Genomic DNA, 51150 nt, shown 5'->3' with positions numbered 1-51150 from the left:
TGGTGTGGAGGACCTTCTGTTTCACACTGTCCTGGTGTGAAGGACCTTCTGTTTCACACTGTCCTGGTGTGAAGGACCTTCTGTTTCACACTGTCCTGGTGTGAAGGACCTTCTGTTTCACACTGTCCTGGTGTGGAGGACCTTCTGTTTTACACTGTCCTGGTGTGAAGGACCTTCTGTTTTACACTGTCCTGGTGTGAAGGACCTTCTGTTTTACACTGTCCTGGTGTGGAGGACCTTCTGTTTTACGCTGCCCTGGTGTGGAGGACCTTCTGTTTTATACTGCCCTGGTGTGGAAGACCTTCTGTTTCACACTGTCCTGGTGTGGAGGACCTTCTGTTTCACACTGTCCTGGTGTGGAGGACCTTCTGTTTCACACTGTCCTGGTGTGGAGGATCTTCTGTTTCACACTGTCCTGGTGTGGAGGATCTTCTGTTTCACACTGTCCTGGTGTGGAGGACCTTCTGCTTTATACTGCCCTGGTGTGGAGGACCTTCTGTTTCACACTGCCCTTGTGTAGTGCACTGTATCAGAGAGATAGTGGTCCTGACAGAGGCTGGTCCAGCCGTCTGATGTGATGGCCAGCTTTCGCACGTCCTTCAGCTCAGTGATCACATTGGCCTTTTCTACACCACACCAGGTCGGAATTAATGTTTCACTGAGGTATCTCCTGGAGGGAGGGGTATATTTGGTGTTGAGTGCCTTGCTCATCTCCCTACAGTAAAAAAAAAAAAAATGTTTTCATGTGTTGAATTATCATTATTGAATTATTGTGTTGTTGTGTATTGTATTGTGTGTGATGGGACTAACATACAACCCTTTTATACTACTATATCCCAAAAATGAATACAACTCAATATATATGGACAGACTGTTCCCTAAAGCCCTTGGACTCCACTGTTGTAAAGGGCTGTAGGCCTTTCACTATGACCTTGGTCACGGCTAGGTGTCACTCATTCACCCCCTCCTCAGTCATCCTCCCACTAGATGCCAGTGTGAAGGGGCTTTGGGCTTGTCTTTGGCTTGGACCCACTCCTCCCTCTAATACCGCTGGTCCAAGCCAAAGACAAGCCCAAAGCCCCTTCACACTGGCAGCTAGTGGGAGGATGACTGGTTGGTTCATTGTAGCTGCAACTTTAACAAGTGTGGCGGATGAATCAGAATTAGTTGGGTAACATAGATAATATGCTTATGTGAGATACTTGTCATTAGAATGTATCCTTTTGGACTATAGTGTTGGCAGTTGCACTTTTCCCTAAGCCGGGGCTCAGTCACTTGTGGCCCAGAGAGGGGAGAGGTCAGGCTTGTCTTTCACATGTCCCTGGTGCTAACATTGTCTTCATATGTGAATGTGTCTTTACCTATTCTTAAACCATGTGAAGGGATGGCGTGATTAATGTGGAACCAATTACTTGTCGCCACAATGTCTGTGCGCCAGTCACTCCCTCCTTTTCCCATTGGGGGAGGTGTATGGCAGTGTCTGGAAACATTGTAGGTCCTCTCTGATCTTACACTTATCCTGGGATAGTGTATGACCTAGAGGCTCACTCCCCTCAATGAGCTTGTCCAGGAGTGGGGTCAAGAGGGGGTTTACTTGAGAAGGGAGTATCTAGAGTTGATCATTGATATATGCCATTGGATGAGTTGGTGTTTTTGTACTATGAAGTACCAGGAACGAGATTAGAACCTCGTCTGAGGGACCAAACTGAACAATAATTTATAGCGAATGTTATCTGGTTATCTACTCCTTTCTCAAGAAAAATTATTTATTTGTGAACAGTTCCTAAGATCTGTGGTTCGTCATGTAAGTTGAGAGGGGTGTATCTTGGCTATGAAATATCTTTGTATTTTTCTGTAGTCACTTCTCAACGGTTCATTAGAAATAGTGAATTGTTGAAAGTCACATGCTATTGCAAAGCTTATTATTATAAAAATATGGAGTTTAAGTATAACTGACTGGTGTGTAGTTTGTAACTCTCCTCATTTGGTAAAGCAGAAATATGCCACCACACAAGAAAGTTGCAAAATCTTTAAATGGGTTATTGAATTTATGAACGCACCCATAGCTTAACAATCAGCTGGCTAATGGTTCCTTTTTATCATGAACCCATGTTCGCATAATTTAGTTAACTCCGTGTGTGGGCTCCAGGCTGCTAGCATACATACCTAACATAGATCGGACAACGAGAGATGAACTACAAGCTAGGCAGTCAAACTGCATTTCTCTGCCTGTACATGATCCACTTTCGATAGATGTTGACAGATTGCTCGTGTTTCCGCCCTTACAAGCAAAAGTCTTGTTGCACTTGTGGCAACGAGCACTGTCAGCATTGACTCTGAAGTGTAACCACACTTTTGAACGTTTAGTTCTCTCAGCCATGGTCACTAATTAAGAGCAGGGTGCTGTGTGTGCTGTAGCCCCAGAGATCTCTCTTCTGGATTGGGAATAGCCAAAATGCATCATAGACAAATGTCTTCATTTTATTGCAAATTAGAAACGGTTGGTGAGATCAAATGGGCAAGATAACGTTTATGTAGCAATAATAAATAGGAAATGTATTTTCTTAATTTCTCCAGTACCGAAAGCAGAACCGATAACATCGGAGTCCGTTTAATATCGAGATTTTGGTACCCATCCCTAATCTCACCCATGTTCATTGTTCATCTATCTCATCTTTATCTTGTTTATTTTTAACGTGTAGTGTAGGAGTGCACTTGTCAGCATATTCATGCTGGGAACTCTCCACAGTAATCACATGATGATGATACATTTCTTTCAGACCAGAGCTATCTCACTCAGCTCCATGTCAGTTCATGAGTTAATAAGTAATTTAGCTAATTTATTGTAGGAACTAATCTGCAATCTTGGCATAATGTTCGTGGTGCTACTTAAGTTTAATATGGACAGTACTTATCCCAAACTAGGTCACATAACCCTATGGGGTGGTTTCCCGGAAACAGGTTAAGCCTAGTCCTGGATTTAAACACACTTTCATTGGAGATTCTCCATTGAGTTTACTTAGTTGGCAGATATTTTCTCAGTTCTGCTTTTAGCTCAACACTATTCAGGGCTTGACATTAACTTTTTTAGCCACTGCCCCTTTAAGGTTCATCTGGAGGAAGGTTGGTCACTCTTAGTAGCCTATAAAACATTGCAATATTAGAATCACAACAAAACTTTTTATGTCTTTAATAAAATAATTCCCTCCAGGGATCGACATAAAGGGCGTTCCGTCGTCCAAAGGGATGATAGAAAAATAGGTATACGGTTCATAACAGACTCTGGGACAGTTCTGGGTTGACATAATTCATACAATCACTGCAAATACAAAAATCATTATAATTTTTTTTAAATGGAACAAATTAGACCGATTGGCATAAATTGTTGATAAAGTTGTATTTATTTATACTATAAGCTCAACAAAGTATGCATGGCTGTAGGCTACGCATGAATGTTCCAAAATACAATTAGCGGAAAACACCATTTTCAAAAGCGCACGGCTTGCAGAGCGGTTTCACGAGACAGATGAAAATATCCTTAAGAAACCTCTTAAGGATCTGACCCTTTTTTCAATGTTCGCCTAAAATGACATACCCAATCTAACTGCCTGTAGCTCAGGACCTGAAGCAAGGATATGCATATTATTGATACCATTTGAAAGGAAACACTGAAGTTTGTGGAAATGTGAAATGAATGTAGGAGAATGACACATTAATCTGTAAAAGTTAATAAAAAATAAAAAAAATCATATTTTTTCCCCTTCATCTTTGTAATGCAAGATTGTAATGCCGAATGTATTATTCCAGTTTAGGCGCAATTTAGATTTTGGCCACTAGATGGCAGCAGTGTATGTGCGAAGGTTTAGACTGATCCAATGAACCGTTGCATTTCTGTTCAAGTCTGCCCAAATGTACCTAATTGGTTTATTGTTACATTTTCAAGTTCATAACTGAACTCTCCTCAAACAATAGCATGGTATTCTTTCACTGTAATAGCTACTGTAAATTGGACAGTGCAGTTAGATTATCAAGAATTTAAGTATTCTGCCAATATCAGATGTGTCTATGTCCTAGGAAATGTTCTTGTTACATTAGCTCAACCGTCCCGCGGGGAACACACACCGATCCTGTAGAGCTTTTAAGAAAGACGGGAGATCTAAATATGCATGAACTAGCATGGGTACTAACATGACTCGGACTATGCCTTTGGCTGCTGGACAATAAAATAACTCGGAAAACCAATAGAACATGAGAGAAATTCTGATTTCAATAGCATATTAAGTGTTTAAAATAATTCCCTCAGCATTTCTGTGGTCGTATTTTGGCTAGGTTAGGCTACTTTGAAACAAGGTAAGACAGTCTTCATAAAATGACAATGTCCAGGTTTTAAACAATTAAATTCATGGTTAAATAGTTTCAAAATGCTGACCGCGTCCGCTCAGATTCAAGGTGGGTGATGTGCGGTGCGCATCAGGCACTGTCCTTCACTCTCTCAGATCTTGTGACCATTTGATCTGAACAAATTGTGCCTTGAGAAGGTATGTTGACAGAATCAAGCCTTTAGACATTAATGGTAATTATCCGTCATTATATCTGTCAAACATGACTGGTGTTTAGCCTACATTTATGTAATGAAAAGTGTCATTCAAGTTTTGCTACATTTTCTGGTGCCTCCCTCATGTCAGCATCGGTTTGGACATGAGGCCGAAGACAATATGCATATCACCTACACTTTGTAGACTTTTTTATTTATGTTCATTAAAAGTTTGTTTTAATATTATTCCAATGTTGGACTCAGATCCAATTCTGATTGGAGTAATTGTTTGATATTGTGATTTGTGTTTTTTATTTTTATGTACTTGTACATTTCGGACAATTTAAATCTATATTATTCTTGTCCAACAATTTTTTTACTTGTCCTGGGCAAGAGGACCAGCATTGATGTCAAGCTCTGCTATACCTGCTCGAAAAATTCTCTTAACTTTCTCCCTAGGTATGCACTCCAATTCACACATTTAAAAGCATTGGATTGGCATCTGAATAGACTGGACTAGGGAATTCACCATATTTCTTACACCAGTCTTTTCTTTTAAATCGATGGTGTACAGAAAGGTAGAGAATTGGGACACAGGCACCTTTAGAAAAACGTATTGTCCATTTACACATAATGGAAAATTGTCTTTGGCGCTCTTGCTTGCATTTAAATTGATAAAATCAGACATAGAACATGCACATTACACACATTGAGCATTTACATGTCAGTTCATCAGTCTTATTTAGGACTAAGTGTGAAGGGAATAAAGGATTTCTTTAGTCCATTCTTCCATGCGGTTACTGTAGTTTGACTAAAACTGGATGCCTCAATGATGCTACCTGTTGGACACTGCATGGACTGCACAGACCTTGTAACACTATTGCAAGTTCCTTCTGGGGCTGTAGGTTGACAACTGGGCGACTCCCCCAACTGTTTCAGATTGATTGTTGACTTTGAAGGACTGGAGTTGGTTATTGAAGGGTGTCGATGATGATGATGATGATATATTTGGCTTCTGAGGAAGTGGTTGGGCCAGTAACCGAAATGTTGCTGGATCGAATCCCCAAGCTGACATTGTAAAAGTCTCTCGTTCTGCACCTGAATAAGGCAGTTAATCCACTGTTCCCCGGTAAGCCGTCATTGTAAATAAGAATTTGTTCTTAACTGACTTGCCTAGTTAAATAAAAAAATATATAAAAAAGTGAGAGAGGGGTATCTTCAGCAATGGCTGCTGGGAAATTGAGTTTATGTGTGAAGTTTGGCATTGAGGCATTGAGTTCTGATGCATATGTGAATCCATTGATAAGAGCGTGGCACCCCAGGGTCGTGGATTCCATCCCGGGAAGGATCACATAGACCAGGGTTTCTCAACCTTGGTCCTGGGGCCCCACCTGGGTGCAGGTTTTTCCCCTAGCACTACACAGCTGATTCAAATATCCAACTAATTATCAAGCTTTGATTATTTGATTCAGCTGTGTAGTGCCAAGACAAAAAAAATGAATGTGTTCCTGGGGGGAGGGGGGGGGGGAACCCTGACATAGACAAAATATGTATGCATTCACTGTACTGTAAGACACTTTGGAGAAAAAAGTGTCTACTCAATAGAATATTATGCATGTTTTGTGTGATTTCAATAGGAGCATACAGAATTGATTGCCATTAATTGTTTTGTTGTTTAGAGCTTTGCCCTTTCTGATGGCAGTCACTTGTCGTGGAAATTCTACACAGTGACACTCAAAGTCAATCTTAAATAAATCATTGTTTATTATCAGCACGCTGGAGAGGTTCCAACCAACTCAATGCACCAAGTACACATGTCGATCAGGAGCTCCACCCAGGGCAGTCCCGTTGGTTCTCTTATATACATTGCATGATTTAGCTTATTCATCATTGACGTTTTGCTTCATTCATGTGACCGACCAATAGTGGGTCATGCATGTGACAGACAAATACCTCACAAGGCTTCTTCTCTCTAAGCTGAGACCTTTAAACTGAGATATCTTTCTGTAAATGAGGTTCTGGGCATACTGCCAAATTGCAGATACTAATAGTGAGGATTCGTTCAATCAGTCACCTGCATGAACACAAATTGGTTTTTAAAAAAGCACAAACTTAATCATTTCCATCCCACGCTGTTCTTGTGTGTGTTTGTGCGCGCACAATTATCTGAATAAATTGACATAATCTAGCAAAATGCCATTATTCATTTGTACTTATTTTTCTCCTCTCTCTTTACAGCTTACCTCTATAATACAATGGTTTGGTGTATCCTCTCACATCATGTGGACTTTGACTGGAGCCTGGACACACAGTGGAACACACACCTACTTGCCTTGTTCTCAAATGGCACCCTATGGTTCTGGTCAAAAGTAGTGCACTATATAGGGAATAGGGTGCCATTTGAGACACACCCAAAGACTGCAAAACGCCAAGCATTTACAAATATTTTAAGGGAAGAGGGTAAAGGTTAATGTCGCATTTACAGTGCCTTCGAAAAGTACTCAGACCCTTGACTTTTTCCACATTTTGTTACGTTACAGCCTTAGTCTAAAATGGATTAAATAAATAAAAGATCCTCAGCAATCTACACACAATACCCCAGAATGGGTACATTTTTGCAAATGTATTAAAGATAAAAAACAGAAACCTTAATTACATAAATATTTAGACCCTTTGCTACGAGATTTGAAATTGAGCTCAGGTGCATCCTGTTTCCATTAATCACCCTTGATGTTTCTACAACTTTATTGGAATACACCTGTGGTAAATTCAATTGATTGGACATGATTTGGAAAGGCACACACCTGTCTATATAAGGTCCCATAGTTGACAGTGCATGTCCGAGTAAAATCAAAGCCATGAGGTCGAAGGAATTGTCCGTAGAGCTCTGAGACAGGATTGCGTCGAGGCACAGATCTGGGGAAGGGTACGAAAACATTTCTGCAGCATTGAATGTCACCAAGAACACAGTGGCATCCATTCTTAAATGGAAGAAGTGGAACCACCAAGACTCTTCCTAGACCTAGCTGCTCAACCAAACTGAGAAATTGGGGGAGAAGGGCCTTGGTCAGGTAGGTGACCAAGAGCCCGATGGTCACTCGGACAGAGCTCAAGAGTTCCTTTTTGGAGATGGGAGAACCTTCCAGAAGGACAACCATATCTGCAGCACTCCACCAATTAGGCCTTTATGGTAGAGTGGCCAGATTGAAGCCACTTCTCAGTAAAAAGCTCATGACAGCCTGCTTGGAGTTTGCCAAAAAGCACATAAAGGACTCTCAGACCATGAGAAACAATATTTTCTTGTCTGATGAAACCAAGATTGAACTTTTTGTCCTGAATGCCAAGCGTCATGTCTGGAGGAAACCGGGCACCATCCCTACGGTGAAGCATGGTGGTGGCAGCATCATGCTGTGTGGATGTTTTTCAGCGACAGGGAATTAGAGACTAGTCAGGATCGTGGAAAAGATTAACAGATCAAAGTACAGAGATTCTTGATGAAAACCTGCTCCAGATTGCTTAGGACCTCAGACTGGGGCGAAGGTTCACCTTCCAACAAGACAACGACCCTCAGCACACAGCCAAGTCTCTGAATATCCTTGAGTGGCCCAGCCAGAGCCCGGACTTGAACACGATAGAACATCTCTGGAGAGACTTGAAAATACCTGACAGAATTTGAGAGGATCTGCAGAGAAGAATGGGAGAAACTCTCCAAATACAGGTGTGCCAAGCTTGTAGCGTCATACACAAGATGACTCTATGCTGTAATCCCTGCCAAAGGTGCTTCAACAAAGTACTGACTAAAGGGTCTGAATCCTTATGTAAATGTGATTTATTTTAATTGTTTTTACAAATTCGCAAAAAATTCTAAACCTGTTTTTGCTTTGTCATTATGGGGTATTGTGTGTTGATGAGGGGGAAAAAACGATTTAATCCATTTTAGAATAAGGCTGTATCGTAACAAAAATGTGGAAAAAGTCAAGGGGTCTGAATACTTTCTGAAAGCACTGTAGTCTGACTCACATCTGTCTCAGTAAACCAAATGGTTTCACATTTTGCCTTATACAGTGTAGTCTGGCCCCAGATCTCTTTGTGCTGTCCATTGCTGTGTCATTGTTACACCAATGGCACAAACAGATCTGTGACCAGGCTTTATACAGTATTCATGTCATAGCAAATGTCTATTTCATGACTTCATGGATTGAGAAAAGCAAATACGTTGCAGGTCGCTCTAGAACTGCCTTATTTTATAAATGATTCCTGCCATGATGAAATACATAGACATACACTGAGTGTACAAAACATTAAGGACACCTTCCTAATATTGAGTCGCGCCCCCTTTTGGCATCAGAACAGCTTCAATTCGATGAGGCATGCGCTCTACAAAGTGTCAAGCTTTCCACAGGGATGCTGTCCATGTTGACTCTGATGCTTCCCGCAGGTGTGTCAAATTGGCTGGTAGTGGATCTTTACTCCGAATAGCTTGTTTCATCTCATCCCACAGATGCTCAATTGGATTGAGATTTGGTGACTGGGCAGGCCACTGCTGTAAACTGAATTCGTGTCAGCCTATTTTGTCCTCTTTCAGTTCTTGACACACTCAAACCGGTGCGCCTAGCACCTACTACCATACCCTGTTCAAAGGCACTGAAATCTTTTCACCTTCTGAATAGCACACATACACAATCCATGTCTCAATGCTCAGAAATCCTTCTTTAACCGGTCTCTTCCCCTTCATCTACACTGATTGAAGTGGATTTAACAGGTGACATCAATAAGGGATCATAGGATTCACCTGGTCAGTCTGTCATGGAAAGAGGTGTTCCTTATGTTTTGTACACTCAGTGTATATCTACCCGTCTTTAACATAGAAATAGAATGAATGGCCGCCAAACATTATGGCTTAATAGACCTGAATGGGGGCATCCGTTCTATTCATTCTAATTCTATGGTCTTTACATGCCTGGGTGATTCTCAGAAACTATATTATTGTAGATGGTGTTGTATTAAGTATGTTTGTGAGAGTGTATTGCCACATAAAGATATGTGACAATTGTATTTCCCTGCAATGTAACAAGATGGGCTATGTACAGTGGGGAGAACAAGTATTTGATACACTGCCGATTTTGCAGGTTTTCCTACTTACAAAGCATGTAGAGGTCTGTAATTATTATCATAGGTACACTTCAACTGTGAGAGACGAAATCCAAAACAAAAATCCAGAAAATCACATTGTATGATTTTTAAGTAATTAATTTGCATTTTATTGCATGACATAAGTATTTGATCACCTACCAACCAGTAAGAATTCCGGCTCTCACAGACCTGTTAGTTTTTCTTTAAGAAGCCCTCCTGTTCTCCACTCATTACCTGTATTAACTGCACCTGTTTGAACTCGTTACATGTATAAAAGACACCTGTCCACACACTCAATCAAACAGACTCCAACCTCTCCACAATGGCCAAGACCAGAGAGCTGTGTAAGGACATCAGGGATAACATTGTAGACCTGCACCAGGCTGGGATGGGCTACAGGACAATAGGCAAGCAGCTTGGTGAGAAGGCACCAACTGTTGGCGCAATTATTCGAAAATGGAAGAAGTTCAAGATGACGGTCAATCACCCTCGGTCTGGGGCTCCATGCAAGATCTCACCTCGTGGGGCATCAATGATCATGAGGAAGGTGAGGGATCAGCCCAGAACTACACGGCTGGACCTGGTCAATGACCTGAAGAGAGCTGGGACCACAGTCTCAAAGAAAACCATTAGTAACACACTACGCCGTCATGGATTAAAATACTGCAGCGCACGCAAGGTCCCCCTGCTCAAGCCAGCGCATGTCCAGGCCCGTCTGAAGTTTGCCAATGACCATCTGGATGATCCAGAGGAGGAATGGGAGAAGGTCATGTGGTCTGATGAGACAAAAATAGAGCTTTTTGGTCTAAACTCCACTCACCGTGTTTGGAGGAAGAAGGATGAGTACAACCCCAAAAACACCATCCCAACCGTGAAGCATGGAGGTGGAAACATCATTCTTTGGGGATGCTTTTCTGCAAAGGGGACAGGGTGACTGCACCGTATTGAGGGGAGGCTGGATGGGGCCATGTATCGCGAGATCTTGGCCAACAACCTCCTTCCCTCAGAAGGAGCATTGAAGATGGGTCGTGGCTGGGTCTTCCAGCATGACAACGACCCGAAACACACAGCCAGGGCAACTAAGGAGTGGCTCCGTAAGAAGCATTTCAAGGTCCTGGAGTGGCCTAGCCAGTCTCCAGACCTGAACCCAATAGATTATCTTTGGAGGGAGCTGAAAGTCCGTATTGCACAGCGACAGCCCCGAAACCTGAAGGATCTGGAGAAGGTCTGTATGGAGGAGTGGGCCAAAATCCCTGCTGCAGTGTGTGCAAACCTGGTCAAGAACTACAGGAAACGTATGATCTCTGTAATTGCAAACAAAGGTTTCTGTACCAAATATTAAGTTCTGCTTTTCTGATGTATCAAATACTTATGTCATGCAATAAAATGCAAATTAATTACTTAAAAATCATACAATGTGATTTTCTGGATTTTTGTTTTAGATTCCGTCTCTCACAGTTGAAGTGTACCTATGATAAAAATTACAGACCTCTACATGCTTTGTAAGTAGGAAAACCTACAAAATCGGCAGTGTATCAAATACTTGTTCTCCTCACTGTATGAAGAAAAAAATGGGCAAGATTGAAATCTGGGGTCAGTCCACAATTGATATTCAGATGAGTGCATTGCTTCATTCAAATCAGTAAGTGTGTTGTAGCCTGGTCCCAGGTCTGTTTGTGCTGTCTTGCCAACAACGACAATAGGAGCAAGACCGCACAAACATATCTGGGTCCAGGCTAAAGTGTTAGTCTTTATGACAAAATAAGGTGAACCATGATGTACAATATGGGAATATTATTTCGCAGTCGCCCCAATCATATAGAGTAACGTGGTCCCTAGATGCATTTCCCCCAATAATGTTAAAGGTAAAGGATTGTGGGAGGGAAAGCTGATCCTAGATCTGTACCTAGCAGAAACTTCACCCCGGAGCTTCTCGCTCCTCAGTTCACAGGCTTCTGTAAACTATGGTGACCCTCAGACAGAACTGTATCAATATAATTCTGTACTGTACCATATACTGCCTGTCCACTACATAGCTTGTTTAAAATAATTCTACTGTACTCTATAAGACATCAAGAGAGAATATTTATTTATTGTGCATTTACTTGTATTGCTTATCATTTTGCTTTGGAAAAGATAAGACACTTTTTTTTCGATCCGTTTTCCAAACACTATGTTCTGGGACCAAAATGTGTTATTAAGACAAAAGACCAGTGGATAAGACGTTGTTAGTGGTTTCACAAGTCAGGGACATACTCATCAGGGCACGCAACAAAAAACATTTTAAAGACATTTTCCAAATTTAAGATTGAGCGTTTCTTATTGGACAAGTACAGTTCTCCATGTTTCAGTCCGTTTTCTGTCATTTGGTGCCTAAAGAACATGACCCAGGTGACTGACTCTCCTCTCCAAAGCTCATTCCACCTTTTTGACACCTCTTCTGTAGTGGAATATCATGGCCAGCACAAATCCATTGAGCGATGACAAGACAGCAAACCGGGTAAGAACTGAGCGAATTAAAGAACCAAGTGTTACAAACTGATCACAGTATGAGCTCATTTCCTAATGTTTATAACCACAGAAACGTATCTTCTATGTCTATTGCATAGACATCGAGTTGGTTAGAGGATGCACTTGGTCCAAAGCATGCTTGAACAAAGGTATGAGATGAGCTCTCTAATTACTAGTCGAGCACATCTTTATGAACTAAGATCACATTGATTGTTATGTTTCTACAAAGCAGGCAGTAGATACTGACCTTATGTCTGTCGTCACGATTGTATTGAACATCTTCTCTAAAACATGATTTGAGTGTGAAAACGAACCTTCCAAACAGTCAGTAATCACGTTTCCATAACTGCCAATCTCATCATGTAGACTAGCCTAACCGCACAGCCTACCCACACTGTATCTGAGCTGTTGGCTAGAGAGCATGTACCAAGACCAGAGTAGGCACATTTACTATTTAACACAACAGTCTTTGTGATAAAATTATCAGTAGAGTTGAAAATGCGATGGAAACACATTGAACTTTAGATTTACATTCGGTACATGTAAACAAAAAAGTCAATTTTATGTGCACTATGTCATCATGCACTGATTTGCATCTGCAATTTGTTGGTGGGGAAATGTGCATATTTTCTTTATGCAGATTCTAGAATATTTGCATGAAAATCTGTCACCAATTGGATGGAAACCTAGCTAGTGATACCTCCATTACTGTAATAAATTACGAAAGGGTGAACTATTCCTTTAAAGCTGGAATCCGTAGCAGTGAAACTCCCACTTCTGTTTGCGATATATTACAAAGCATTACTTAAAACAGCAAACACATTTTTTTCCCTCTGACATCATTGCATGCGCGATGGTACATACTTTGCTGTTCTATGATACATTTTTTTTTACCACAATACAGGATGCTCCTCTGCCCCGTTTCAAAAACAATAACAAATGTACCTGGGGGGGACCAGTGTCGCTGTTTCACCTTATGCGAATCTCCGCTTTAAGTATTCAGACCCCACAATACCGAAGGACCAATGGAAGAGGCACGCTGTTCTAGTGCCAGACCTGTGGTCAGATTCCCTACCCTTAATCCTGAAGTGTACACCTGGTCACTCCCCCCTATGGATTTAAAAGCAGTGGAAAGGTGTAAGTATTGAGAGTTTCCACCATTTCCTTCCACCAATCCATGGACCACAGCCCCTCTACCCCTCTCCCTTGGTGTGATACTCACCCAGGCAGGTGTAGAAGGATATGCTCCAGGCAAGGGCACTGACCCCGGATGAGTCCTTGGACTGATACAGGCACTGGGCGGAGGTAAACTTACTGCTGGCACTGATGAAGGTACAGGAGCTCTGATGGGGTCGAAACAGGACCAAGACCACAGACATTAATATTTAACCCTTACTAGGTAAGAACTGAGGCAGACCAGTACTAACACACCTGATAGAACTAAGGGCTTCATAATCGGGTTGTGTTGGGCTGGAACAAAAGCCTGCAAACGCGCTGTGGGCCCGCAGAATGAGGATATAAGACCTATACAGATGCTTCACAAATCATTTTACAAGAAAAAATACCTAAGAGCTGAATGATTTCTGGAGCATCTATGTAGACCATTATAATGTGTTTATGATTTGTCCAATAAGCCTTAAAGTTTATTTTTTTAAAGTGGGACCTAAAGTACTGTATTCACCATGGCCAGATCAATGATTCAATCTTATTGTGTGACAAGTTTCCATCCCCCTACAAATCTACAGTGGAACATTAAAGACTACAACAGTTGACAGGGAACAATGTTGGTCATTTCTCAGTGATTGGTTGGAGTTGTCATAATAATGTCAAATTGTATCAGTGAAACATTGTAATTGGTCAGATCTGCCTGGGCATCTGCATTCTGATTGAGTGGAGGATACAGTGCAACGTAAATCATGCTGCGCTTGATGTTCCCATTGTAGTAAAGGATGAGCAAAAGCAGGACTGTGTCTAAAACAAAAATACAGTGTACATCAATTTCAAACTCTTCATACTTTACAGTATTCCCTTTGGAATTACTGGGATTTCTGCATAAATTGGTCCTAAAATTTGATCTGATCTTCATCTAAGTCACAACAATAGACAGACACACAGTGTGCTTAAACTAATAACATACAAATTATTGTATTTTTCTTGTCTATATTGAATATATCATTTAAACATTCACAGTGTAGGTTGAAAAAGGTATGTGAACCCTTAGGCTAATGACTTCTCCAAAAGCCAATTGGAGTCAGAAATCTGCTAACGTGGAGTCCAATCAATAAGACGAGATTGGAGATGTTGGTTATAAAAAACACTCACAAAATGTAAGTTTTCTATTCACTAGAAGCATTACCTGATGTGAACCATGCCTTGAACAAAAGAGATCTCAGAAGACCTAAGATTAGGAATTGTTGACTTGTATAAAGCTGGAAAAGGTTGCAAAAGTATCTCTAAAAGCCTTGATGTTCATCAGTCCACGATAAGACAAATTGTCTATAAATGGATAAAGTTCAGCACTGTTGCTACTCTACCTAGGAGTGTCTGTCCTGCAAAGATGACTGCAAGAGCACAGCGCAGAATGCTCAATGAGGTTAAGAATAATCCTAGAGTGTCAGCTAAAGACTTACAGAAATCTCTGGAACATGCTAACATCTCTGTTGACAAGTCTACGATATGTAAAACACTAAACAAGAATGGTGTTCATGGGAGGACACCACGGAAGAAGCCACTGCTGTCCAAAAAAACATTACTGCACGTCTGAAGTTTGCAAAAGATCACCTGGATGTTCCACAGCGCTACTGGCAAAATATTCTGTGGACAGATGAAACTAAGTGTGGAGAAAAAAAGGCACAGCACACCAAAAATGAATTCCCAAGAATGAAGACATTTTGCAGGAGAATGTAAGGATATCTGTCCGCCAGTTGAAGCTCAACAGAAGTTGGGTGATGCAACAGGACAACGACCCAAAACACGGAAGTAAATCAACAACCAAATGGCTTCAACATAAGAAAATATGCCTTCTGGAGTGGCCCAGTCAGTCCTGACCTTAATCCGATTGAGATGCTGTGGCATGACCTCAAGAGAGCGGTTCACACCAGACATCCCAAGAATATTGCTTAACTGAAACAGTTTTGTAAAGAGGAATGGTCCAAAATTCCTCTTGGCCGTTGTGCAGGTCTGATCCGCAACTATAGAAATCATTTGGTTGAGGTTATTGCTGCCAAAGAAAGGTCAACCAGTTATTAAATCCAAGGGTTCACATACTTTTCCCACCCTCCACTGTGAATGTTTACATGGTGTGTTCAACAAAGACATGAAAACGTATAATTTTTTGGTGTGTTATTAGATAAAGCAGACTGTGTTTGTCTATTGTGACTTAGATGAAGATCAGATCAAATGTTATGACCAATTTCTACATAAATCCAGGTAATTCCAAAGGGTTCACATACTTTTTCTTTCCACTGTATGTATACTGTAGCTAAAGTAATACTAAGTGTATGTTGTGTAGTAAGCAGATAGTAGCCCATGTGCCTCACCCTAATAAGTTGGTCTATTTTCACCAACGCGGTATTGTAAACACATTGTTTGTGGCCAGTGTGTGTTTGCCAATAACCAGTTTTAGAGAAATGCAATCATTGAATATTGTAAGAGCTTTCATTGTCTGTTTATATGTAAGAACAGCCCATGTTCTGAATTCTGTCGCTGTACATTTCAAGACTGCTGAACAAATAGTTATATTGACTACATCCATCATCTCTCGCTCATTAACGTCTTAATCTAAATGACAGATTGCCTCTTATCCGCTTGTTGTTCCCTTATGCCATAATTTGTCCACCTCAATTGTCAGTCGAAACCACATTTGTTTAAGCAAGTCAGCCATATCAGCTATGTTTTTCTAAAAGACAGTAAATGAGGCTGAATGAACTGTAGCAGTGGTAAGGTGTTGGGACGGCTGTGGGACTCTGCTGTTGGGACAGCTTTATGTAGGCCCTAACATTTTGTGGGCACCGTTTGTCACCGTTATAGTGCAATTAATGTATTGTTTAGTGTTGTTGCTTTGCTGGCATTCATCACACATTTTTTTGTTTGCCTAACCAAGATTTACAAACTAAAATCGACACTGCTCCTCCCCTTCATCTACACTGATTGAAGTGGATTTAACAAGTGACAGCAATAAGGGATCATAGCTTTCACCTGGATTCACCTGGTCAGTCTGTCATGGAAAGAGCAGATGTTCTTAATGTTTTGTACACTGTGTATATTTCATACAATATACAGCCAAAATATTGGGCCTAACTAGTAGTAGTAGGCTACATGATCTGTGTCATTGTGCATGGGTGCGTCTTTCTCTGTGGTTTTCTTCCTACCCCGACTGCACCACAGAAGATGATCTGTCATTTGTCACAGACATAAAAAGCACTCGAACCAGCAGAACCAGAACTTTTAGCAAATAAGTCAGTTAATTTCACACATTTAGCAGCATCAGCTTCAAGCACTTTTTGGGTCTCTAACTTATTAGGCATCACCTTTCCATTTTCCGGTTTTGACTGAGTGACTGGCAGAATCAGAGCGGGTCTCATTCTCTTTGATGATGGGTGTTTGACTTTTAATGTGAATTAACGTTTTTTATATTTAGTATTTTTTTTGACCAGCCCACCTTAATAGAAGATGGTCCGGCCCTTCTGGCATTTGCCAGAATTGCCAGACCGCCAATGCTTGAAAATGGTTTTCGCAGATCAGGGGGTTCCTTGCTCCCCACAGCCAAATCGAACTCTATGCACTGTATTGTGACGTTTTATTGATAACAGCCTATGCAACAAACTAAGAAAAATCATTGTAATAAATCACTTGCACTGGTAGGATCCTGGCTCTGGAAGCATCTTCCTTCCTTCCTTTTTCCCCCCTGTTGGTAAAAACTACACGGCGACCTCTGATTGGACGTGGAGCGGCAACAGCCTGCGGAGAACCAATCAGCGTGGGCCACGGTAAGATTTTGTCGCCCTCTCTTCTAGCGCTGTGCATGACAAGAAATTGGAGAGGTGCACAGAGAACTATGAGACTTTTACTTGGTAAGAAACTCTAAACAGCTTGTGTTCAGATGTTTTTGTATTGTAACTAGGTTAATATCATGGTGGCCATAATACGATGTGTGCAAGATTGCTAACGTTAGCTAGCTATTGAATCAGGTTACATTTTGCTTCACTGTAGCTAACCATATGAATGTTCGTGGCCTTGTAAACGAACTAACAGTAATGACAGCTACAGGAAGGCTTAAAAGACGACCAGCAAAATGAATACCTGATGACGGCTCAAACAGCTCCTGTATTGTAAGCTAACTGACGTTGACTAGTTAAATAGTTATTTGCAGTTTGGCTTGATGTGCCAACTTTTGTAGCGCTAACTTAGCTACCTATGCTAACTAGCTAGCTAGATAACGTTAGATACTTATTTTTTCTGCTGAACTGTAGACAATGGAATTGTGCTGTTGTGTTAATTTGCTTATGTATGCAATATGACAATGTGAACAGACGCATCTCACATTCAGCTCCTTTCCTACTTCCCACCAGCTCTGTTGGGGTGTTCCCTGGTCTTTATGGCCCAAGGCTTCTACTCTGCTAGCGATGATGTGGTTGAACTCAACCCCTCCAACTTCAACCAGGAGGTTCTTCAGAGCGACAGCTTATGGCTCATCGAATTTTACGCACCTTGGTGAGTGGTCAAATCTTCTCTGGTCCCAATGAGATACTGAGAACTTGCTCGAGAGTGAAATTGCCACCAAGCAGTAGTTAGTGTTGTATGAAATCTCCTTATCCCAATAACCTGTCAAGGAGGGACACCCAAAATTGTTTGTAGACCTGGGGTGCATTCAGGAAGGTGTAACATTATAAAATGTTTAGATAGAAATGTCTGGTGTAGAATGGATTACATTGTCTGTCAGGCAGAATAGGGAATTGTGTCAATTACATTTCTGCAGCTTTCTGATCACTTCACCTCACTGAATACCCCCCAGTTTATAGGGGTCAATTATGACAATGATAAAGAAGTTGATATATTAGTAAACCCATATTCCCTTTGACATGATCTTGTAGCCACTGCACACATCCTGTCTTAACAAACATCTGTTACACGTCTATGCAAAACCAGAAATACTCACTATCCCTCAGATTGTTGTGAAAGTCTTTGCATGGGATTTGTGTAGACTTCACTTTGCCGATTTTATATGAGGCTGTGCGTAGTCTGGTGCCTCAGACGTAACTGTTTCTCTTCACAGGTGTGGCCACTGCCAGAGTCTGACTGCTGACTGGAAGAAAACAGCTACAGCCTTGAAGGTAAACTGCACATTTGTTATTGCAGTGTTATGACACTGTCTTTTGGTTTAATTACACCAACATTAGTTCAACTTAAGATGTTTTATTACAGTGCTATGTCACTAGCGACATAGACGGCACATTACTACAGTGCATTCCACATAGTGATCACAGCTGTGCAGGACAATTTGATCACTATAACTGAATTCACAATAAGCGGAGTATACCTTTTCATGACAACTTTGTGAGATTGCTATGGCCTGGGTGTATATCTTTCTAGTTTTGAGTACAAAACAAATGGAACTCACTAGCACTCTATGAGCTATACCAATGACAGTAACCTCTTGCTGTTTTCTCTTCCCTCAGGGGATTGTTAAGGTCGGTGCGGTGGACGCCGACCAGCACAACTCCCTGGGTGGTCAGTACAGTGTCAGAGGCTTCCCCACCATCAAGATCTTCGGTGCCAATAAGAACAAGCCCGACGATTACCAAGGTACGTCTAGTAGCTTTTCAATAAAAAAAATAAAAAATCTGCGTTTCTTATTGGTTCAGGTAGTCCCTCCCTGTTTCAGTCCCATTTTCTTCTGTTTCGTGCCTAATGAACACAACCCTGGGTTTGTATTCATTAGTGCACACCCATAGCAAAAGGTTTTGCAACGGAAAACAAAAGCAAGTTTAGTTTATCGTCCCTATTTTGGTCCGTTTTATTTATTTTGGTGTCTAGTGCAGTGGTTTCCAAACTGTGGGGCGTTTAGGAAACAGTGGTGTTAATAATCTTTCTCCCTCCCTCCCTCAGGTGGGCGCAATAGCCAGGCCATTGTGGACGGGGCCCTGAATGCTCTTCACACTCTGGTGAAGGACAGGATGAGTGGCAGGTCGGGTGGCTCTGACTACAGTAGACAGGTAACTACTACTTACACCTAGGCTGGGTCATGTTAAGTAGGAAGAAAATGTTTAGAAATGGAGAGTTACTATCTGATCTCGTCCAATAATAACAGATTGTTGTTTTCCGTGACAAAACGTTTTGCTACGTTGTACCCTATTGCACATGACTCCAGTGTCCTACAACATGCATTTAGCCACTTGTTGAAAGAATTGTAAAATGACAGTGTGGGTTTTAAGAATCACGTCAAGTCTCTTTTTGTTGAAACATACAGTGCCCTCTGTAGTTATTTGAACAGTGACACATTTGTTCTTTTGGCTCTGCACTTCAGATTTTAAATGATACAATGACTATGAGGGTAAAGTGCAGAATGTCAGCTTTAATTTGAGGGTATTTTTATCCATATTGGATGAACCGTAAAGAAATTACAGCATTGCCCCCCCCCCCCCCCCATTTTCACGCAATGATTACAGCAAGCTTGTGACTCTACACACTTTTTTTGTGCCCAAGAAATGAATGGTAAATAATGTGTCATTTTGGAGGCACTATTATTGTAAATAAGAATAGAAGATGTTTCTAAACACAACTAAAACAAACAGCAAATGCATTTCACGAGATTGTAGAGTCAGTCACAAGCTTGATGTAATTGTTGCTCGCTAGGAATATGGGACCAAATACTACACTTTTGACTACTTTAATACACATATGTGAATTTGTCCCAATTCTTTTGGTCCCCTAAAATTGGGGGATTATGTACAAAAACTGCTGTGATTTCTAAATGGCTCGCCTGTATATGGATGAAAATACCCTCAAATTAAAGCTGACAGTCTGCACTTTAACCTCAGTCATTGTGTCAGTTGAAATCCAAAGTGCTGGAGGACAGAGCCAAAACAACAACGTGTCCCTGTCCCAATAATTACGGAAGGCACTGTATATTTTGAGCACAGTGTAAGCGGTACGTCTAAGTTAACGTATCTTCGTGGTTGTCTTTCTCTAGAGTGGAGGCGGTGGTGGTGGCGGCGGCGGCAGTAAGAAAGATGTTGTGGAGCTGACCGACGACAACTTTGACCGGCTGGTTCTGAACAGTGGTGAAGTGTGGCTAGTGGAGTTCTTTGCCCCTTGGTGTGGCCACTGCAAGAGCCTGGAGCCTGAGTGGGCGGCTGCAGCCTCGGCCGTCAAGGAGCAGACCAAGGACAAGGTCCACCTTGGAGCAGTGGATGCCACCGTGCACCAAGGTCTGGCCAGCCGCTATGGGGTGAGCAGGAAACACCCACCAAAACATCACACCAGTCAGATACTATCAGTGTAGCCTCACCACTGATGTCTGTCTGTTCATCTGTACACAACAGCAGAAAGCTTAGATGGAACGAAAGATCTAGAAATTAAGGAATCGCATCCGCCTATTCATGACATCTCTATCGGCAATTTTCCACCAAGTTTGCCAACTGAACGTGGCCATGGACTGAGGTTTGTCCTGTTTCTCTCTCCGTATCTGCAGATCCGTGGATTTCCCACCATTAAGATCTTCAAGAAGGGGGAGGAGCCTGAGGACTACCAGGGGGGGAGGACCCGAGGTGACATCATTGCCGGGGCTCTGGACCTGTTCTCCGACAATGCAGCTCCTCCGGAGCTGCTCGAGGTTCGTGTCTGCGAGTCCGTGTCTGCATGTACAATAAGATAATTTACTCTGATGGAGAGCATAAAAACAAATGTATATATTTTTTTATTTCCTACACAATTTCGTGATTATGATCTTGTCTCATCGCTGCAACTCTCCAATGGGCTCGGTAGAGGCGAAGGTCGAGTCATGCGTCCTCCGAAAAAACATGTCCCGCCAAACTGCGCTTCTTAACACCCTCTCGCTTAACCCGGAAGCCAGCCGCACCGATGTATCGGAGGAAACAACTGACTACCGAAGTCAGCCTGCAGGCGCACTGCCCGCCACAAGGAGTCGCTAGAGTGCGATGAGCCAAGTAAACCCTCCGGCACCTGTCTTAAGGATCATGATGCACCTGTCTAAGGATCATGCTTTTTAATCAGTTTCTTGATAAACCACACCTGTTAGGTGGATGGATTATCTTGGCAGGCAAAGGAGAAATTCTCACTAACAGGGATGTAAACACATTGTGTACAATGCTTTTTTTGCTTTCAGAACATTTCTGGGATCTTTAATTTCAGCTCATGAAACATGGGACCAACACTTTACATGTTGCATTTATATTATTGTTCAGTATATAAATCTAAACACCAGGCCTATAGGCTATGCCTACTCTGCGTTGTATGCCATTGCCTCATGAGTAAATTCTGAGCTGAAAACATTGTTAAAACAACTACAGCCTATGCGCACGTTGTAATCAAAATTATAATCTTAATTGGTGATTTCAAACTATTCTTTTGTGAGGTGCAACCGGGACCAGTAGATGGTGGGATCGATAAACCAGAATTGGAGAGGATCCTACATCATTGTTTAAATCTCCATATTTGGGAACATATATTTTTTTAGGGGGTAGATCAGCTTTAATATTGCAGGTTGTGCCTTCCATCAATGTCATTGTCTGCATCATTCCCAATCCCCCATATTTGAAAAAAAATTGATTGTCCTTTATTATTTTCCCCTAACCCTACCACCCTTTTGGGAACATTTTTGGCTGCACAGTCGATTACAGTGGCGATGGACAGAGTTGTAGATAAGTTAATAGTATGTTCTCCACTGCTCAACGAGAATAGCCTATGCAGCTTGTTGTTGTCGCCAATCACAAGTCATCAAAGTGCCACTACAGTCATTTAAAAAAAAAAAAAAAAAAAAATTCACCTTTATTTAAGGTAGGTCAGTTGAGAACAAGTTCTCATTTACAACTGCGACCTGGCCAAGATAAAGCAAAGCAGTTCGACACATACAACAACACAGAGTTACACATGAAATACACAAACATACAGTAGAAAAAGTCTATATACAGTGTGTGCAAATGAGATAGGATAAGGGAGGTAAAGGCAATAAATAGGCCATGGTGGTGACGTAATTACAATATAGCAATTAAACACTGGAATGGTAGATGTGCAGAAGATGAATGTGCAAGTAGAGATACTGGGGTGCAAAGGAGCAAGATAGATAAATAAATAAATACAGTATGGGGATGAGGTAGTTGGATGGGCTATGTACAGGTGCAGTGATCTGTGAGCTGCTCTGGCAGCTGGTGCTTTAAGCAAGTGCGGGAGATATGAGTTTCCGGCTTCAGTGATTTTTGCAGTTCGTTCCAGTCATTGGCAGCAGAGAACTGGAAGGAAAGGCGGCCAAAGGAAGAATTGGCTTTGGGGTGACCAGTGAGATATACCTGCTGTAGTGCGTGAAACGGGTGGGTGCTGCTATGGTGACCAGTGAGCTGAGATAAGGCGGGGCTTTACCTAGCAGAGACTTGTAGGTGACCTGCAGCCAGTGGGTTTGGCGACGAGTATGAAACGAGGGCCAGCCAACGAGAGCATACAGGTCGCAGTGTTGGGTAGTATATGGGGCTTTGGTGACAAAACGGATGGCACTGTGATAGACTGCATCCAATTTGTTGAGTAGTGTTGGAGGCTATTTTGTAAATGACATCGCCGAAGTCGAGGATCGGTAGGATGGTCAGTTTTACGAGGGTACGTTTGGCAGCATGAGTGAAGGATGTGTTGTTGCAAAATAGGACGCCGATTCTAGATTTAATTTTGGATTGGAGATGCTTAAAACTTCTCATGGCTGGGATTCTGTCAACGGGATCGATATGACAACAGCCAGTGAAGTGCAGGGCGCCAAATTTAAAACAACAGAAATCTCATCATTAAAATTCCTTAGACATACAAGTATTTTACACCATTTTAAAGATAAACTTGTTGTTAATCCCACCACAGTGTCCGATTTCAAGAAGGCTTTACGACGAAAGCACAATATATCTCCCAAAGAGAGGAGTCACAAAAACCACAAAGAGATAAAATTAATCACTAACCTTTGATGATCTTCATCAGATGACACTCATAGGACTTCATGTTACACAATACATGTATGTTTTGTTCGATCAAGATCATATTTATATCCAAAAATCTGAGTTTACATTGGCGCGTTACGTTCAGTAGTTCCAAAACATCCGGTGATTTTGCAGAGAGCCACATCAATTTACAGAAATGCTCATAATAAATGTTGATGAAAATACAAATATTATGCACGGAATTATAGATACTGTGTCAGATTTTTTTTTTTTTACTTTTACCAAAAACCAATAATCTTAGTATTGCGCTCAGAGCCCAAATCAAGCCAAACAGATATCCGCCATGTTGGAGTCAACAGATGTCAGAATAGCATTATAAATATTCACTTACCTTTGATCTTCCTCAGAATGCACTCCCAGGAATCCCAGTTCCACAATAAATGTTTGATTTGTTCCATAAAGTCCATAATTTATGTCCAAATACCTCTTTTTTGTTCACGCGTTCAGTACACAATCCAAACTCACGATGCGCGGGCAAGTCCATGTGAAAGTTCAGACAAAGTCACATTACAGTTCGTAGAAACATGTCAAACGAAGTATAGAATCAATCTTTAGGATGTTTTTCCTTTGTCTGTAGAAATGTGATGGAACGCAGGTCTTACTCTCACGTGAACGTGCGTGCCAGACCCCTGACTCAGAGCTCTCATTCCCTCATTCCTTTACAGTAGAAGCATCAAATAAGGTTCTAAAGACTGTTGACATCTAGTGGAAGCCTTAGGAAGTGCAATATGACCAATATCCCACTGTATATTCGATAGGCGATGAGTTGAAAAACTACAAACCTCAGATTTCCCACTTCCTGGTTGGATTTTCTCAGGTTTTTGCCTGCCATATGAGTTATGTTATACTCACAGACATCATTCAAACAGTTTTAGAAACTTCAGAGTGTTTTCTATCCAAATATACTATATAATATGCATATATTAGCAACTGGGCCTGAGTAGCAGACAGTTTACTCTGGGCACCTTATTCATCCAAGCTACTCAATACTGCCCCCAGTCATAAGAAGTTAATGTGAGTCTGGAAGGAGAGTTTACAGTCTAACCAGACACCTAGAATATGTGGACAACTACAAATACCTAAGTCAGAACTATACAGAGTAGTGATGCTGGGCGGGTGGGTAGGTGTGGGCAGCGATCGGTTGAAGAGCATGCATTTAGTTTTGCTTGCATTTAATTGCAGTTGTAGGCCACGCAAAGAGAGTTGTATGGCATTGAAGCTCGTCTGGAGGGTTGTTAACACAGTGTCCAAAGAAGGGCCAGAGGTATACAGAATGGTGTCGTCTGCGTAGAGGTGGATCAGAGAATCACCAGCAGCAAGAGCGACTTCATTGATGTATACAGAGAAGAGTCGGCCCGAGAATTGAACCCTGTGGCACCCCATAGATACTGCCAGAGGTGCGGACAACAGGCCCTCCGATTTGACACACTGAACTCTATCTGAAAAGTAGTTGGTGAACCAGGCGAGGCAATCATTTGAGAAACCAAGGCTGTTGGGTCTGCCAATAAGAATGTGGGGATTGACAGTCGAAAGCCTTGGCCAGGTCTATGAATACGGCTGCACAGTAATGTCTCTTTTCGATGGCGGTTATGATATCGTTTAGGACCTTGAGCGTGGCTGAGGTGTACCCATGACCAGCTCTGAAACCAGATTGCATAGCGAAGAAGGTACGGTGGGATTCAAAATGGTCGGTAATCTGTTTTTAACTTGCCTTTCGAAAGACATTAGAAAGGCAGGATAGGATAGATATAGGTCTGTAGCAGTTTGGGTCTAGAGTGTCTCCCCCTTTGAAGAGGGGGATGACCGCGGCAGCTTTCCAATCTTTGAATCTCAGACGATACGAAAGAGGTTGAACAGGCTAGTAATAGGGGTTACAACAATTTCGGCAGATAATTTTAGAAAGAGAGGGTCCAGGTTGTCTAGCCCAGCTGATTTGTAAGGGCCCAGATTTTGCAGCTCTTTCAGAACATCAGCTATCTGGATTTGTGTGAAGGAAAAATGGGAGAGGCTTGGGGGGTGCAGGGCTGTTGACCGGGTTGGGGGTAGTCAGGTGGAAAGCATGGCCAGCCGTAGAAAAATGCTTATTGAATTTCTCAATTTCAATCATATAGCCTCCGTGTGTCGCAAAGCAAGTTAGGAGATTGAATTAAAAGTAAAATGAGAAGTATACGCTACAACAAACAATCGCCAACAGATAGGCTGCTATTTAGTAATTTGAATGTAGGTGTTATTTAACTATAGGACAGGAAGAAAGTGCTTGAATATTAAATTAGCCCGGCTAGCTAACTTAACTAGCTGTTTTAGCCAACTAGCTTCTCTCAGTTTGATGCAGTCAACCGGTACTACGTAAGCATATTGGATGATAAATAACTTAGCTATGACAAGCTAGAAGTTAGTCTACTAGCGCAAGTCGGATCAGTTGGTTGCTGCCTCTCCCTCCCTCCTTGCTCTTGTTTCACTCGCTCACAGTACACACACACACACCGCAAGGCCCCTCTGCCTGCTCTCCCTCGCGCTGTATCAGCTCTGGTTAATAAAGTAGCTTACAAATGGACTCTTCTGCTGCTTCCCTCACTCTGATCCGACCACGTCTATACGGAACTGGTCGTCCTCGGGCCTGTTCAAAACGGGTCTCTATATTGAAAAATGTATAAATGCATACTTGTTCTCGTGGGAAAGCCCGCCGTACATTTCGGAACGGGTCCAACTTTTTACACTTCAACAGAGGCCAATTTAACGACCCCTGTCACAACAGACAATGCCGGTGACTTTGTGAATGATGTCACAGAAACTGTACTTGGGCCACAAATAGGGTGCTTTTTAATTTAGCCAAATAAACAACTATTGACTACAATAACTGTTGGAATTTCATTTTCCCGCTGTACCGCACCCGAACCGTGACCCCCAAAACATCAAAGTACTGAACCGTGGGTTTGGTGAACCGTTACACCCTCATTGTTTTATGCTCTCCAGCTGAAAGTTTAATTAGAATAAAAACATATTTTAAATAGAAGACATCTAACTTTGACGTTTAGTGTGTTTTTCTTCTGACAGACTTAAATTCTGAATGTGTGTGTGACTCTCTCAGATCCTTAACGCAGATGTCCTGAAGAAGACGTGCGATGATTACCAGCTCTGTGTCATCGCTGTGCTGCCCCACATCCTGGACACAGGTTAGATGGAACTACTCTCTTCAGTTAGTCCCCTGATCACGTTCATGCTTATATTCTCAGGCTGTTTGATATGGCACGTGGGGTTGTACCTCATGACGGTTCATTGATTTTTGCCGTTTTGGATCTGTACAAGACTGACCTGTCCCTTTCTTTCCTCTTGCCTCGTTGCAGGTGCAGCAGGCAGGAATGGCTACTTGGAGGTGATGATGAAGATGGCAGAGAAGTACAAGAAGAAGATGTGGGGGTCAGTATATAGAAAGAGCCTGCATTTGAACACATCACCGACTGAGTTATTTTATCCTATATTAGTACTCAATAGGAGTTGTGGATTAGCCAATGCAATTTGTCTTAAACGCACACAACAGTCTGTGTGAATGATTTTGATCTGACTGTGGATGAATTCATTGAACCCAGTATAACTTCATCCGTTTAGTTTGATTAGCAATGCAAGTCTTCTCTCTCTCTCTCTAGCTGGCTGTGGACTGAGGCTGGTGTTCAGATGGATCTGGAGGCGTCGCTGGGCATCGGAGGGTTCGGCTACCCTGCCATGGCGGCCATCAACGCCCGCAAGATGAAGTTCGCCCTGCTCAAGGGCTCGTTCAGCGAGACTGGCATTCACGAGTTCCTCAGGTAGGGGCGCCCTCTCATTTAGTGTTTTACACAGTATAGTATAGACCACGGATACGTCCTAAATGGCACCCTATTCCCTATATGAGGCACTACTTTAATAGTGCCTATAAAGGGAATAGGGTGCCATTTGGGACGCAATCCATACCCAACCCTCTTCTTGGAGAGCTACTGGGTCTGAAGGCTTTTGCTCCAACTTGATTTAGCTAATTAGGGTCCTGGTGAGCAGCTAATCAGGTGTGGTACAGTATCATTCTAAGGATAAAAAAAATATATAATAATATTATATATATATTTTTTTTTTAGGGATCTGTCTGTAGGCCGCGGCTCCACTGCTACCGTCGGGGGCGGGGCTTTGCCTAATATCAACGCTGTCGAGGCCTGGGACGGCAAAGACGGAGAGGTGAGTGGTCAAAGGTCACAGGGTGGATGAGATGCGGCGGTCCTCGTACCGTAATACAGTTTTGGCTGGACGAGGTGATTTGAGCTTTTCTTTTTAAATAGTGAAGAAGGGCTTTACCCAAGTCTTGCCTCGGGCCAGTTCATGACGATGTAACGTTACAGAACATCCAGATAGAAATGGTGTAGAACCGATATGATGGTATGTCCAAGAGAATAGTTTCACCCCACTGAATACACCACAGGGTCGTATTCATTTGTGCACATCATTGGGAACATTTGGGAACAGAATAAGTTGCGCCAAAAAGTTAACCCCACCCCGTTTTGGTTCACTTTCTTACGTTTGGTTTCTAATGAATATGTTATATTGTTTGCCTGCCCAGTCCTCAATCCTCTCCTCTTTTATCCCCAGCTTCCCGTGGAGGATGACTACGACCTGAGTGACGTGGACCTAGACGACAACTTTGGCAAGGACGAGTTGTGAGCCCAGCGTTCCGGTTTAATGACATCTTGTCTGTCTGGTCTACCTCGGCGTGGCCAGTCTCTCCTCTCCTGTGGAGCAAGTTGGAGACTGGGTCGCCCTGTTACTGAAATACCCCAGAAGATAAAATCAAGGGGAGGTTGGCTCATAATAATAGCTGTAACGTTACAACCATGTGTTTGAGTTCGATACCATTCAACTTCTAACGTTCCAACCATTACTATGAACCCGTCCTCCCCCATTTAGAGGCCACCAACTTCCTGTGAATTGAACAGGGTCAGAAAGACACGTGCAGCTTCTCACATCGGCCGAGTTCCACTGCTTAGATATTGCCAGATCTTACAACGCCTGTATAGGTAAAATATCTATGAGCTGTCGATGTCTGTAAGACTCCGCCTCACAGACCTGCTGAATATTAGTCACTGCATTAATTATGCAGGCCCTACCTTTTTGGAAAGAGTTAAGGGGTTTCTGAATATGGCTGTCCAGTTGGAACATTCCTTTCTGCAACCGTCCCCTCTTCCTTGTTTCGCCACTCTGACGTCAAGCTAATCAGACATGGTTGTATCCGATTTCACTTTCATGCCCGGCCTGTTGTGACTATATATATTTTGGGGATTTAGTTGTCGTATTTTTATTTTATTCTGTCGATGAGCACGTCAGTGTCTGTGCAGGACAAAGGGCAATACCGTGGGACGACTTGTTTTTCTTACACAACTTTATTTAGATTGTGAAACAAAATTAAGTTTTTGTTACAAAATAAAAAGAGAATACTGTTTCATCATTATCCATGTATGTGTATTCTGTGTTGGGAAATGACAAGCTTTACTGTAAATGTAATTTTAGCTAGGAACACAAAATAATTGAGTTTTTCACTTTAACAATGTACCATTGCTGTAGCACAGGTATTTTGAAAAATACGTTTTTATTGCCCCCAACTGTACAGGCAGTTCCAGTGTATTAAAACCAGTATCTTGTAATGTTTTGCAGATACTGGTTTGTTTAACTCGACAGGGATAGAGGTCATTCACAGCCATGGCCGTAGTGAATCTCTAACCCTGAAACTAGACTGCAAACCTTGCATATCTGTTTTTCGGACTTTAGTCGCCCGTAATGGACACGCTAGCTACAGAAACCAGAAGCAGCATTTCACCGAGGCTTGTGTTGCATAATCTCTTTACATTACAAGTCTACTTCTAGCACAAAGACGTGTGTCTGAGAAGTGAATACAACTGATAGTTGCTTATGTTTATTTTTTTCTTGTCTTCTGATGCTTCTGGTGGAGCAAGCTAAAAACAACACACCCATTTGCAGTGTAGTCTTCGGGGTGCGTATCCCCAGTGTTTCCTTATTGGAAATTAGTTTATCCTCTGGAGTTAAACAAACCAGTGACTGCAAAAGATGACAAGATACTGGTTTTAATACACTGGAACTGCCTGTACAGTTGGGGGCTATAAAAAGTAAATTTTCAAAATACCTGTACATTGTGAACAACTCTTGTGTTCCTAGCTAATATTACATTTACAGTAAAGGTTGCAATGAGACTCAGGATAGTTAATATACAAAATATTAGTTTTGGTTGATTTCTTCTTACCGTAACACATCCATGTGTAATACATTCAGTACAAATATTAAGATATGGCACTTCACTTTGACTGAAGTAAGGCAAGTAAAAAATAAAACCTTAAGCATTTAAACATTTGCAAGGAAATGTAAGAGTCTTATCAGTGGTACTGTGGATGCAGAATGGGATGTTTCATAACGGAAAACATTATTCGCTGTAGGAAGCATTTTTCAGACCGCTGCATTTGGGATATGGGAAACTGCTAGTCTGGTCCCAGATCTGTTTGTGCTGTCTTGTCAACTCCATGCAAACAGATCTGGGATCAGGCTAGGGAACTACTGCTAATGTAAACTAATACATGGAATAAGGAATGGGTGTTGTAACGACAACTGAACCTCTTCCACCTCTTTCTCGTGTGAACTGTGTGTGTTGGATGGGGGATGATACAGGGTCCATCTGTCTGCTTTCCTGTGTTCAGGACTGTGTGGCTGTCCATTTGTCTTAAGAACTAGCGAGAGGTTCCCTGGTCAGATTGCAGGAGCCGGACGATGGAAGGGTCACTCTTGGCACCTTTGATGAACTCCTCCAGAGAGAGTTTGCCTGCAGTCCAGAAGAGACCCCTAGTTAGCAACACACAAACTATGAACTATGAACATCATTTTGCATAGCAGCAGGCAAAAAAAATTGAACGAGGACACCAGAAATGTCATATAAGAGCCCAAGTGAAATACCCCTTCAAGACAATATAGGCTTGGGGTTTTGACAGTGGACTCAAGTTTACACTAAATTCAGTGCCACTATGTTCCAGCTCGGGAATAACTATGTATTTACTAGGTAATTAGCTAGTACACATTGAATGTTCTTGAGTGGCCTAGTTACAGGATGCACCTGAGCTCCATTTCGAGTCTCATAGCTAAGGGTCTGAATACTTATGTAAATAAGCTATTTCTGTTTTTTATTTTTAATACATTTCCAAACATTTCTAAAAAACTGTTTTTGCTTTGTCATTATGGGGTGTTATGTGTAGATTTATGAGGAAAATGTTAGTTTAATCAATTTTAGAATAAGGCTGTAACGTAACAAAAACTGGAAAAAGTGAAGGTGTCTGAATACTTTCCAAATGCACTGTATGTCCTTGTACAATGACACAAAATTGCTATGGCTTGACAAAGCCCAGTTGACAATATGGTTCTTTATTGACACAAAATACACTCTGTATAGCAAACTTTAGGAACATCTTCCTAATATTAAGTTGCACCCACCCCTTTTGCCCTAAGAACAGCATCAATTGGTCAGGGCATGAACTCTACAAGATGTCAAAAGTGTTCCACAGGGTTGCTGGCCCATGTTGACTCCAATGCTTGTCACAGTTGGCTGGATTTCCTTCGGATGGTGGAGCATTCTTGATATACACTGGAAACTGTTGAGTGTGAAAAACCCAGCGTCAAACAGGTGTGCCTGGCACATACTACCATACCCCATTCAAAGGCACTTAAATCTTTTTTCTTGAATGGCATAAATACACAGTCCATGTCTCAGTTGTCTCAATCCTTCTTTAACCCGTCTCCTCCCCTTTATCTACACTGATTGAAGTGGATTTAACAAGTGACATCAATAAGGAATCATAACTTTCACCTGGATTCACCTGGTCAGTCTGTCATGGTCAAGATAAGGTGTTCTTGTTTTGTATACTCAGTGTACACTACGGGTCAAAAGTAGTTCAAGGGTTTTTCTTTATTTTTACTATTTTCTACATTGTACAATAATAGTGAAGACATCAAGACTATGAAATAACACATGTAGTAACCAAAAAAGTGTTAAACAAATCAAAATATATTTTATGTTTGAGATTCTTCAAATAGCCACCCTTTGCCTTGATGACAGCTTTGCACACTCTTGGCATTCTCTCAACCAGCTTCACCTGGAATTATTTTCCAACAGTCTTGAAGGAGTTCCCACATATGCTGAGCACTTGTTGGCTGCTTTTCCTTCACTCTGCGGTCTGACTCATCCAAACCATCTCAATTGAGTTGAGGTCGGGGATTGTGGAGAACAGGTAATCTGATGCAGCGCTCCATCACTCTCCTTCTTGGTAAAATAGCCCTTACACAGCCTGGAGGGGTGTTGGGTCATTGTCCTGTTGAGAAACAAATGATTGTCCCACTAAGCCCAAACCAGTTGGGATGGCGTTTCACTGCAGAATGCTGTGGTAGCCATGCTGGTTAAGTGTGCCTTGAATTCTAAATAAATTACAGACAGTGTCACCAGCAAAGCATGCCCATACCATAACACCTCATCCTCCATGCTTTACGGTGGGAAATACACATGCAGAGATCATCCGTTCACCCATACCGCGTCTCACAAAGACATGGCGGTTGAAACCAAAAATCTCCAATTTGGACTCCAGACCAAAGGACAAATTCCCAGTAGTGTATATGCACAAGATATGACTAATGATGGATATGACAAGTGACATTCAGTGACATGATGTAACCCCCCCCCATGATATCAATGTTATAGTTAAAATAAAATAAAATGAGGCTATAAAGTATTTGTTTACATTTATTATGTTTACAAACATGGGAGTAAAACAAGCTTATTTTCGTTTCTGATGGGATACGACACTTGAACTAGGCTCATGAGGCATTTCTAAGTTATATTCTTCAGGAATCAATTGGTAAATATCATTAATTTATAAGCCAAAACATGGATCTAGCAACTGGATGTTGCTCCTTTAAAAAATTAATTATAATAATTGGTACAAACCTTCACCACAGTGTTCTCCACTCAATATAATATATGTTTATAGATGTGTTGTTGTTTATTTGATGTATTGCCAAAATAAAGGTTCAATATAGTAAGTAATAAACTTGAGTTTTTACTGATTTCTTTAGTGGTACAGACTAACGTCAAAGAGGGTGTGTTGTAAGTACAGTCATTGTAAATATATGTACATTTTATTCTTATTTGTATTTATTTTTACTTTGTGTTTGTGGTGTGTTCACTTATGACATTAGATCAGTGTTGGCTGCTAACTTGGCCCTTATCTTAAATATTTCACTTCTGTGTTTGGAGACATTGGATTAGCATTATTGTCGGGTCTCCTGTTAGTACATTTTATGTAGGGAAGCTAATGATCCATCATTTTTGACATTCCTGGGAGTGTGTAAACTTAGATTTTTTATTAGGATAGCATTTTTGTATGTTTTCCATAGTTATGTTCTTGAAAATGTATCAATTTACCAATTCGGCCACTTGGGTACATTTGGGCAAATTGTGAAGGACACCTGGGTGACTTCATACTAAATGTCATGTAGCTTGCGCATTCTTCAAGTTATCAGTCTGAAACTTTGCACATACACTGCTGCCCTCTTGTGGTCACCATCCCAGACACACAGTCATTTCTAGATTTGTGACCTTTCACTTGCATTTTAGAGATGATGGTACTACAAAAATACAAAAAAGTTAGTTTTTTTCTTTGTATTTTCTTCTACCAGATCTATCGTGTTATATTCTCCCACATTCAATTCTCATTTCCACAAACTTCAAAGTGTTTCCTTTCAAATGGTACCAAGAATATGCATATCCTTGTTTCAGGGCCTGAGCTACAGGCAGTTAGATTTGGGTGTGTCATTTTAGGCAAAAATTGAAAAGAATGGGTCTATCCCTAAGTTAAACATCTGTAACTTTCATTTCCTGAAACCTACAAACCCAAATGAAATAAGAAAGTTAGCTAACATGGCTAGTAGACTAATTGACAGTGTTTGATCCTCAAACAATTTGAGGTGGTCCCAATGACATCAAATTGTTCTAGGTTATGAGGTTAATGTAAATATCCTACAAATAGAAATAAAAAAGTCAGCCTTTTGGACACCTACTCATTTCAGGGTTTTTCTTTATTTTACTATTTTCTACGTTGTAGAATAATAGTGAAGACATCAAAACTATGAAATAACACACATGGAATCATGTAGTAACCAAAAAGGTGTAGTCCATGAGTTTGGTGACGTTTGAAGGCAATTGGAGGGAGTTTTTATTGAGTGAAAAACTGGTTGGTATTTTCCCCATCGTAAGTAATGGAGGTTGGCTAGGTTGCTAATGGTTTACATGTAAAATAAGGGATTAAGATGATCCCGAAACTTTTTTCAACAACGTTTTAGCTCCTATTTGTTTTATTTTCTATGAATGAAGGTTCAGTTTAGTTCAGGGAATATATGTAAATATGTGATGTAATGAGAAGATGTGTTAAAGTGCTGATATTTGTAAAAAACAAAAAGAATTTCGTTACCTTTATGCTAACCAATTGTAGCTTTCCTGAGCGCTAGCTAGCTCTAAGCTAGTGGGTTTCAGCTACTGTTAGCTTAGAAGGTTTAGAAGGTAATGGTTGTAGCATTGTTTAGCACAGGCCTCCAGTCATTTGTAGCTTTTGAAAATCTACACTGCTAGTGCAGTAAGTGTGAAGGTTTTCTTCCAGGGGTGAAGGAGAGGACCAAAATGCAGCGTAGCCAGTGCTCAACATGTTTAATTAAACAATAACCATGAACACTTAACAAATAACAAAATAACAAACCGTGAAAACCGAGACAGTCCTATCTGGTGCAGAACAAACACTGAGACAGGAAACAAACACCCACAAACCACCAGTGAAACCCTGGCTGCCTTAGTATGACTCTCAATCAGAGACAAACGATACACACCTGTCTCTGATTGAGAATCATACCAGGCCGAACACAAAACCCCACATAGAAATAGAAACCTAGATCAACCCACCCAATTCACGCCCTGACCAACTAAAACAAATACATAACAAAGGAAAACAGGTCAGGAACGTGACAGTAAGTTATATATACAGTGGGGAGAACAAATATTTGATACACTGACGATTTTGCAGGTTTTCCTACTTACAAAGCATGTAGATGTCTGTAATTTTTATCATAGGTACACTTCAACTGTGAGAGACAGAATCTAAAACAAACATCCAGAAAATCCCATTGTATGATTTTTAAGTAATTAATTTGCATTTTATTGCAATGATTATAGCGGGTTTACTAACGTGTTAGCTCTAGTAGCTATGTTGACTATGACGTTAGCTAAATATGGCTGTGTGAAGTGTTTAGCAGTTATGATATGAAGGTTTTGCTTGGAATATTTTTTTTGCCTGGTCACAGACAACTGATGTGTTTTGCACTGAAGTCCACAAGCAAAGAGAAAAGGTGAGAGGAGCAGAGCGCGTAGATGCAAGAAGGAATTATAGAACAAGAAAAGTGATCATGCTGTTTGTATGTGGCTGCCATGAAAGTGTGGTTGCGTATGATCAGGGGTGTATTCATTCCACCAATTCTGTTGAAAAACGTTTCTTAAATGGAAGCAAACAGAATGAAATGGGGATAAACTTTAATTTGTCCAATAGAAACTCTCGTTTGCAACTGTTGTAATGATTACACCCTACATGCAGGCAAGAGTGTGCAAGGTGGTATTGAATGTGTCACTGGCTATAGTTCTTACATGTTTTACGTTTAAGCTGCTTTGAAAGCAAAAGTCGAATTGAAAACATTATTGGCATAGCTGAATAAAATGTTCATATTAGCAAGCTAAGACTGATGGTTTAATTAGCTAAACTAGCAAGTCTGATTGTTTGGTTAACAAGGCAACTAGCAACTGTTGCAATCAAGTAAACTTGCTAGCTACTTCCGTGGATGTTGAACACATTTCTACCTGCAAATGAACACATTTCTAGTGGAAAATGTGTTAAATTATAGCCTGATATTAAAGAGATAATCAACTCGGGCCTCTTGATGTTCTCTGGAAAATAATGCAGCTCTATGGAAGGTAAGTTCCACGACGCGCTACACCCTTCCACGTTGTTCATTATTTTCCAGAGATCGCATAGCCCCTTGTTGATTATCCCTTACATAACCTCTAATTCGCTAAAATCACAACATTAGGAAAGGATTCATGAAATGTACATAAACGTGTTCTAGCGACACTGTTTAAAAAAAATAAAACGAGCTCAAACTGAGAAACATCGTTTTGAACGATCATCCAACTCGGCATTCCAAGGGCCCGGTTTCCCAAAAGCATCTTAAGGCAAAGTTCATCGTTAACTATAAGATTATTTTGGGAAACCAGACCCTGGTTGTAAACTGTGCTTTGTTTGTCATGTCATAGCAATTTTGTGTCACTTTACAATGACATATATCACTGCTAAGTTATGTTTGTTATGGGGAAGGGGTATAATGGTTTAACTATTTCCAGGTAACAACCATGGGCTGGTTGGGATATTTAAAGGGATATAACGGTAGAACTAAAAAGAAACAGGTAATGTTGCATTTTCCAGCACTGTTCAGCGTTATTATATAGAACTACCATCTCTGTTTCCAGGTAACAACAATGGGCTGGTTGGGATGTCAGGAAAGAGGATTGGTTGAAACAACATGGTAACTACATAGTTCTTATCTGGTTATTACCGAGCTGGAATGTAAACTGGTACCGTAAATTCTTATGTCACTATAAAAAGTCGAATTAGAGGTTTAAATACAAACAAGACTCACCATCATTGTCTACATCCATCTGTCTGAAGATCTTATCTGTCCGTTTCTCCGGTGTCGACTCATCTTCTGGCATCTTCATCACTGAGGACACCATCTTGTAAATCGCCTGCAGGAAGAACAATTGACCTTGGCGTCAGAGTTAGAGTTGCACTAAGCTCATAAGGCATTTAGAAATAACATTCTTCAATGTGTATACAGTCTACCACTAATGACCATTAAACAACAAAGTAACTTCCAAATAGTGCCTTTAACAAATAATACAATATTCTCTGTCAGAATGTAACTATTCTCCTAGTTACCTATGCAGTCAGGTTACCACCTGGAAAATTCATCACGGTTCTCTGGCTTTATAAAAAAACAAGGCATTTGAGCCTAACACCAATGAGACGGGAACTGAAATTTCCATCCCTAACTATAACATTTTCCGACAAGATTGTCACGTTCCTGACCTGTTTTCTGTTAGTTTTTGTATGTGTTAGTTGGTCAGGACGTGAGTTTGGGTGGGCAGTCTATGTTTTCTGTTTCTATGTTGGTTTAGGGTGACCTGATATGGCTCTCAATTAGAGGCAGGTGGTTTTCATTTCCTCTGATTGAGAGCCATATTAAGGTAGGTGTTTTCACACTGTTTGTTTGTGGGTGATTGTCGCTGTGTCTGTGTTTATTGCACCACACGGTACTGTCTCGTCTCGTTCGTTCGTTCTTTCCTGTTCATGCGTGCTTCGTTATATGTAGTTTGCATGTTCAGGTCAGTCTACGTTGTTTGTTTGTTATTTTGTAAATATTCAAGTATAGTTCGTGTCAGTGTTCGTCGTGTCTAATAAATTCATTATGTCTACATACCTCGCTGCGTGTTGGTCTGATCCATGCTCCTCCTCATCCGAGGAGGAGGAATATGACGACGATTGTTACAGAATCACCCACCAAACCCGGATCAAGCAGCGGGTTAACGGACAGCGCACGAAGCAGGATTTCTGGTCTTGGGAGTAAATCATGGAAGGAAAAGGACCATGGGCTAAAGTTGGAGTGAATCGCCGCCCATGGGAACAGCTGGAGGCAGCTCGGAGAGCGGAGGAAACCGGAGAGAGGAACCGGCGTTATGAGGGGACGCGTCTAGCACGGAAGCCCGAAAAGCCCGCAAGTACAACCCAAAAATTTCTTGGGGGGGGGCTAAGAGGTAGTGGGTCTAGGGCAGGTAGGAGACCTGCGCCCACTTCCCAGGCTAACCGTGGAGAGCGGGAGTACGGGCAGACACCGTGTTACGCAGTAGAGCGCACGGTGTCTCCTGTACGTGTGCATAGCCCGGTGCGGGTTATTCCACCTCCCCGCACTGGTAGGGCTAGATTGAGCATTGAGCCAAGTGCCATGAAGCCGGCTCTACATATCTGGCCACCAGTACGTCTCCTTGGGCCGGCTTACATGGCACCAGCCTTACGCATGGTGTCCCCGGTTCGCCTACATAGCCCGGTGCGGGTTATTCCACCTCCCCGCACTGGTCAGGCGACGGGGAGCATACAACCAGGTAAGGTTGGGCAGGTTCAGTGCTCAAGGGAGCCAGTACGCCTACACGGTCCGGTATATCCGGCGCCACCTTCCCGCCCCAGTTCAGTACCACCAGTGCCTACATCACGCACCAGGCTTCCAGTGCGTCTCCAGAGCCCTGTTCCTCCTCCACGCACTCTCCCTGTGGTGCGTGTCTCAAGCTCAGTGCCTCCAATTTCGGCACCACGCATCAAGCCTCCTGTGCGTCTCCAGAGCCCTGTACGCACTGTTCCTTCTCCCCGCACTCGCCCTGAGGTGCGTGCCCTCAGCCCGGTGCCTCCAGTTCCGGTGCCACGCACCAGGCCTACTGTGCGCCTCAGCAGGTCAGAGTCGGCTGTCTGCCCAACGCCGCATGCACTGCTCGTCTGCCCAGCGCCGTCGGAGCCATCTGTCTGCCCAGCGCCGTCGGAGCCATCTGTCTGCCCAACGCCTTCTGAGCCATCCGTCTGCCCAGCGCCTTCTGAGTCATCCGTCTGCCACGAGCCATTAGAGCCGCCCGTCTGTCCCGAGCCATTAGAGCCGTCCGTCAGTCAGGAGCCGCTAGAGCCGTCCGTCAGTCAGGAGCTGCCAGAGCCGCCAGCCAGTCAGGAGCTGCCAGAGCCGCCAGCCAGTCAGGAGCTGCCAGAGCCGCCAGCCAGTCAGGAGCTGCCCTACAGTCAGGAGCTGCCCTACAGTCAGGAGCTGCCCTACAGTCATGAGCTGCCCTACAGTCATGAGCTGCCCTACAGTCATGAGCTGCCCTCCAGTCATGAGCTGCCCTCCAGTCATGAGCTGCCTTACAGTCATGAGCTGCCCTACAGTCATGAGCTGCCCTACAGTCATGAGCTGCCCTACAGTCATGAGCTGCCCTACAGTCCGGAGCTGCCACCCAGTCCGGAGCTGCCACCCAGTCCGGAGCTGCCACCCAGTCCGGAGCTGCCACCCAGTCCGGAGCTGCCACCCACCCTATCTCTCTATCCCGGTGCTGTCCCTTGTCCCGGTGCTGCCCCTTGTCTCGATGTTACCCAAGAAATCAAGTGGGTGGAATAGGAGGGTGGTCAGTCGTAGGGGGAAACGTAAGCTGGGATTGACTATGGTGGGGTGGGGACCTCGCCCAGAGCCTGAGCCACCACCGTGGTCAGATGCCCACCCAGACCCTCCCCTAACTTTGTGCTGGTGCGCCCGGAGTTCGCACCTTAAGGGGGGGGTTATGTCACGTTCCTGACCTGTTTTCTGTTAGTTTTTGTATGTGTTAGTTGGTCAGGACGTGAGTTTGGGTGGGCAGTCTATGTTTTCTGTTTCTATGTTGGTTTAGGGTGACCTGATATGGCTCTCAATTAGAGGCAGGTGGTTTTCATTTCCTCTGATTGAGAGCCATATTAAGGTAGGTGTTTTCACACTGTTTGTTTGTGGGTGATTGTCGCTGTGTCTGTGTTTATTGCACCACACGGTACTGTCTCGTCTCGTTCGTTCGTTCTTTCCTGTTCATGCGTGCTTCGTTATATGTAGTTTGCATGTTCAGGTCAGTCTACGTTGTTTGTTTGTTATTTTGTAAATATTCAAGTATAGTTCGTGTCAGTGTTCGTCGTGTCTAATAAATTCATTATGTCTACATACCTCGCTGCGTGTTGGTCTGATCCATGCTCCTCCTCATCCGAGGAGGAGGAATATGACGACGATTGTTACAAAGATAGAACTGCCAAAGGGGGCAGAGATGCAATCTACTGCAGAAATAGCCTGCAGAGTTCTGTCATACTATCCAGGTCTGTGCCCAAACAATTCGATCTTCTACTTATAAAAATCCACCTTTCCAGAAACAAGTCTCTCACCGTTGCCGCTAGTTATAGACCACCTTCTGCCACCAGCTGTGCCCTGGACACCATATGTGAATTGATTTCCCCCCATCTATCTCCAGAGCTCGTACTGTTAGGTGACCTAAACTGGGACATGCTTAACACCCCGGCCGCCCTACAATCTAAACTAGATGCCCTCAATCTCACACAAATGATCAATGAACCTACCTGATACAACCCCAAATCCGTAAACACGGGCACCCTCATAGACATCATCCTGACCAACCTGCCCTCCAAATACACCTCTGCTGTCTTCAACCAGGATCTCAGCGATCACTGCTTCATTGCATGCGTCCGTAATGGGTCTGCGGTCCAACGACCACCCCTCATCACTGTCAAACGAAATCAGCTGGGCTAGACAATCTGGACCCTCTCTTTCTAAAATTGTCCGCCGCAATTGTTGCAACCCCTATTACTAGCCTGTTCAACCTCTCTTTCGTATCGTCTGAGATCCCCAAAGATTGGAAAGCTGCCACGGTCAGCCACGGGGTTCAATTCTCGGGCCGACTCTTTTCTCTGTATACATCAGTGATGTCGCTCTTGCTGCTGGTGATTCTCTGATCCACCTCTACGCAGATGACACCATTCTGTATACCTCTGGCCCTTCTTTGGACACTGTTTTAACTAACCTCCAGACGAGCTTCAATGCCATACAACTCTCCTTCTGTGGCCTCCAACTGCTCTGAAATGCAAGTAAAACTAAATGCATGCTCTTCAACCGATCGCTGCCCGCACCTGCCCGCCCATCCAGCATCACTACTCTGGAAGGTTCTGAATTAGAATATGTGGACAATTACAAATACCTAGGCATCTGGTTAGACTATAAACTCTCCTTCCAGACTCACATTAAGCATCTCCAATCCAAAATGAAATCTAGAATTGGCTTCCTATTTCGCAACAACGCATCCTTCACTCATGCTGCCAAACATACCCTCGTAAAACTGACCATCCTACCGATCCTTCGATAGCCTCCAACACTCTACTCAGCAAATAGGATGCAGTCTATCACAGTGCCATCCGTTTTGTCACCAAGCCCCATATATTACTCACCACTGCGACCTGTATGCTCTCGTTGGCTGGCCCTCGCTTCATATTTGTCGCCTAACCCACTGGCTCCAGGTCAATCAATCAATCAAGTTTATTTTATATAGCCCTTCGTACATCAGCTAATATCTCGAAGTGCTGTACAGAAACCCAGCCTAAAACCCCAAACAGCAAGCAATGCAGGTGTAGAAGCACGGTGGCTAGGAAAAACTCCCTAGAAAGGCCAAAACCTAGGAAGAAACCTAGAGAGGAACCAGGCTATGAGGGGTGGCCAGTCCTCTTCTGGCTGTGCCGGGTGGAGATTATAACAGAACTATGCCAAGATGTTCAAAATGTTCATAAGTGACAAGCATGGTCAAATAATAATCATGAATAATTTTCAGTTGGCTTTTCATAGCCGATCATTAAGAGTTGAAAACAGCAGGTCTGGGACAGGTGGCGGTTCCATAAGGTCATCTATAAGTCTTTGCTAGGTAAAGCCCCGCCGTATCTCAGCTCACTGGTCACCATAGCAGCACCCACCCGTAGCACGCGCTCCAGCAGGTATATTTCACTGATCACCCCCAAAGCCAATTCCTCGTTTGACCACCTTCCTTACAGTTCTCTGCTGCCAATGACTGGAACGAATTGCAAACATCACTGAAGCTGGAGACTCATATCTCCCTCACTAGCTTTAAGCACCAGCTGTCAGAGCAGCTCACAGATCACTGCACCTGTACATAGCCAATCTGTAAACAGCCCATCCAACTACCTCATCCCCCATACTGTATTTATTTATCTTGCTCCTTTGCACCCCAGTCTACTTGCACATTCATCTTCTGCACATGCTACCGTTGTTTAATTGCTATATTGTAATTAATTTACCACCATAGCCTATTTATTGCCTTTACCTCTCTTATTCTACCTCATTTTCACATGCTGTATATAGATTTTTCTATTGTGTTATAGGCTATACGTTTGTTTATTCCATGTGTAACTCTGTGTTGGTGTTTGTATCGCACTGCTTTGCTTTATCTTGGCCAGGTCGCAGTTGTAAATGATAACTTGTCTAGCCTACCTGGTTAAATAAAGGTGAAATAAAAATACATTTAAAAAATGGTCTGAGGACTTTAACAAGAGAATGTGTTCACTTGTATCACCACCACACACAATCGCCTAAGTCAACACTGATACGGGACATGCTGCTCTGGCCACGGTGGCGGGGAGAGCAAATATGACCATGTTGATTAAGGGAAACATAAATAGAATGAGCTGCAGCCAATGTCCATGGTGAAAATATGTTTACGATATCATGGACGTGAGTAATAAAGAACGTATCATTCATTAGATTAAACACAAAGAAAAGTAAAAAATAGGACGCTGAACTGAGCAGAGAACATATTGGAGGGTGTTCTGACTAACTCCACCTGTAAAATCAACCACAGGAAGTTAGCAAACACTTTTATCCCAAGCGACTTACAAAACTGTAAACTATCCACAGTGAACATATTCATAGTATGTGGTCCATGCAGGAATCGAACCCCTAATGATACCTGCACCATGCTCAGTTTCTAATCCAGTGAACCACCGGAACCAACTCATTCTCATCTCAACTCACCTGTACGATCTCCAGCATCTCAGCCCGGCTGATGTAGCCATTCCCATCCAGGTCATACATGCTGAAGGCCCAGCGCAGCTTCTGCTCCAGGTCGCCGCGCGATGTGACACTCAGCGCGATGATGAATTCCCGGAAGTCGATGGTGGCATCGCCGTTGGTGTCGAACGTCCGGAAGACGTGCTCAGCAAACTTGGAAGCGTCGCCATACGGGAAGAAGTTGGCGTAGATCTTCTTGAACCCGTCGACTGTCAGGTGGCCCGTTGGGCAGTCTTTGAGGAAGCCTCGGTACCACTCCTGGAGCTCATGGTCGGAAAACTCTGTGTTTTCGCGCAGGTCGTTCAGCACTTCAGGCCGCAGTTTGCTGTTCTGTTTCCCCATGATGGCCCTCCGGAACGGGGTTTCAAACCTCAAGGGCCTTTTCTGGTTAAATGAAGGTGAAATGAAATGTGGAGCCTCTCACAGTCAGCTCTGCTATTAGTCTTGGTACCTTGTCTCCACCACGCAGGACTGTAGGTCCCCTTCTGCTCTCCTTACGATGTCTGTCTGCTGGCTGCTCAATCTGCGTCCTCTTCCTCTGTTCCTACGGGAGATTGAACACTCTTATTAGGAACATCAAGTGAAACACTCAAGTGATAAATTGGTTTAATCCAAACCGCATCTGGATGTTGCGTTGTACTGTAACTCGAGAGGTAGAAGAACCACTTCAAATAGCCCAATGTTGATTCATATTGAATTGTGGTTATTATAATGTTTGACTGTAAAGGCTTTAAACAGCCTATGAGCAGTGGCAGAGTGAAACTGATAAGACGACAACTGAGATGTTCCGAGTGCCACATGCGAGGGTGAGGCCTGGTCTCCATGGACATCATTTACATCCCCTCGCACTGTGAGGATTTATTTATTGACCGTTCGCCAAGTGGTGGAGGGAGAGTGTCTGGGACCATTCTAGGCGTCAATAACTCAGTCTCTTGTCTCAAAAGGTCAGCACGGCACAAGAAGCTAAGGTTGTTACTTCAGAACTCGGATAACCATTAGAAAATCCAGGCAACTAGGTTAGGATGCCACATGGGAGACAGTCACACACACAGGCATGAGTTTCCAGCTGTATGTGTATTAAATGTTACTGGAAAAGTAACACATAGGTGGGAAAACCATCATGGCACACATTTAATGACACGTTATATAACACTTCCACTCCCTCCGCTTTACCCATAAAGCTTTTATTGGCCAGAGAGAGAAACGGTCACGTGACCCTGTTCTTGCTTTACCTCTCTTTCTCTCTCTCTCTGTTTGCCTTTCTTTCTCTCTCTCCTCTCTGAGATTATTGGCTCAGGACAGATTATATCAGAGACCCGGAGCGGCGGACAAAGGAAGACAGCAACTAATTGTCGGTTTGTGTCTGTGACTGTGCTCTAAAAGGTTTCTAGAAAGTTCTCGTCTTGGAAAGAGTCATGTCCACACTCCAAAATCTTTAATGTCATTTCCTGCAGTTTCCTCAGTCTGAGTTGCAATACAACGCAAGATGAGAGCTCTAAGGGGGAAAGCGGACTGGGAGTAGCCTACACTCCCTCTGACACACCACCACCACCCTCAGCTTGGTTTGCCAGGTTTACAGGAGTGCACAGCTGGGAATGAGACACCACACACACAGCCACAAATGCACACACGCCCATCCAGAACCCGACCGCACCCCTTGGCCCAGAGCATAACAGGACCAGGATGCAACTGGCAGCACCTCCTTTGGACTGGGTCGCATGGTCACATGGACAGTTTTCCACTAAATCTCACTGTGGTGGCAGGGCCAGGACAGACATAAACACGGGCGTTGCTATTTATTCTCTCCCTGCACACAAACCCACAGAACATCCAAAAAGTGGGGGAATATCCCCGGTGGGATAGAAATGGCTGGTTTGTTGTTCTAATTTGAAAGTTGTGTAGAAGAACACTTAGTAGCCTACACTCCAAAAGATGCCCATGGAGTAACCGCTTATTATACAGTTGTATGATAATGCATTCCATTTCTATTGCAAAAATAGCATGTAGTATTTTCAAAGATGGAGATTTGCTTGATAACAATGCAGGTTCACACACCGTGCAGGACAAAAGATAACCCCAAGGTTGATAGGCATATGTTTGTAAAAAGCAATGGGAGACAAACGCAGGAATGCGTAATAGTTTTTTTTATTGTACCCAAATTACGGCTTGCCGTGTAAAGGCAAGGGGACGAAGACCAAACGAACACTATACAAAACACAAGGGTAGTAACCCAAAACAAAAGAGCGAGGAATACCTTGAATAAATAACAGGTGTGCGTGATGAAAGTTCCGGAGGGATCCGTGACATGTTTTCATAGCTGGAGCCTTAGCCTACTATTGACAATTCCAATGAAGTATTCAGTGCAGTGAACAGCAGTTGGGATGGCAATCTAGCCCTGTTTTCTTGTGTATAGAAAGTATTTGGCCAGAATTCAAACAAACCGTAATGCGCAAAATGGCACTGCACTTAACAAATAATTCAAGCTTGAGCAGACACAGCTTTTACCATGAGAAATTGCCTTAAGTCAAGTTTAGTGCGACATCAGTCCAATGCGGTTTGTTTGCATCCCAGTCTGTGTTAGAGAACTTGAGACTATAAGGTTCTATCTGTATTTTTGTTCTGTTAGACATAGCCTTGTTCTTTTCAATGTTCTCTACCTAAATACAGTAGGACCCTATTCCGTGCAGACGGTTTGTTGCGCTATCTGAGGTAAGATTATACTTTTCCCCTCAATTCAATGTTTTGTTTGGTTAGTGTGTGTTTTCATTTGCGGATAGAACCACACTTTGTATATGTTAGGGGGAAAAGAACAGTCCTTACTAAATTCACATATGACCTCCACTGAAATCCATTAGGCCTTTGTTTTGAGATTGTGAAACAGGTTATCCCTAATGAGCCTAGATTCCTTCCTCAGCCCTATGGGCCATGGTCAAAAGGAGTGCACTACATAGAGAATAGGGTGCCATTTGGGACACAGTCAACATCTGCTTATCCCCTCAGTTACACTGCAACAGTCTTTCCCTTGTCGGTCTGGCTCTGCCACTTACTGTCCTCTGTAGAATCCGCCCTGCCCCCATCCCTCTCAACCCTTCCCCAATAACTATGGCTGTTATGGTTCCACTTTTTCCACTAGCTAATGAGAATGTTTCACACAGCTTCCAGATTCCACACACTCACACGACATGTGTTTCCCCTAAGGCCAACTGGGAGTCCTTGCCCTGTCCCACCTCTGACTCCCCGAAAGTTCCACTCTCAGGCATACAAACAGTTTTTCCCTTGGATGCCACCAACAATAGGATCACACAAGGCAATCATTAGCCTTAATGTGTCCAAGCAGCCAGAGCTAATTTATCCATGCATCCAGGAAAACCCCATAAACCTAATTTTAGCTCAAAAGTGTGCATGTTTGCCTGTGTGCGTGCGTGTGTCCGCATCCTCCCACACTGACAGGTATATGACAAATCATCATGTCCAGTAAATGATACATTAAACATGAATCTAGTAACCCCTAACCTCAGTATCGGTGACCGTTGCCTTAGAGCTTGCTATGCTAAACATATCCCCTGGCTACAGGTAGGCTTAGTGACATCATGACATGACAGGGGTGACCCTGACTAGTGTCAAAATATTCCCCCCCAAATCAACCAGATGACCAGTTAAAACAAACAGCCGGCTGCATACCCCCGGAATAGCATTGTTGTTAATGGCGTTCCGTTTAATGATGTCTGTCAAGGGGGTCAACATGTACATTTCCCATCGCTGAATACTGCTGCCGAGATGGATTGAACTGAGAAAATATTTGGGCCGTCTGTATTTATGGTAGCATAGGAAAGCAAATTACGTAGTTTCATGTGATGTGCTTTGGGCAGAGAACCCAGCTTGACATAGTCTGAGTAACAGTCTCTAGCTAACATTCCAAAGAGACTGGCCTTTCCGCAATCTCAACGTTCAATATGTGCTGGATTTACAGTGGAGTTGCTCATTGGTTGTTGGAAATAACTCATATTTTCCATGAAAACATGTGGAGCCTCAAAATTCCTAAAAAGGTTGGAATTGCAGTATGTATTTACTTTGAGAGTTTAGACATGAGCTATCAACTTTTGACAGATTGGTTTCATCTGGACAAACAAAAAATGGTTGCTTAGCATACAGAGTTCAAATATTTGCATAATCGTTGTGATTGGAGGATAGCTGTAAAGGTGATCGAATCAGGATCAAATCCTCGGTTCTCCTCAAGCTCATTAATTATATAATGTTCATACTTGAAGATGGCAGATAGGCCAGTCTTTTTGGCAAATGACATGAAGTACGGGGAGTGGATTAGCTAAAGAGACTAGTACACAGGCTAAACTTGACAGCCTTCTGGCTTTGAAAAGCTCATTACCATAGCGTGCTGTGAAGCCGACTGTGCTTCAATGATGTAGGACTAGGATTTTATTGGTAATGTGTAGGCTACTAGGGCCCGATTCCGATTTAGGAAAATACGGCTTTCTTAAACACGCCTTTCCTACGCATTTCTCAGTAGTTGGTATTCAGACTTACCTCATTAACGTGCGTAACGGGCTTTGCAGGCGTGGTTACCTTGAGTGCACTGAATATATGTAATTAAATCGCTTAAAACCCTCCCACTTGCTGACCAACAGATTTTCTCGTGGAGTTTTCATTCAATAGGGTTTTCAGTATATTTATCGCCATCCCTTTAAATACAATGTACATTTAATAACAATTTTGTTGACAGATTAGAATACATTGAGAGAACGGGTTCAGAAAATAGGGATCAATGAAAGAATGCCATCTATGCATCTTTGTCTCCGTTTCAGCACCAACTGGTAGATTTAAAAAATACTCTGATCTTGTCGATTATTTAGGCAAGTTTTAGGGTAAGGAAAGTACATACTGTATGAATCATTAAAGATGCAGAAATCGCTCCCGCCATTTCCTGGTTGCTAAAATTCTAATAGTTTGTCTAATTTCAGTTTATGTGACAAATCAAGCAAGTATAGGGTAATATATTTTACATAACCAAAAATATTGTATTTTTAGCTGTTTGAAGCTGGTGTACAAACCTGAAAGTCAAAGACACAAAAAGAATGGGAAGCATATAAATAGTGCACATATAACAAATCTACTTCTTCTTAGACTTGCTTTTGATGAGAATGACAGATCTATAACTCACATTTCTATGTGAATTTGGTCAGGTCTCCCAAAAAGTTACACATTGCAGATTAAAAAAATACAGGTTTGGAGAGCCTTGACATACAAAATATATTAATGAATAAAGAAATACAGTGGTTTGATTCATCCTGAAATTTGTCATATTCAAGTTCAAGCCATGAAATATTGGAAGGTGGAAAAAAGTGTACAATAGGGGTTGAACAATAGTCCTATAAATCCAGCCTAATTCTCACTAATCATAGAACTGTGTGACAACGGTCCAGTCATCGTGAACCAGGCTCCAGGTTTAACCTGCCACGTGTGGTCTGAGTTCCATAATGATTCAAATAGGCTACTTATCCCAAATTATTGCACAATGTTAGCTTAAAATGATCCACTAATTCTAGCGACCATGAGGAACAACTTGCATGGACGTGACAGAAGAAAGATGAACGGAACGTAATGGAAGGATGCAAATTGAAGAAAACTAATACTAAAGTGACAGTTATAAATGTATGTGGGTATTACTGGCAGTAGCTCCCGATAGTGGCTAATATTTAATATGATTGTTTTACAAATTGTAAAAGAAAACGGAGAAAAACCCAGGCATAGGCTATAATTAAAACATTCTAAAGCGCATACATTAGTTGGGGAGGACGGGCTCGTGGTAATGGCTGGAGTGGAATTTGTGGAATGGTATGAAATACATTAAACACACCATTTCCATGTGTTTAATGCTATTCCATTCCTTTAGCGCCATTCTAGCAGTGGTGGGCCGTCAGGGCCTGCAAGGCCTTCTCTGCTGGCCTAAACATCATCAGAATATAATTTTTTTTTAAATACATTTTCCCACAAATATGTATTAAATTATTCCCCAGAGTAAGAGTTATACTCTTCATTTCATAGCTTTCCTCTTGGTTGCACTGCTTCCAGCCCCAGGTTGAGATTTGGAGGGCTTGTCTTTATGTTAGATCTTTTATCCAATCATATTCAGCCATCATGTGTTGCCAGGGGTCTAAAATCTGCCCTCAGGCCTTCAGAATCAACAGTGCGGTCGCTTGTCGCTTATAGTGAATGGAAATGAAAATTTAGTGTCAACCAATCAGCTTTAGAGTTGGCTATTGTACGCCTGCTGGCTGGCTCCAGTGTTACACAGGAGCCAGCTAGCAGGCGTAGTGCGTGCACGTCTTTTGATTGGATTACCAATATTGAGAGGCAGGTCCTATGGAGATCTAGGAAACTGAATTTGATAAACGAATTAATTCGCGTACTACTAAGCTGTTTTTTCAACCCACAATGGCGGAAGGAGGAGAAGATATCGATTTGGTCGAGGATATAATTATAACGCCAACTTTTCAAGAAAAGTTAGACATTGTAAGGAGAGGTCGCCCGACGCCACAAAGCCTGTCACAGGCGGGAAAGGGCTTCGTTCGCTCGCCACTTTCAAAGTTTCAACTACGAGCGCTGTCAATGGCTCCTTGGCTCCGAGAAGCACTGCAAACTGTACTGCTGGGAATGCCTATTATTTGCAAGTGATCGATTTGGTGTTTGGAGCCACACTGGCTTTGCAAACTTGAGTTGTCTAACCAAGGCAGCAACGAGACACCAAAGTACGGCTGGGCACTAACAAGCAATGGTGCTTTTGAAAACTTTTGGGGACACCGGAGTGGATCTACAGCTCAAAGAACACGCGCGCAGGGCAACGGAGCTGCACAATGAAAAGGTGAAGGGAAATATTGAAAAGACTCATTGATTGTGTCATGTTTTTGGGTAAACACTGTTTACCCAAAAATGTCAATTTGTCAATTTCAAGGTGACGCAACGCCTGGTTATACTGCGTTTCTGTCTAAATGTATAGTGTCTAGAGCCATGGCATCATAATGAGGTGGATTAATTCGGGTGGGACTGTGTAATACCTCACTGAAGGCCCAGGCCCCAGGCCCACGGCACGCCACTGCATTCTAGGCATTATTATGAGCCGTTCTCCCCAAGCCTCCACTGATATGGATGATTAACTTCAAAGTGACTTGGTCACACCTCTCCATCAAAGTTGACTGTGAAGAGACTTTTGAGAAAAACTAGGGAAGGAGGTGACCCAGTATTTGGTTGAGAAGGAGAAAAGACATTTCCAAATCATTCTCACTTCCATCCGTGAGTGTGAGGTTTACTGAGGCAGTGTCAGAGAAAACCATCAACTGTATCCGGAGTAGCCTATAGTCCCTTGACACACCCGTCTCCACGGCAACACCAGCAGTGCTAAGGCTGGTTTATGCAAGGGTAAGAGGCAGCAACTACCCAACTGGGGCACATCTTCAACAGGGCACAGCGTTCAATTCATTGCAGACAGAAATGGAGCGTATAGAACCGCATATTTCTATAAGTTCTACCTGTTCTGTCTCCAAATAAATTATAGTGACTTGAAAAAAAGACTGTCGGATATGACACATTGTGACAATATATGCTGGAATGCGACACAAATCTTCATCAGTGAAGTGGTAAAAAAAATAGGTGGTTAAACTCTGATCACCGGTCGCGGATTTAAAAAAAGTTACTCTCCCTATAGGCCTACTTTCAAAGCATTTTCCCCAAAAAGGTGGATACACGGTAGGTCAAAAAAGTGTGTAAACTGCATTTACCCTCCACTACACCACTGACTTCATCCATAATCTTCCCACATTTTGGGATTATAAATCAGTTTATAATTCCTGAAAAAACTATAACATAAATTTTGACAATTGCCACAACAGATAATATGCCATTCTATTTTCCTGGTTCATAACCCCATATGAGATTCTCTCTGCTCCAGGCAAAAACACCACTGTGCCAAGTTAAGCTACATATGCATAGCAGATACTGTTTCTAACCATGGCAAGAACGTTTCCATTTTTTAAACTAGTCTGAAGGACGCGTAATTACGCACGTAAACGCATCGCCAAATTAGTAATCTGATTGAACCAACATCGAGTACATAAACCGACAAAAATAGATATCGAACTGTCAACAAATTCAAAGTTTTATACATGGTCCTGGCTTACGATCTAGTATTATCCTTTGAAGACGGTTAGGGCTATCCAGTCCTGTCGTGTCCAAGTTGCTGCTCAATACCGTTAACGTTTATTTCTAACGCTTCAATAGAAAACTCTATTTAAGCTATTGGCCAAAAGTAAGGTTACCCAATTACCTTGAGATGGTATAAGCAACCTTATACAACTATCTTTGAAGGAAGTTTTCAAATATATTCAGAGATCGGCATAAAATTCCTCGTTCTTCATGCAGCGCAGTTTCATCATTTTACAGAGATTCGACGTACACGGCTGTTCGGCTTTCACCGGACTCGCCCAGTTCTCTGGTGGGGGATGGCCGTTCCAACAAATTGCAGTCGTATTTAGTTTAGCTGCCTTTGAGTGGCATTTGCTAGGCTATAATAAACGACCATTTTCCGTCAATGGAATCTGTGTATTTATGTACGGGCGTACAATAATAAATACTCGAATATGTATGTCCAATAGGCCACTTATGCTTGGATATAGAACAATCCACACTCATATACAGATACAGTAGAGGGAACATAATTGTAACTGCTGGGTCAAATATGTGGTCAAATGGCAGGTTAGCTGATGGGTGTGGGTATTTAACTGCACATTCTGGATTTGTTTAAACTTTAGGTTTTAGTCGTGCAACCGTAGCCTATTACACTCATTATTAATGTTCTAAGAAGTTCGGACTACTTTACTATAGTAAATAGTTAAAGACGTGCTCTGGGAC

The 51150-nt window shown here is 42.5% G+C and overlaps 2 protein-coding genes and 1 long non-coding RNA gene across 6 annotated transcripts; 1 reads left to right on the top strand and 2 right to left on the bottom strand.

Moving 5' to 3' along the window:
- Positions 1–482: 482 nt before the first annotated feature.
- LOC120019594 lies at positions 483–17077 on the bottom strand. Its single transcript, XR_005472344.1, has 3 exons — positions 16839–17077; positions 13401–13521; positions 483–715 (listed from the first exon to the last, which is right to left on the bottom strand). It is a non-coding gene; the product is annotated as an uncharacterized LOC120019594 (long non-coding RNA).
- Positions 17078–17126: 49 nt separating this feature from the next.
- On the top strand, positions 17127–28855 carry LOC120019592 (protein disulfide-isomerase A6-like). Of its 2 annotated transcripts, none has more exons than XM_038962913.1 (12): positions 17127–17250; positions 17749–17890; positions 18453–18510; positions 18856–18982; positions 19286–19392; positions 20370–20627; positions 20871–21011; positions 26477–26561; positions 26733–26805; positions 27033–27191; positions 27495–27591; positions 28000–28855. In XM_038962913.1, exons 1-12 carry the CDS (start codon positions 17202–17204, stop codon positions 28069–28071), a joined length of 1368 nt encoding a protein of 455 aa, XP_038818841.1. In that variant the 5' UTR covers positions 17127–17201; the 3' UTR covers positions 28072–28855. The 2 variants fall into 2 exon arrangements, with proteins under 2 accessions (XP_038818841.1, XP_038818842.1); XM_038962914.1 differs by lacking the exon at positions 17127–17250 and adding an exon at positions 17484–17508.
- A 446-nt stretch (positions 28856–29301) lies between these two features.
- LOC120019593 (hippocalcin-like protein 1) lies at positions 29302–50739 on the bottom strand. Of its 3 annotated transcripts, XM_038962915.1 has the most exons (5): positions 50567–50736; positions 42683–42775; positions 42196–42615; positions 36184–36289; positions 29302–30232 (listed from the first exon to the last, which is right to left on the bottom strand). In XM_038962915.1, the coding sequence occupies exons 3-5, from the start codon at positions 42571–42573 to the stop codon at positions 30141–30143; spliced, it is 576 nt and encodes a 191-aa protein (XP_038818843.1). In that variant the 5' UTR covers positions 42574–42615; positions 42683–42775; positions 50567–50736; the 3' UTR covers positions 29302–30140. The 3 variants fall into 3 exon arrangements, with proteins under 3 accessions (XP_038818843.1, XP_038818844.1, XP_038818845.1); XM_038962916.1 differs by lacking the exon at positions 29302–30232 and adding an exon at positions 30809–31052 and having other exon boundaries at positions 42196–42775; positions 50567–50739; XM_038962917.1 differs by lacking the exon at positions 29302–30232 and adding an exon at positions 31719–31769 and having other exon boundaries at positions 42196–42775; positions 50567–50738.
- Between the last annotated feature and the right edge of the window lie 411 nt (positions 50740–51150).

The sequence above is a fragment of the Salvelinus namaycush genome, chromosome 24 (genome assembly GCF_016432855.1).
Source record: "Salvelinus namaycush isolate Seneca chromosome 24, SaNama_1.0, whole genome shotgun sequence".
NCBI lineage: Eukaryota > Metazoa > Chordata > Actinopteri > Salmoniformes > Salmonidae > Salvelinus > Salvelinus namaycush.
Note: the sequence above shows the minus strand (reverse complement) of the source record. Positions and strands in the feature narration are given on the sequence as shown.

Excerpts from the sequence above, each read along its gene's own strand:
- LOC120019593 (XM_038962915.1), bottom strand. The coding sequence starts at position 42,573 with ATGGGGAAACAGAACAGCAAACTGCGGCCTGAAGTGCTGAACGACCTG. Across the intron at positions 36,290-42,195 it reads AGATGCTGGAGATCGTACAG|GCGATTTACAAGATGGTGTC; the intron begins GTGAGTTGAGAT and ends TTCTTCCTGCAG. Across the intron at positions 30,233-36,183 it reads GATGGATGTAGACAATGATG|GCAAACTCTCTCTGGAGGAG; the intron begins GTGAGTCTTGTT and ends TCTGGACTGCAG.
- LOC120019592 (XM_038962913.1), top strand. The coding sequence starts at position 17,202 with ATGACAAGAAATTGGAGAGGTGCACAGAGAACTATGAGACTTTTACTT. Across the intron at positions 21,012-26,476 it reads CTCCTCCGGAGCTGCTCGAG|ATCCTTAACGCAGATGTCCT; the intron begins GTTCGTGTCTGC and ends TGACTCTCTCAG. Across the intron at positions 27,192-27,494 it reads GGCATTCACGAGTTCCTCAG|GGATCTGTCTGTAGGCCGCG; the intron begins GTAGGGGCGCCC and ends TTTTTTTTTTAG.